Source organism: Propithecus coquereli, unplaced genomic scaffold (assembly GCF_000956105.1).
Source record: "Propithecus coquereli isolate 6110/MARCELLA unplaced genomic scaffold, Pcoq_1.0 Scaffold27, whole genome shotgun sequence".
Classification (NCBI taxonomy): domain Eukaryota; kingdom Metazoa; phylum Chordata; class Mammalia; order Primates; family Indriidae; genus Propithecus; species Propithecus coquereli.
This window is the reverse complement of record NW_012148285.1, coordinates 1,084,472-1,153,171: the sequence shown is the minus strand read 5'-3', so window position 1 is coordinate 1,153,171 and position 68,700 is coordinate 1,084,472. Positions and strand designations below refer to the sequence as shown.

At 53.8% G+C, this 68,700-nt stretch overlaps 4 protein-coding genes across 8 annotated transcripts in view; 3 read left to right on the top strand and 1 right to left on the bottom strand.

Annotated features, from left to right (window-relative positions):
- The window catches only part of LOC105812943 (ATP-binding cassette sub-family A member 3-like), a 58,136-nt gene extending 52,341 nt beyond the window's left edge, over positions 1–5,795 (bottom strand). The window contains exon 1 of the mRNA XM_012647507.1: positions 5,592–5,795. Within this exon, the coding sequence (XP_012502961.1) occupies positions 5,592–5,795 (204 nt within the window). The remainder of the gene's footprint in view (positions 1–5,591) is intronic.
- A 7,829-nt stretch (positions 5,796–13,624) lies between these two features.
- ABCA3 (ATP-binding cassette, sub-family A (ABC1), member 3) lies at positions 13,625–48,401 on the top strand. Its single transcript, XM_012647663.1, has 30 exons — positions 13,625–13,699; positions 13,823–14,087; positions 15,419–15,546; positions 16,272–16,437; positions 19,787–20,046; positions 21,852–21,968; positions 22,196–22,316; positions 24,718–24,891; positions 26,396–26,577; positions 28,414–28,557; positions 29,026–29,155; positions 29,804–29,958; positions 30,201–30,356; positions 30,511–30,721; positions 32,021–32,171; positions 34,141–34,239; positions 36,924–37,110; positions 37,875–38,178; positions 38,909–39,182; positions 40,421–40,625; positions 40,990–41,209; positions 41,582–41,740; positions 42,898–43,070; positions 44,094–44,222; positions 44,367–44,561; positions 46,248–46,435; positions 46,872–47,042; positions 47,436–47,626; positions 47,807–47,880; positions 48,263–48,401. Exons 1-30 carry the CDS (start codon positions 13,646–13,648, stop codon positions 48,389–48,391), a joined length of 5,112 nt encoding a protein of 1,703 aa, XP_012503117.1. The 5' UTR covers positions 13,625–13,645; the 3' UTR covers positions 48,392–48,401.
- Positions 48,402–55,971: 7,570 nt separating this feature from the next.
- Positions 55,972–65,491, top strand: RNPS1 (RNA binding protein S1, serine-rich domain). 5 transcript variants are annotated; one of them, XM_012647658.1, is made up of 8 exons: positions 55,974–56,052; positions 59,193–59,380; positions 59,622–59,777; positions 60,411–60,602; positions 60,873–60,975; positions 61,174–61,327; positions 63,822–63,963; positions 64,578–65,491. In XM_012647658.1, exons 2-8 carry the CDS (start codon positions 59,310–59,312, stop codon positions 64,675–64,677), a joined length of 918 nt encoding a protein of 305 aa, XP_012503112.1. In that variant the 5' UTR covers positions 55,974–56,052; positions 59,193–59,309; the 3' UTR covers positions 64,678–65,491. The 5 variants fall into 5 exon arrangements, with proteins under 5 accessions (XP_012503116.1, XP_012503112.1, XP_012503115.1 ...); XM_012647661.1 differs by lacking the exon at positions 55,974–56,052 and adding an exon at positions 56,228–56,690 and having other exon boundaries at positions 64,578–65,008; XM_012647659.1 differs by lacking the exon at positions 55,974–56,052 and adding an exon at positions 56,228–56,850 and having other exon boundaries at positions 64,578–65,008.
- A 1,258-nt stretch (positions 65,492–66,749) lies between these two features.
- ECI1 (enoyl-CoA delta isomerase 1) overlaps positions 66,750–68,700 on the top strand; it is a 9,609-nt gene continuing 7,658 nt past the window's right edge. Inside the window, exons 1-2 of the mRNA XM_012647656.1 lie at positions 66,750–66,806; positions 66,906–67,019. Of these exons, the coding sequence (XP_012503110.1) occupies positions 66,755–66,806; positions 66,906–67,019 (166 nt within the window). The 5' untranslated portion in view covers positions 66,750–66,754. The remainder of the gene's footprint in view (positions 66,807–66,905; positions 67,020–68,700) is intronic.

The following is a 68,700-nucleotide window of genomic DNA, read 5'->3' as shown; positions in this document are numbered from 1 at the left end:
AGGGTTAACAGAATACTATGGAAACATGACTCATTTGCAGGAAAAAGCCCCTTTACAAGAAAAGGTCTTAATTTTTCTTTAACTCATTATTATAAAGCAATTTAAATTAAATATTCACTTCCTCCCAAGGACTTACATTTCCCCCACAGATAATAATACCCACCTTTAAGATGAAATTCTTCCAGAGAAGAAGTTTTAACTTCTTGAATACTGCCATTTTTCTAGCTGAAGAGAAGGGCTCACCACTAGTGAGGAAACAAATGAAGGGAAATATTATGTGTGTTAAGAGTTTTACTCTTTCATTCTAGAAAACTTTCTTTTCGTTTTTTGAGACATAGTCTTGCTCTGTTGCCCGGGTTCCCAGGTTCAGTGGTGTCAGCCTAGCTCACAGCAACCTCAAACTCCTGGGCCTGAGCAATCCTCCTGCCTCAGCCTCCCTAGTAGCTGGGGCTACACGAGCACCACTAATCCCGGCTAATTTTTTTCTATCTTTTGTAGAGACGGGGTCTCGCTGGTGCTCAGGCTGGCCTTGAGCTCCTGACCTCAAACAATCCTGCCTCGGCCTCCCAGAGTGCTAGGATAACAGGCATGAGCCATCAGGCCCCACCTGGAAAACGTTCTTCTTTTGGGCTTTCAGATGACCGGGCTGGACTACTTTTCCTCCTACCTCTCTAGCAGTTCCTTCTCAGTCTGTCTTGCTGATTCTTCCTCCTCTCCAACCTCTGAATAGGAAAGTGCTCCAGGACTTAGTCTGTGATCTCTTGTCTTTTATAGCGATACTCACTTCTTAGGCAATCTCACTCAGCTCTTAGATTTGAATGCACATATCTGCTGATGGCTTCTAAATTTCTACCTCCAGCCTGCACCTTCCCTCTAACTCTAGACTCAGTTATCCAATTACCTGCTTGACATCTCCATGTGTTTCATCTCAAACCTGACATGGCCAAACTCGCCTATTCATAGTCCCCTTACATCAGATTGTCTTACAGTCTTCCTCACCTCAACTAACATCAGTTCCATTCTTTCAGTTAAACAGGATTATTCTTTTTACAAGACTGATGTAATTATTTAATAACACAGGAAAATAACATGTTATTAAACAAGCTGGTTACAAGTAGTAAGTAGAAGATACCTTCATTTTTGATTTTTAAAAAATTAAAAAGTATAGGGCTAGGTGCAGCAGCTCACACCTGTAATCTCAACACTTTAGGAGGCCAAAGCAAGAGGATTGCTTTAGGCCAGGAGTTCAAGACCAGTCTGGACAACATAGTAAAGACCCTGTCTCTACAAAAAAAAAAAAATTATCCAGGCGTGGTGGTGCATGCCTATAGTCCTAGCTACTTAGGAGACTGAGGCAGGAGGATCGCTTGAGCCCAGGAGTTCAAGGTTACAGTGAACTATGATCAATCCACCGCACTCCAGCCTGGGTGACAGAGTGTGACCCTATCTCTAACTATAATAACTAACTAACTAACTAACTAAATAAATAAATAGTATGAACATGTATACAAGAAACTGGAAGTTTATACACCAAAACATCAACAGTATTTACTTCTAACAGGATTATTCTTGACTTCTTTCTCTTTTACAGCTTAAATCCTGTTTGTCAGCACACCCTGTCAGCTCTACCTTCAAAGTATACCCAGAATCCAATCCCTTTAAAGCACCACCCCTACTCTTACCATCCCTAGCCTGGACTTCTGCAAAGCCACACAGCAAAGGGTATGGATGTAAAACTTTATGCAAGGAAACACTGAAGAGCTGGGAACAATATCCATCTACCAAAACACCCAACACTTAATTCTTTAAAAACCGGTGTTGTGAATTTGCCAACCTTAACTCTCACCATCTAGATGAGAAAATATTTTGGCTCAAGACTATCCCAACACAAGAAAATAAAGGCCGGAGACAATGAGAATATGTGGTTTTTTCCAACCACAGTTACCATTCAGTAGAACAGGACAGGAAAAAAATAAGAGCAGATGGATATTTTCCTACTAAGCATCTTTTTATATTTGTAATAATAGAGGTGGGCTGTTTCTTTAAAAGGAAGGTTTATTTAAAAGTTTGTAATGCACAACCATCTGTTAATGCAGCAATTCTGTACTAAAGGCACTGTGTCCAAGCAAAATGTTATCACGAAAAGATCGATCAGCCATGGGCCTCATTTAAACCACAGAGCAGACACCGAGAGAGATTTCTGCGCAGGACGTTCCTGGGGAACACTCTAGACCTAGTCCTTGTGGGGAGCAAAGGAGGCAGGCCTGGGCAGAGAGAAGTTGGGCTGCAACACAGTCCAAATAAAGGCCATTGCTGTTTCCGCAGGGTCACCACAAAACACACACTGTGAATCGTCACCTTCAAGCTTGAGTCTAAGGAAAGGATTCAAATGGGTCCCAGATAAGCAAGGAGGGGAATAAAAAGGAAAACATGTTCATGCTGCATTTGGAAAACAGATGATCCAGAAAGAAAAAGAAAAAATGGGCTGAAAATAAGCAACACAGCAACTATTCAGAACTTCTGCCAGAATAACATCAGGGAAGGCCTTTGGCCCAGCAACCCCACTTCTGGGAATCTATTCTATAGACACACCTGCACTAGTATGAAATAACACGTAGATTATTCATGGAGGCATGTTTATAATAACAAAATAATGTAAAGAGCCCAGTACCCACCAACAGGGATTAATTATATAAACAACTAAGTAATAATGCAACCTTAAATTAAAAAAGGAAGAGCTGATGTATATATAGCCTTTCTTCTGGGCTCTGCAGTAAATGGTAAATCTCTACCAGTTACCTAAGCCAAAAACCTAGGTTCCGACCTCGATCATTCTCTTTCCCTCACCTCTTGTATCAAATCCATCAGTGAGTCCTGATGACCCTGTCTCTGAAAGATTTCTCAACCCATCTACTTCTTTCTCTATCTCTGCTATCTGCCCACGTCAAGTCACAAAGTTAAACTGATATACCAAGTAGGAATTCTTTCAGTTACAAGTAACAGAAAATTCAACTCAACACACCTCAAGCACCCCCTCAAAAAAGAAGAAAAGGAAAAAAGATTCATTTTTTGCCCAACTGGAAACCCCAAGTGGAATACGCTACAGAATAACAGCTGAACCCAAGTATTCAAATAATGTGACCAGGGCTCTGGCTCTCTCCATTCCACCTTCCTCTGCGTGGCCTCTTATCAGGCAGTCTCTAAACACACAGTGGCCGCGACGGCCCCCTGGAGTTCTAGGCTCACATCAAAAATCCCAGAGAAAACAGTGTCTCCTTCCTCCATAAAAAAATCCCAAGGAGGACTCTGACTGGCTTAGCTTAGGTGCCAGCAAGGTGGCAGGTGGGAGGAGGACAACGAAAATGGGGGAGAAAGAGTCAGTACCTCCTGAGCCGTACGGAATGGTTACCCTCCCCAACACACACACACGCTCAGAACAGGTTTCTGTTACCAGCAGAAAGGGAGAGGGAAAGTGTATCTCTTTGCTGCTCCTAAAAAAGAAATCCTTCTTCCTATACATAAAGTTTCAAGAATTCTCCTGCCTAATACAATAAACCATCTACGTACGGTATAAAACATAATCACTTCCTCTACAAAAGAAGATCTACTAGGTTTTGTGCAGTTTCTGTATCCAGCAGCAGCAAAGCTAGGCTGCTGGGTAATGTGCATTCCTCTGGTCCTGTTCTAGATATGACTCCCCAGGGTCTGGCACTTTTAGCTAAAAAATGAGAATATGACCACTCAAGTCACCCAGTATAGAACAGTGGAGGGAAAAGTGGTTGTATTCACCACCATTCATGGTCCTTCATGTTTCCTTATGGAAACTGGAGACAATTTTCCTTTTTTTTTTTTTTTTTAAGAGACAGGGTCTGGCTCTGTTGCCCAGGGTGGAGTACAGTGGCCTGATCACAGATCACTGCAGCCTCAAACTCCTGGGCTCAAGCCATCCTCCTGCTCAGCCTCCCGAGTAGCTGGGACTACAGGGGCACAACACCATACCTAGCTAACTTTTTATTTTTCGTAGAGACGGGGTCTTGCCATGTTGCCCAGGCTGGTTTCAAACTGCTGGCCTCAAGTGATCCTCCCACCTCAGCCTCTTAAGTAGCTGGACTACGGGTTCGTGCCACCACTGCCGGCTGAGGATTGGTTTTCGAAAGAAAAAAGACTGAGTGAGAAGGTGGCAGGGTGAAGAGAAGGGCCAGATGACCAGTTCACACAGGTTTCTGGCAGGGAGTAGAAAATGGGGAGGCGTTTGGTTGAGGATGGACGTACAATCTGTGAGAAAAGACGGAGAGAAGGGTTTTTAAGATTTTTGCAGCACGTGCATAATCTTCTCCCCCAGCCATCCTGGAACTGCATTCGACTGCTTTTTTCCTGTATGCTCATTATAGAGACGGGCCTTGTAGTCTACGTAAATCTCCAGTCCTACTCACATTATAACACTATTTATTTCACATTTCTGTGCCAGGCATTGTGATAAGCACTTAAACATGCTCCTTCTCATCTGACCCTCAAAAAAAAAAAGAAAACAACAACAAAACAAAATTTCGAGTTTGCTATTATTATCATTTCAATTTGAAGGATAGGAAATTGAGGCTGGGAAAGGTAAAATGATATATCTATACTAGTTAACGGGTGGGCCAAGATTTGAAGTCAGGCCTTTGAGACTCCTTCATTGAACAAGTATTTAACAAGGGCCAACGAGGGCCTCCTCTGTGCCAGGCATTCTAGGACCCTGGCTCTACACAGCAGCAAAGTCCCTTCCCTCACGGAGCCCATCTCCTGGGCTAACAAGAACGCCGCCTCAGAGAATTTAAGATGTTATGAAGGCAATGGGGCAAGGAGCCGCTCCGTAAGGAGTCCCAGGGCCCGAGAGACGTCAGCCCTTGACCGGGCATTACGTTACCGTTCGGTCCGTCCCGACGCAGAGCGGGCGGCAGGCGGGGCGCCGGGGTGCACGGGCCGAGTCGCAGGTGGCTCCCCCAGTGCGGGCCGCGGGGCTCCGGGCCTGGCCGCCACTGCCTGGGACGCCAGCACCAGGGCGGGCGCCGGGACCACGGACACTTCTCACCGTGGTCCTGCCGCTGGCGGCTCCGGGGACCCACTGGACCCGGCCCGCGGCGACTGTTGGACCCGCCCCGCGCCCGCATCCCACGCTCCCGCCCGGGACACCCTCACCCTGCCGGGTCCCAGCCACACCACGGTGACCCCTGCCTGGCCCTGCGGACCCCCACAGGTGACTCCGACCCGGTGACCCAACCTAGCCCCAGGACCGTCCCCCCAGGTGACCTGACCTAGGACCGGACCCCTGCCTGAGGTGACCCCGACCCAGCCGCAGGACCCGGAGGTCTCCCGCGCTCCCGAATTGAGGCCGCAACTGGCCACACCCCGGGATACCGGGTCTTCTCTCATAAACTCGACGCCCACTCCGATGGCCAAATTCCAGAAGGTTCCTGGCCCTCATCCCGCCTTCCATTGGACAGGAGCGAGGAGCCACCCGCGAGAGGCCCAAGAAAGGAGAGGCTCCGGGGACAGCGCGGAAGGGGAAGTGGGAAAAGGGCAACGGAATGGGAATTTCCCGGTGTGATTACTTCGACTGCTGTGACATGCGTGTGCGCAGAGCCATTCTCCTCAGGGTCCGCCCCGGGCCCCGCGCGCTCGGCCTCGCGCCGGGAACCTCCGCCGCGCGCCCCCTGGCGGACGTGGGCGCTGCGAAAGCGCGGGCTGGCGGGCGGCCCGGCACAAGCGCGTTTAGCCGCAGCGTGGCGGGCTTGGCGCGCGGACGAGCGCGGCATGCGCGGGGCACTGCGCAGGCGCGGGGCCGGGCCGGCCGGGGCAGCAGAGGCGGCCGGGGGCGAGCCGGGCACCCGCAGGGGCAGTCGACTGCGCACGCGCAACCCGGCGCGCCCCCTGCAGGAGCCCGCGTGTCCACCAGTCGCGGGTCACAGGCGCTCCCTCCCCGCAGGGAGGCGTCGCAGCTGTCAGCGCCGGCGGCCGCCGCCCCTGCGAGGCTGGAGCGCAGCCGCGGGGCGAGGGAGGGGACCCCGCGAGAGGCTGCGCGCCGCCCCCGCCCCGGCGCTGAGGATCGGTGAGTGCCGCCGGGACCCGGGGCTCGCGGCTCCGGGGTCGCCTGCGCGCCCGGGCCCGCCTTTCCCACCCTTGCCGGCCGACTGGGACCCCGGGCCGCCCCGGCCCGCCCTGCTCCCCGCGCGCCCGCCCGGCTCCCGCAGGTGCGGCTCCCGCACAGGGGGCGCAGGGGCCTCTGCCTCACGCGCCCTGGGTGTGTCCGCGGCACTGCGGGCGGCTCCTGAAGCCGGCTTCGCGGAGAAACTTCACCTCACCGGAGCCGGCATCACTGCGGAATCCTTTGTGCGGAGCGGGGGCGGCCGGCCATTCGCACCGCGCAGCCCTGGTGCGGACAGACGCGCCGGCTCCTGCCGCGCAACCTCTGGGCGTGGCGACCCGGCGTCCCGGGCTGGCGACGGAGGCAGGGCCGCAGGGATGCTCGGCTCGGCTGCGGGCTCCCGGCGCAGGTGGGAATGCGTCTCCTGCTCCCACTCCCTCACTCCGGTCAGCCCCCGAGCTGGGGTCCAGCCGTCCACCGTCGGTGGTGGGAGCCTGCGACGCCCTCCCGTGTGGGTGTCCAGGGAGCGGGGACCGGTCCAGGCGGAGGGGCCCGCAGCAGCCCAAGGGCCGCCCTCGCCCTCCCCGGTGCCCACGGTCGCTGCGTGCGCGCCATGAGTTGGTGTTCCATAGGTTCTGGCTCCTTCCCAGGCCGGCTCCAAGCTCCATGAGGGCCGGGCCTGTCTTTTGAGCGAGGGCTTAGGGTAGGCAGGTGCTTGGTGTCGATTTGTTGCATGGACGGATGTCCCTCCACACTTCCTTGTACATGGCGGAATGAGAGCGTGTCATTTCTGTTTGCCTGTTGGCCTCCTGGACTGCAGCTCCTTGAAGGCTTGGATGGGATCGTGTTGGTGTTCGCGTTCCTGGCACATAACAGGTGCTCAGGAAATGCTGGCTGAACGGGTGGCTAAGACCCTCTGACCGCGGAGGCCCAGGCGAGGTGCAAGTGGAAGCGTTTGACAGTTTTCTTCTGAGCGACCATATCATTTTATTCAGAAAGTCTGGGTGCTGCCTTTTGTAAACTTGAAAACACTAAGACAGTTTTCTTTTAGCGAGTGGGTCTCGTGGGAAATGTAAAAGAAAGGGGAAAACAGGTAAAAATCGATGCCATGGGAATCTCCCTGTGCTTTATCTTAACTCCACAGGAAATGTTTTTAACTGAACCTTTGCTTACCATATCTGACAAACAGGATGACATCTTTCCCTCTCTACGGTGATCTGCCACCATTCTGACCAGACAGCCTCTTGGAACAAGAGGGTAGCTCAAGTCATTTCTAAAAAACATTAGCGTTCCACAGTGCATGTGCCAGGCAGTCTCATGGGAACCTATTTTGACTTAGTCTCGACTGGGAAGGCCCAGGTAAGATCCCTAGTTTACAGTTTTTTCTCCAGCCCTGCTTCTCGAAATGGCACAGAAGCCTCAGCTATTGAGCCTGTGCAGGGGAAGCCTTTAAAACTCTGGAGTCTGCCCTGGTGGGGAAGGCTCTGCACCTGATTGAAAGATTAACTGGACACGGTCCCTGCTCTTGGAGGCCTCAGGATGGAGCTAAAGAGGTGTTATATTCACAAATAGCTGTGACATAAGATGGAACAAGATGAGTACCACACGACATGTCCGGAAAAGGTGCTGCAGGTGCCCAGAGGTGGGGGAGGAGTGGCTGGGTCTCCACTGAGGCTGCACGTTACAATCACCTGGGGAAACATTCCCATTCCCAGAAGAGCCCAGAATCTCCAGGGGTGGGCCTCAGACATCAGCTTCTGTCTTAAAGTGCTCCAGAAAATTCCACTGTGCAGACAGCCAAGATGAAAAACCCCGAAACAGGCTCATCAGAGATTGCTTCACAGAGGGTGTGGTGCTAGAAGCGGGCTGGGAAGTGACAGGTAGGGTTCAGCAGGTAGAGGCAGGTATGTTGGGTGATATCCCAAGCAGACAAAATGCTGAAGGCCCCCAGTTTTTGGGGAAGAGTAAGGTACATCAGTCCCTGTGCTGGGAGAATCCTGCAGCACCCATTCCCTTGAATGGCTCAGAGGGGTTTGCGGTGTTCAGAGAGGTTTGGAGGCAACAGGCAGACAGGCGCCTTCGGAGGAGCCATGTAATGAGGTCCTTACTACCTGGCTTGTTACAGAAGATCCATTGTTACCTCTCCCCGGGGATTCTCGATTGCCTCATTACCTCATTTCCTACCCTAGAGAGGCAGAACAGCCAGCCAGACAGGGAAATGAGACTGAGGCCGCAGAAGGGTTAGGGAAGATTTTGTGGCACTCTCTCCCAATAGCATCCTTTAAACCACATCTTTGGCTTAAAAATATACCCTGCCAACCCCTACCAGGAGCTTCAGTGTAAACTCAGAGCCATGTGATCCTAGGGAGACAGCTGATTCCAACCCTGGACAGAGCCGGTGGTGCCGAGCGTGAGAACCAGTGTGCTGGGACTCCACCTGGGCTGCTGTGCAAATGGCCACAGCCTCACACCCAGCCTCGGGGGCTCTGGGACAGTGGCTGTGGCTTGTGTATTTGTTCCTACCTTATCCACACAAGGGCTGCTGTGTAAACAAGTAATCCTCATACTTTTTTCTGTGCACTGCTTTGTGTGCAAGAATTTGAGCATCAACACAATATATAATATTTATTTAGTTATAAATTAGAGCCATATACTATAGTCCTGAAATATTGTGGACATAGAAATATACACAAATACAGGTCTTTTAAAGAGGTGAGAGGTGAAATAAACGTGATTATGTTTTTCCAACATATAAATGGTAGCAAAACTATTGCATAAGCATGCTTTTTTAAAGTAAAAGCCATGTGATCAAGTCCACACCCCATGTATGCACACCTGGTGAAACTTACGTGCAGCGTTTGGAGGTCTGGTTCTAAGTTCTGTTTATTTCAGATGCTGCTCCCTGGGGTGTTCACAAGTAAACACGATACACCTGGTGCAGGAGGGTACTCATTTTTCTATCCCATTCACCAATCACATGAGGGCTCTGGATGAATTTGGGCCGGTGTATGATCAGGGGCTATCAAGGAAGGTGAGAATTCTGGTTTTGAAGGTTTTTTAGTGTGCAGGTATAAGTGTTTAAGTAGATGATATTCTTGTAGCATCATTGGCAATGCACTCACATCTTCAAACGTCCATTTTCAAAATGCTCTGTTCTTGGCACAGATTATTTTGAAAAGCTGTAACTCATGGCATTGTCACCTTTTCCTTGAAGGGACAAATTTAAATGTGTTTGTTTAGAAGAAAAAAGTAGCCAAGCATGGTGGCTCATGCCTGTAATCCCAGCACTTTGGGAAGCTGAGAGGGGAGGGTTGCTTGAGGCCAGGAGTTCCAGACCAGCCTGGACACCATAGTGAGACTCATATCTCTACACAAAAAATAAAAAATGTTAGCCGGGCATGGTGGCACGCACCAAAAGATCATGTACTGGGTAAAAGATTAAACCAAACCCTACACCTTCAAGCAGTGTCACTACACGTTTGGACGCACCCCAGCCCCCTTCTTGGTGCAGCACCCAAGGCCCTCGCGACATGGAGCCCGTGTCTCCTTCCCTTTCTGGCTCATTCCCGCTACTGCTCCTCCTGTCGCTGTCCCAGCACCCAGCACGACCTTCTGTTCCCCACACACGCTCTTTCACCTTTCCAGGATCCTGTAATGCCCTCCCCACTCCAGCCAATGAGCCCCTCCACACCGGTCTCCCTTGTCACCTCCTCCCTGTTGCCCACCTGGGCCATCCCTCTGTCCTACTCACCCTCACACACACACACACAATTAATTCCAGTCTTCTCCAGTGTCTCGTGATGTTTTATTCAGCATCAGTTACAGCAAGTACAATGCATACAAGCATGCATAGACTGCGATTAGGAACATTATCATTCTCATTCCCAAATCCTTAGTACCTCGTACAAGTGCCCATCACATAGTAAAAACTTGGCAAATGTTTGTTGAATGAATAAATGCTTCTTGTCTTGTGTATCCTAAGAGGCCATAGATTCTACCAGCAAACATTAAGTACCTGTCACACTTGCTTCACCACAGTTACTGGAAAGACCATTTTTAGAGGAATCCTGTGTGCTGTCAAGAGAGTTCTCAGAAATTAGCAGCCCACAGTATGTGCTCACTATGCCGCAATTCAGTTGCTCCCCTAAAAAACAAACATTGAAATACTCAATGATTGGTGTAATGTTGAATATCTTAACAGTAAGCACACAAACTTTTTAGTAGAGGGAAAAAGAGGTTTGCCTTCCCCTTCCGGGCTGTGTCCCTGGGACAAGTGAAGTGAGCCCTCCTCAGAGGAAAGTTCTCCACAAGCTCTTGTCGGGCGGAGGTGGCAGCGGCTTTGCAAGTGGCTGCAGTCCTGAGTGTTTGCCTTGGAGTAGCTGAAGGGGCCCGGCTCCTGTGCTGGTCTGGGCCATAGCCATCACTTCTGGGGACTCTCTGTGCAGCCGCAGGGTCAAGTGTTTTAAGGAACTTTAACTTCCTTCTCTCGGGTACATTTGCTTTCGTAACCAGAAAGCTTTCCAGATTTTATAATTCCGGGATCTCCTCCTTCAAATGCCTTTTACCCAGACAGAACAGATACGAGTATAGCATTCAGGGAGACTTTAGCTAACGCCTCGCACGCACAGAGCAACAGGCTGGGTGCTGTGGGGCGCGGAAACACATGAGGTACCTGTGAAGGTAGCGGGGCTTACGGGATACCTTTTCCTTTTGGTTTCTGAAGTTCTAGGAGCAATATATTAAAGTGTTATAAAGAAGTTCACTGGTTTTAGGATCCACAAGACATAGTAGTATAGTGGTAAGAACAGACTTGGACATTAAAACAGGCTGAGGTTCCAATCCTGGCTCTGCGGCTTTCTTGCTGTGTGACTTGGGGCCAGGTACTTCCTCTAGGCTTCTTCGCCTAGAGAAGGTAATGACACCAGGAGCCAGAGCGGGGTCAGGAGGCTACGGAAGTATAATCCTTCTAGGTATAAAAGTGCAGAATATAAAAAGTGTCTTATATTTTGATGTATCAGGAGAGAGCCCTGGGGTAACTGTTTTCTAAATCCATATTCCTTTGTGAGCAGATCTGCTATAAGTAACATACTTACCACCTATTTTGCTCTTGTATTTTCTAACTTGGTAAGAGGTGTTTCATGATTATTTTCCAAATTTTGCCCACACGCCCTCCATCTACCCAAAGGTGCCAGAGAATCATGCCGGCGAGCCCTGGGTCCCTCCTGATGTCCCAAAAGGCCTCAGCGCTCTCAAACCCCAGGGTCGCCCTGCTCCGTCCGAGAGGCGCCCCGGCCCCACCCCGGAGCCCTGTGTGCAGGGCCGCCTCCTCCCGGCCGGTTCTCCTGTAGCTGAAGGAAGACCCACTGCCTAGAGCCTCTCCCAGCGCTCAGGTCAGTCCTCTGCTGCTGCTTCTCCGGCCTGTGTAGGGAGGTGGACGGTCCGTCTTTGCGCTTTTCCTCCCAGGCCTGGGCCTGGAGAGGACGGGATTAAGCATGGGACGTTTTCTTTCTTGGCCAGACGTTTCCAGAAAGGGAAGTCATCTATTTCTCTGACCAGTAGGGTTCTTTGAACTGTGACCCTTTTATGTTCCTCTCTTGGTAGAGGGAGAAAGCTCATCTCAGCCAAACTGCTGTCCATCCAGATTGGCCTTCCCAGGACGACCAGCCCTGACTGGAGGTGCTAGCGTCTCTGTTTTGCCTAAACCGCTTCTAGAAACCTCTCATAAACCACAGCCCTTAGTGTGTATCATTAAGTCATTGCTCTTTTATTAATTGTCTGCAACTGATTTTAAGACAGGATTTCTACCTTATTAATTTGTAAAGAATTGGGATAATTTATTAAGGTGCCACTTAATAGCACTAAATAGTAATACTATTTTAAGCTTTAATTTCTTCACATTTTAACCGTGTAGTTAATTCAAAGGCATATTTTAAATTAATTCGTAACTAATTTTTTGCACTTGTGTTTTATACAAATATTTATTGACTATCCCTTTAAAGCATACATTCTGAGTATTATCAGATAGCTGTCAACAGCCACATCTTTTAAAAAAACAGCAAGAATTTTAATAAAAAAGAGTCTTAATGGAAATGATTTTCAACTGACCGAAGTCAAAAGTAAAATGGGTCATTTTAAAAAGCACACAGCCCCTCACTCCGAGCACTGGAATCTCTAGAGGGCCATTTTGGTGGTTGTGTTAGCTCGTGTTAACTAATAAATGATCCGCTAATTGTGTCTCCGTATTCTGTGCTGTCTTCGCCTGACTGATGGATGGTGTTTGATTAGTATTAGCTGCGTGGAGCTGATTACCTGAACTTGAAACTCTTCCACTGTGAGTCACGGAGGCTTTCCTGCACTTGAAGTTCACTGAGCTGGGAAGGGCTTCTTTCCGCTTTGTCTGCAGTTCTCAGCGCGTGGACGGGACTCGAGGCTCTCTGGGGCTCCCCCTGCTCCATTGCCTTCCCTGCCCTCTCGAGGTGGAGCAGCCGTGTCCGCACAGCTCGGCCCTGTGCCCTCAGCCTTCAGAGCACGTTCTTTCTGCGTCCTGGGTGCCGCAGGGTCTCCCTGGGCTACTGCAGTCCGCCTACTTCTCCGGCAGGTCAGCATCCAGTGAACTCGGGGTTCACTGTCTCCGTTTCTTACGTTTGAAGTTTAGTAAAATGGGTTTACGTAACTTGAAGGATAGCTTTATAGATCTGAGCTCTTGTTTCTGCTATCACTTGTGTTTTTCCCAATTATACGTGCCAGATTTAAATATTATATTTATGTGTAATGCAGGATAGGTATTTTTGGATGCATTTTCTTTGAACAAGTGGTAAAGATGAAAATGGCTAGTCTTATGCACTGGAGGCTCTGACACCAATACCTATAACAGCAACAAGAAAAACCGGTCCTTAGATTCAAGGCAGGAGAGCCCGACTGATCGTGCCACCTGTGCCCACCCCGTCCTGCTCCCGGGCCCACAAGGCCAGTGAGGGCCCTGATCCCAGGCCTCTCCTTCCCCTTGTCCCCACAGCCCTCTGCAAGTCCTAGGAATCCCCCCAGCCAGGGCACAGTGTTGAGTTTTCTTGTACTGGTTCTGTATTGACTGAGAATAAAGCCGGTCAGGAGGGGGACATTCCAAAAGCCTGAACATTTTGCTAATACATAGCAAATTCGTATCAACTGCAGAGAACATCTGAGTGGTGTTTCTCTAACGGTAAACACCACTGCACCAGTCACAGCACACACAAAATCATGTCAGTCTCACATTTGGTAAGAAACAAGGCAGTCTCCGGAAAGAGTGTATTCTTTGGACGTACAGAGTAGAGCATCTGAGATGTCAGGACGGCCCACAGCCTGGTGCCTTTCTCCGCCCCCCAGGGGTGTCTGGAGTTAAGATGGCACAAAAGAAAGTGAGAAAGATGGAGGAAGAGGGTTTGTGGCTCTTCCCTAAATACCCACAATTCGGGTTTTCATTGTACACCCAAACTTTCTGTCTTTGGTTGGTAGCTGGCGCTGGGCGTGCCTTCCAGCGAGAAGATGGCTGTGCTCAGGCAGCTGGCACTCCTCCTCTGGAAGAACTACACCCTGCAGGTGGGTCCAGATCCCCAGAGGGAGGCAGGGGCTCCTGGGACACCTTAGAGGTGGGGGCCGTGTGCGTGCTCCACGCTCCTGCTTCATGACTCCCTCCACGTGGGGTTGCTGTTATTCTTCTAGAAGCGGAAGGTTCTAGTGACAGTCCTGGAGCTCTTCCTGCCATTACTGTTTTCTGGAATCCTCATTTGGCTCCGCTTGAAGATTCAGTCAGAAAACGTGCCCAACGCCACCATATACCCCGACCAGTCCATCCAGGAGCTGCCCCTGTTCTTCACCTTCCCCCCACCCGGGGACACCTGGGAGCTCGCCTTCATCCCCTCCCACAGCGACGCCGCCAGGACCATCACCCAGACAGTGAGGAGGGAGCTAGTGATCAACATGAGAGGTGAGACCCAGCGGGGCTCTGGACCGCCGCCATCTCCATGATGGCGTCTCCGCAGGCCTTGTGCTGGGGAGGTTGAACCCACGTCGCGGCAGAGACACGGCCTGTGTCCAGACCCAGCCTCACCTTGCCTTGGCTGTGTCACCGGTGAATCCCTGGACTTCTCTGTGTCCACGTCTCTTATAAAATGGAAACTGGGCCTGGCCACCCATGCTCCAGAGCTGTGAGAACCCAACAAAGTAACTAACATGGGTGACCTTAGCAGTCCCGGGTTCTAGAACCATGTCTGATGATGACAGTGGGCGTAGGAATTCACAGGGAAAACTGGGTGGACCTGGGCCAAGGGAAGCTCTTTGGTTATAAGGGCAATGCACGGTTTGAGTGTGTGGCACAGAGAACCCTTTCTGGGATGTGGTTTGGGAAGGGCAGCTTAAAAAAGGCCATGAGAAAGCCTGCTAAGGGAAACTCCCGGTAAATGTGTACTGGTCATCTTTTCTAGTTGCTTTCAGGAATCCGTACCCCCATAACATGCTGAAATAAAAAAAAATAAAAAAAAAACTTAGACAAAATTGGAACTGGAGGTAGAGGTAGGCAAAAAAAAAGGGAGGAGAAAATATCAAAATAGAATATAAAGACAAAATATTAATAAAAACAATAACTGAATTGTCAATCATATTAGAGATTGTTAAATTAGAACTGACATGCATAAACTTAAGTTCATGATGAAGAAAGCTAGATGTCTCAGGTTGTAAGAGATAGGCAAAAGTTTGAAAAAATCAGAGATTTAGCAATAAAAGGAAATGAGCAACAAGACTAAAAAAAAAAAATACTGTCCCCTTTTTTTCCTCTTCATTTTGGTATATACCTCCTGTGTCTTGTTTAATTCAATGTAGCAAACATTTAGAGGATGTTCTTTCGTCCCTTACTGAGTGATCACAGTAAAAGTCTCTATGTAAAATGTGGTCTGGGTAATAGAGAAATCATTTGAGAAATTATAAGTTAGTGTCCACTCTGATTCTTAAAATACACCATTATGGTTACGAGAGAGAGAAGCTGCCCTGGCTACGGAACCCAGGCCAAGGTGGGTTGTGAGTTTGTGCAGCTCAGCCTAGGTGCCTGCCCGCCCTGAGCTTCCGGCTCTGGTCAGAAATTGTGGTGAGAGCACCCGCGGTTCTGCGCATCTTTGTGGCAGCCTGTCTCTCTGCCACAGACGAAAGCCACCTTGAGTCTCAGGGAAGGTTTACAGAGCCCTAGAGAACCTGGTGAGTCTGCCATCTGAGTTTTCAAGTAGAAGGGACAGTGGGTGACTCTCAGGCCCCGTGCTCTCTCCACAGTTCGTGGCTTTCCCTCCGAGAAGGACTTTGAGGACTACATTAGGTATGACAACCACTCTTCCAACGTGCTGGCCGCCGTGGTGTTCGAGCACACCTTCAACCACAGCAAGGACCCCCTGCCGCTGGCGGTGAGACTCGCGCTGGGCCCCGGTTGCTGTGCTGAGTGGTCATAGCCCATCAGCAGGCCTTGGCTCCCCTCATGACTAATTCAGCCCGTAAAAGCAACCACTTTTCCTTAAAGCTCTGCCTGCCTGGGAGTAAATATCAGGCTCTCCTTTGGGTCCGTTATCACCATCCTGATGCCCACTGAAGGAGGCCCGGTGATGTTTGGAAACACACCTGCCTGTGCACGGTGGCTCCAGGTGGCTCCAGGCCATTTTGCTTACCGCATTTTATACACGGCGTTGCTGGTTTCCAGGCCTCTGTGGATGTCCCATAGCATAGATAGGAAAGTAGCAGAGATGTGGAAATTAAATATTGTCCGACAGGAAAAAAAAAGGGAGAAAAGAAGGAGTGTTTTGATGGCCTGACGACATTAAGCCTGGGAAGCCGTCAAGCCCGTCCCGCACTGTGTTGGCAGATCCCGGATAGCCGGCGCCTCACATGTGGGCTCCTGCTGGCAGTTGGCAAGAGAGGAGTAGCCAGGAACCCCCCAAAGCTGCCTCCGGGGAGCTCCCGGCTCCCACTGGGGCAGGACCCTCACTCAGACATCGCAAGGACCCTTGGACACTTCGGGGGCGGGGGCGGTGAGTTCTCCATGGCGATGGGAGTCCGCTGAGCGCTCATTCGACTGCGCCACATGCCGCTCCGTCTGGATGCCTCGGGACGGCTGGTTTTCTCTGTGTTTCCGCAGGTGAAATATCACCTACGGTTCAGTTACACACGGAGAAACTATGTGTGGACCCAGACGGGCTCCTTTTTCCTGAAGGAGACAGAAGGCTGGCACACCACGTCCCTTTTTCCACTTTTCCCAAACCCGGGACCGAGGGAACCTACATCCCCTGACGGTGGAGAACCTGGTGAGAAGCACTTTGGGGGCCGTGTTGCCAGCCTGGGCTGCCAACTGGCGACACGGGGGCACCCACCTGGCCTTTATGCAGAAATAACTTTTTAGGAACATGTAATCTTCTTGTTTGTAGGAAATGGGAGAAAACAGTTGGTAAAACTAACTTCTGAGAGGCTATATTAATCCTTGAAAAATAGTAGTGGCCTCTCCCTGTGTCCCAGAAGACACGTGCTCTTGAATGAAGCACTCATATTTCAGTGTTTAAGAGGCTTCTGTTTGAATCTTCTGGGCTTGGTTCACATTTTTCTCCCATCTCTGACCTTCTCTGTGCACAGTTTTATAAGTTTTTAGGCTCTGTTGTGCTTATATAGTCCATCCGTGGTTTGAATGAACCAGTGTAACTTTTCTGGGGTCGGATCTTGGTTACTCTGCTGCCCCGGCAGTGGGTGGGACTTTGGCAGGCAGTTGGTGTGTGTGCGTCCTCTGAAGTGTGGGCACATCTGGGAACCAAGCTAGGGCTAGCCCAGAAGTGACTGGGACCCAGGACTAGACTTATTCCTCAGGCTGAGACCCAGCTGCAGGTTCTAGGCGGAAGTCCAGGGTGTCCTAGAGAGCACAGCGTTCCACAGGTCTGGCAGGAGACAGGGCTCATCAGAGGGTTCGATGGAAGTCACAGGATCATCCCTCCTGGAAGGACAGCTCTGAGACCATGAGGGCCAGGCAGGCAGGAGGGCACATGTGGGCAGCTGGCACTTAGAGATGTTTGTCTGTGACTGCCAGGCTGCTCTGGAAGAGGAACTAAGATGAGCAAGGCCCAGGGTGTGGTGTGAGAGGCCCAGGGTGAGGCCCTGGACGGGTCACCTGACCCGGGGCTCAGGAGAGGCTGAACCTGGCCGTGGCACGGGCTGCCTGTGGCCGGGGCAGACCCAGGGCTGGGCTAGAGCCCTCAGCTCCCTGCTGTGTGTTGGGGACAATTTCCTAAGCTTGGAAGCGATAGGAAAAAACCTCAAAGGAAAAGACCAACAGATTTCAGCAGGTACAAACTCATAATTTGCCAAGAAATGAAAATGGCTGACACCGATTTTTAAAGCAAATAGGAGACTGGGGAGAACCTCTGTGGCAGATGACAAAGGGCAAATGTCTTCTGTTGTAAAAGGACACATGCAAGTGGGCTAGAAAAACAGGAAAGAGAGGCGGAAAGGGTGTGGGGCTGGCACAGAGCCGGCTGCGGTACATTCTAGTCCCCTTTTTGTCCCCAGCCACCCCCAGCTGTCCATGCCTTAGACCCACTAATCCCCTGTTGAGAATTTAGCCCCAGAATAGCCTGGAAGAGGAGAAGATCCACATGTGTAAAGTGTCCACTGTAGCTTTATTTATGATCATAAAAACTTCAGCACCTGGGAAACGTTTGATTACATACAATTGGGGGTCTCGCACCTCGGAATATCATCGAACAGCCACACGGTTATGAGGATAAAGGAACTACACAGCAGCGTGGAAAGTCTCCCGAGAGACAGCATGTGAGCAGTAGCGGGAGGGTCTCTGGGGGAGGCAGGGGGATGTTGTGTAAAGATGCCGACCCTGAAGCCAAAGCACCCAGGGTCCCCAGCTCAGCCCCTCAGTTGTGTAGCTCAGCGCCCCAGCCCTCAGTGTCCCCACTGGGCCAATGACGGGGTGTCGCCACCTGCTCCGTAGGCTTGTTGTGAAGCTGTCCTTGACACACAACATATAGCACTAATTGAGCACCTACTTCTCTTGTGACCATAGGAAGGCCTAACCAGAGGGAGAGGTAGAGGTATATGCACGGGAACCCTGCATGAGGGCGTGGTCAGCATGTTATGTTTCTCTTTTCTAGGGGCTGGAACACAGGCAGGGGACGGTTGTGTGTTAGAGGACATTGGATGTTCTCATTGTCAGTGTACCTCGTAGGGGAGGCGCCCACACCGCCCACAGCTGCAGCGGTGCTCCCTCTCTGTCCCTGGGGCTCAGCCTCAGGCCTTGGGCTGCCTGTTTCTCCCCAGAGCTAAGCGCACTCCTTCCCTGGGCTCAGTCTCTCCTAGGCCTCATGCTCCTGGGAGCTGTGTCTCCAGCTGTCACTCCCCCCAGGCCCTTTTCCCTCTGAGAATTTTATTACAGAACACTTTGGGGAGTCAAGAAGAGCAAACAGAGAAATTACAAAGCACACAAAGCTCTTATCGTGACAGGCTTTGGGCCATGCTGCCGGCCTGCCTTTGAGATAGTGGCTGGAGGACAGAGCTGGCCAAGGTTGATGGGATGACAGTCCCCACCCAGAATTGTCCACATCCTAATCCTCAGGACCTGGGAGTATGTCAGGGGCCGTGGCAGCAGGGAACTAGGGTTGCTAATCAGCTGACCTTAAGATAGCAAAGTGCTTACCCATTATCCCTGGCGGCATGGTGTCGTCACGAGAGTCCTTAAAAGTGGACAAGTGAAGCAGCAGACAGGGGCAGAGAAAGCTGAGATGAGAGGGAGGGTCTGAGGGGTGCTGGTTGCTGGCTTTGAGGGTGGAAGAAGGAGCCACGAGCCACAGGATGCTGACGGCCTCTACAAACCGAAAATGCCAGGAGGGAGCGCGGCCCTGCCGACACCTTGATTTTATGTCCGGGAGACCTGTGCGGCCAGGACTGTAGGACAGTGATTTCCGTTGTCTGAAGCCACTGAGTCTGTGGAGATTTGTTAGAGCAGCAACAGGAATCACACATGCTCACCAAACCCTTCTCTTCTGACTCCATCTCTGGTGAAGCACATCAGCCTCTTTCTGGTCTCAGTGGCCTCCTTTCTGAAGTTGTGTGGGACACGTGGGCCATTTTCTTCTTCCCCTCTGTGTGCTCCGACTGTGGGGCGACTCTCAGGTTAGGGCCCGCACGAGATGTGGGGAAACATGCTCTTACTCTCAGCCGTTCGTTGCTGTCCCTGCTTCCCTAACCTAACCCATTTGGCGTACTCTTTTCTAGCGCACTTTTGGCCTAACTTTTGTTTATTTGCCTAGAGTCCCATCAAACCCACTTGGGGCGTACAGGGTCTTTCCAGCCAAGTTCGCTTTTACAAGTGATTTGTGTGTGTGTTGTGTTAGTTCCAAAGTGAAAGTGACAATAACGTCACTCTTCTCCCTTGCTATGGGCATGTGGTGTCTTTTCTCCCTTCTCCCAGGGGACAGACCACAGAACTAAGTGGGATGCTTCGGTGGGGGCAGGGACACTGGGTGCAGTCGCTCCATTGCCCCCTGTGCCCCTCGCTCTGCAGACCTCGGGGACACCTGGCACAATCCAGTGCACGCGGCTCTCTGCTTTCAGCAAGCAGCGCCATGATGTGGCCGGGCTGCCCTCTGCTTCCACACGCAGGGTACATCCGAGAAGGCTTCTTGGCCGTGCAGCATGCCGTGGACAGAGCCATCATGCAGTACCACGCAGACGCTGCCACGCACCAGCTGTTCCAGAACCTCACAGTGATTGCGAAGAGGTTCCCGTACCCGCCGTTCATCTCAGACCCCTTCCTGGCCGCCATCCAGTACCAGCTCCCGCTGCTTCTCATGCTCAGCTTCACCTACGCCTCGCTCACCATCACGCGGGCCGTCGTGCAGGAGAAAGAGAGGAAACTGAAGGTAACCTGGTTGGTGTTGGCCTTATGACATTTTGTCAGGTTGTGTCCAGGCACTCACTTAGAGGCTGCCCAGTCGTCACTAGGGCTGGGGCTGCAAGAGCAGGGCCCGTGGGGTGGACACCCTCTGTGGCTCTAGCCCATCTCGGGGCTTCCTTGAAATCAGGCCGGTATAGCCAGGGTTTTAAACCCTGGTACAGCACCATAGTTTGTACACTAGGACCGAAGGTGGCTCTAGAGCTGCACTGTCCAATGTAGGAGCCTCGAGCACCCACAGTGTGCCTGGGCCCACCCGAGACGCACCGAAAGTGTGAAGCACACCTGCATATTGAAGGCTCGGTACGAAGGAATGCAAACCATCTCGTTTGTAACTTTTATATTGATTATATGTTAGAAAGACAATATTTGGGATATATTGAGTTAAGTAGAATTTATCACTGAAATTAATTTTACTTGCCTCTTTTAATGTTTTCGATGTGGCTGTTATAAAGCTGAAAGTTACCTATGGGGCTCAGATTCTATTTCACTCGGACAGCACAGCTCTAGAGAGTAGATCAATGGTGAGATAAAATGTTTAAATTGGCTGGGCACAGTGACTCATGCCTGAAATCCCAGCACTCTGGGAGGCCGAGGCAGGAGGATCGCTTGAAGTTAGGAGTTCGAGACCAGCCTGAGTAAGAGGGAGACCCCGTCTCTACAAAAAATAGAACAAATTAGCTGGGTGTGGTAGTGGGCACCTGTAAACCCAGCTACTCAGGAGGCTGAGGCAGGAGGATCACTTGAGCCCAGGAGTTTGAGGTTGCAGTGAGCTTATGATGACACCACTGCACACACTAGCTGGAGTGACAGAGCGAGAACCTGTCTCAAAAAAAAAGTTTAAATATGGCTGAACAGGAGGATAATTACATTGCATATAGACCAAATACAGCTGTAGTCACAGACTGTTAGGCATAACGTAATGAGAAATTACGTATATGAAGTGTCACTGTGAAGTCATATAACTGACTTAATTAAGTACAGCTGAATGAGTAGAGTCACCTATAAACTCATACCAGTGACACTATCATCCCCCAAAACTTCTCTGAAGTTCCTCCTCTGGAAATGTCCACAGTGCCAGTGAAATGGCATTGAGGACATTCTCGGTGATTGCTGGAGCTTTTAAATCACTTCAGACGAGAGGCTTCGAAAACCAATGAGGAGTGTGGTGATCTGCATGGGGGCCTTAAATACCTTTGCTAACACAGTGCAACGTTGAGGTAGTTAGCGGTGAGCCGTGAAATTGTCCGCAGAAAGTGTGTGTGTACGCATGCTCGTCTACAGACACACAGGTAAAAGAAGTAGGGCAAAACGTGAACTGATAATTGGATCTCAGTGGTGGCAATGTGAGCGATCGTCGCACTCACCTTTCCCCATTCTGGGCGTTGGAAATGGCGTGGGAGGAAGGGAACGGTACAAGACGCCAGGATTCCCTCCACCACGAGGCTGAGTGGTGTCAAGCCAGGGCCTCTGCCGTCCAGCCTAGTGTGTGCTGTGCCGCCCCAGCCTCTAGTCTACAGCACAGTGTCCATCGCGCCCCTCGGTCCGTAGACGTACAACACACACGCACACACACACACACAGATGTGCAGACACACAAATATGCACACACATGCAGACATGCACACAGATGTGCACACACATACACATGCACAGAGACGCGCACACACACCGATGTGCAGACACGCAGACACACAGACACACGCACACAAAGGCCCTGAGGAGGGGAAGGGGGAGCACACCACCTCAGGCCTGACAGCGCCTCCCCGCCAGGAGTACATGCGCATGATGGGGCTCAGCAACTGGCTGCACTGGAGCGCTTGGTTCCTCCTCTTCTTCCTCTTCCTCCTCGTCGCTGTCTCCTTCATGACCCTGCTCCTCTGCATCAAGGTGAGCGTGGCCTGACGAGAGGGGTGGGAGAGTCAGGCAGCCCTGGCACCGCCACGGACACCCAAAGCTCATGCTTGGGTTGTGCTTTGGAAAGAATGTCAGGGTCACCAACTGCGTGTGTGTGGGGGGAGAGGCTTCCCCAGTGGGAGGAAGAGCCCCCTCCGTCCTCAGCAGTGCCCCTCCCTCCCAGCCCGCCCGCCCCCGACTCCCGACCGCGTGTTGTGCAGGTGAAGAAGGACGTGGCGGTGCTGGCGAGCAGCGAACCCTCGCTGGTGCTGGCCTTCCTGGTGTGCTTTGCCGTCGCCTCCATCTCCTTCAGCTTCATGGTCAGCACCTTCTTCAGCAAAGGTGAGTCGTTGGCTGCCCTGGAGCCGGAGGGCCGTGGGGTGAGCTGCTCTGGGAAGGCCGGGCAGGTTGCTGGGATGTGTGGAATTAAGACGTCGATGGCCTCCTCGCTGGTCTCCCTGCATCCGCCCTCAGCCTCCTTTTGTTCTCAACGTAGCCAAGTGTGATCCTCTTAAAATGTAAGTCAGAACTTATCACACTTCTGCTCAGAACCCTCCTATGACAGACTATCTCACATGGAGGAAAAGGTGAAGCCCCTGCCGTGGCTGGCAAGACCCTACCCAGGCAGGGCCCCCTGCTAACTGTGTCTGTGGCTGCTCTCCCCATTTGCACCATCCCTGTCACATTCCTTCCTGGGGCTTTTGTCTCTGACTAAGTTAGAGGTTCTCAAGGCATAGTCTGCAGACTCCTGATGACCCTCAAGGATTTAGGGGGTTCACAAAATGAAAACGGTTTTATAATGACGCCTAGATGATGTTTGCCTTTTCCACCTTGTTGACATTGGTAGTGATGGTGTGAAAGCAACAGTGGGCAAAACTGCCAGGCCCTGAGCACGGACCTTGGCACCAAACCATACTGGCCATCATTGTTCTTCACCACCACACACTCACAGCAAACAAACAGACAGAAAATGCCAGATTCTCTCAAGAATGTCCTTGATGGAGCAGTAAAAATTATTAATTTTATCGTATGTTGATCTCAAATATACTTTTTTGTAGTCTTCTGTGTGATGAAATAAGATACACACAGAGTACTTGTGCTTCAGTAGATTATCTTGAGGAAAGGCAGGTGCAAAATTGAGTTGCCAGCTAAACTAGACACTTTTTCATGGAACACCATTTTTGCTTGAAGGAACAACCATTAGACTATAGTTTTTTACACTTGCATATTTGGTAGACATTTTCTCAAATATGAGCCTTTCTAAGGAAAACAACCAGTAGTTTCTGATGTCAATAATAAAATTCAAGCATTCAAGTAAAAAATAGAATTTTACAAACTTAAATCTACCACCATGAGCTTGACAGCTTCCCAGCACTTAAGAGCTTTTTATGGGATGGTAATAATAATAACAATTGTGATTTTTACGATATCATATAATAAACTGTATCAATGATTGGAATATTTGCATCATGTTACAAAAGCACGCAAGAATAAAATCCATTCAAGGTGCAAAATAAACCAATGTACTTTAATGTAATAGAGTATGAGAATAGAGTTCATTGGTTAGTCTGATGGCACATGACAGCTAACCTTTCAGAAACTACCACTTGTTGAGTGGTAGTTGAATGGTATAGTATGAAAGAAGAATATCCCCAAATATCTGTACTGGCTATTACACTACCCAAGTGTGCATCTGTATGAAGCTGGATTTTCTTCATATACTTCAACCACAACAACATAATATGGCAGAGTAAGTTCAGGGGCAGATATGAGAATCCAGCTGCAACCTATCAAGACATCACAGAAGTTCGCAGAAATGTGAAACACTGCTCCTGAGTCAAGGATGGAGGGCAGGGTGGGGGGGGGACTAAAATTAAATGGGAAAAAAATGAAAAAAATAACACTGCCACTCTTCTCACTAAATTGTGGAAAATGTGATTTTTCGTAAAATATTTATGTTAACTTGTAGCAGGCTTATTGTTATTCTTAAATTTTTTAAATCTTTAAATTTTTTTCACTATTAATTTCTCAGAGTAAATAGGGACCTACATAACACACATAAGGAAAAGCCCTTAAGGGCAGAAAACGGTCTTAAGACCAAAGTGTTTCTGCACCACCGGCGAGGGCTGCAACCACGGTGTCCCCCCATACCTCCATGACTCGGCTACTCGCCTCTTTTGGGTCTTCCTGACGTGTCACCTTTTCCTCCAAGTGCCTCCAGCCACTAGGCGTCTTCCTGCCCAGTGCTTGTCCCTGTCGAGGGAGTGCGCTCCACACCCCTTGCTCTGTGCTGTCTCCCCACTAGCTTCTGGGCTCCGGGAGGGGAGGGGCTTTCTCTTCTGTGCCCGGCAGTCTCCCTAGGGCCTGGAACTGTACGTGGCACAGAGTAGATGTTCAGTGAGTATTGAATGAATGAATGAATGAACAAATGAGAGAGACTGGACAGACCAGATGAGTCTCAGGGCTTCAGTATCAGTCATGTCAGGGAGGCAGCTGGATGGGCTAGAGATGTTAGGGGTCCCAAGTTGGGGACAACACGTGTGGCCCCTGGCAGGGGACCATCCCCAGGGAACCAGCATGCCAGAAAGAGAAGAGGCTATGGGCCTGGGGTCCTCCCAGTGCCCGTGTAGACGGCAGGTGCAGGGGTGGGGTGACTCGGCCCCCGGAGAGGGTCCCTGGTGCGGTGGGCCCTTGACCCTGCTAGCACACCCGCAGTGACATCCCCGCTCTCCTCTCCCCTCAGCCAACATGGCGGCGGCCGTGGGGGGCTTCCTCTACTTCCTCACGTACATCCCCTACTTTTTCGTTGCTCCTCGATACAACTGGATGACTCTAAACCAGAAGCTCTGCTCCTGTCTCCTGTCCAACGTTGCCATGGCAATGGGAGCCCAGCTCATAGGAAAATTTGAAGCAAAAGGTGAGCGTTCTCCCTCTCACTAGCAGCCCTGAGTCTAACCCAGAATTCCCTCATAGTTAGACGCTGATAAAGGACAGGCCCCACGCCAGCTGAGCGAGCGGGTCATCGGCAGACAGGCGCTGGGTGTGCACTGGGTGCCGGGCACAGCCTGGGGGCCAAAAGACATGACTGGACCAACGGGGGACAGAGGGTCGAACATCCATCGGCAACGGCTGCTGTACTTGCATTGGTCCAATGATGAGTTTAACTCAGTGACTTCCGAGTGTCTTCCAGCTTTGTGGGACATCCAGAATTATTACCCCAGAGCTCTGCAAGTCCGTGGGCTCTAAGGACTTTTGATGAACCCCGAGTGCCTGGTAAAGGACAGATTAGTGTCTCCCCCTCCCGCTCCCCTCATCTCCCCCACAAGGGTCACCAAGGAAGTAGGGAGACCCAAGAGAGAAACACGTGATCAACCAAGGAGTTTTTTCCTTGATTTCTGTGACTTCTTCAGATTTCTAAAACATCATGGGGGTCAAATAAAACACTTCTTTGGGGTGACTTTGGCCTCGTAGACACTGAGCGGCTGACCTGAGCACTCGTGTGAGGCCCAGCTCCCACCCCTGTCGTGTCGGAATTAAGTCCCCAACACATGATCTGGGGGCACTTTCACGCCACAGCACCGCCAGGCTTCTGGTTGTAGTTTTTAGAGTTACGGGTCCTTGGGAGGGGGTCATTGAGCAGCCACAGGTGGGCTCGGGTAGCTTTACCATGACTTAGAACTTCTTCCTTTAGTTGACGGTGTCTTCTAACACTTTGGCTTTTACATACCTGGGTTTCAGTGTTTAGTAGCGTGTTGAAAAAGTGTAGACTTTGTAAATGAGCGTTCCCTTCCAGGCTTCAAAGGCTTTTTAAAAAGCCACAAGCAAGGAGGAATCTGACTGTATGGCACCTCCTCCATTTTTTTCCCCCAAAGTTCTCTAGTCAATTTGCTTAAAAGAGACAAATCTCTAGTCATTGGAAGTGAAGATTCACCAAGACTGGAGAGTGGTTATTTCCATCAGGGGCCCGTGGGCCAACAGAGACCCCCAGGCACGGCAGGGACTATGCCGTTGGCAAACCAGAGAGAAGACATAAAGCCTTGAGCTTCAGTAGAGCTTTCTGGGTGTCTGAAATGTTTCCCTTTTAAGAAAAGGCTTACATTAAGTGCACACTGACCCTCATCAGTCTCACCCAAATCACATGTGTGTATGTGTATATACGTGTAAGTATGTTGAAAATTCAATGCAAGCCCAGCCAATCAGCGAGCTTTGCTGGTTCTATAATTTACTGAGTTTGGAACTTGCTGTTGTCTTAAAGACTTGAAGAAAGTGATCAGATTTATTACAAATCCAGGAGGGCAGAGTCACGCTCACCTAGCAGTGACCACGGGGAGTCCAGCCTGCATAGTGGGCCCTTGGGCTTTGGGCTCCTCCAGCCCTCCCAGCCTGGCCGGTCTCGGGCCACTTTGCTGGTGTGTCCCCAGGCACGGGCATCCAGTGGCGAGACCTCCTGAGTCCTGTCAGCGTGGATGATGACTTCTGCTTCGGGCAAGTGCTGGGGATGCTGCTGCTGGACTCCGTGCTCTACGGCGTGGCCACCTGGTACGTGGAGGCTGTCTTCCCAGGGCAGTTCGGCGTGCCCCAGCCCTGGTACTTCTGTGTCCTGGTGAGTTGTGACGCCCCTGCTCCTCAGGTCGGCCACCTCTGGACTGCCCAGTTTCCCCCCAGCACTCACTTCCTTTCTCATAAAAAAATCTTACTGGGTTTTCTGCCTACAAAATAAACATGGCTTCCTATAACAATGATTACAGCACTGGCACATGTGGCACAGTCCCACCACCACAGACGAACACCGTCGACACTCTGGCGTGTCCTTTGGGTTTTTCTATGCATTTACTATCATACAGCACACATAGGTGTGCATATAACATTTCTACATTTGTTTTATAAAAATGAGATTGTGTTGTAAAATACGCCTGAAATTTACATTTTTTGGAGGGTTTTTTGGTTTTTTGTTTGTTTTTTTGGAGACAAGTCTCACTCTGTCACCGGGCTAGAGTGCAGTGGCATTGTCATAGCTCACTGTAACCTCAAATTCCTGGGCTCAAGTGATCCTCCTGCCTCAGCCTCCTGAGTAGCTGAGACTACAAGTGCACACCACCCTGCCCGGCCAATTTTTCTATTTTCATAGAGACGGGGTCTCGCTCTTGCTCAGGCTGGTCTCAAACTCCTGAGCTCAAGCGATCCTCCCGCCTCGGCCTCCCAGAGTGCTAGGGTGATGGGCATGAGCCACCACACCCAGCCTGAAACTTGTATTTTTTAAAAACCTAACAGTACATCTTAGATATCTTAAGTACATATACGTGTATGTCTATTTGTAAGTGTATAGATTTTTATCTAAACCTATTGACAAATTTTGTTTTATTTATTTATAAATGTTTGTATCTAAATATTATCTTTTTAAGAATCAGCTTCACTTACAATGACTACACAGTATTCTGTCACATGGAGGCACCACTGTGTACTTGACTAATTTCCTATTGATGGTTAGTTAGGGACACTCCTTTGTTCTTTGATTCAACAAATATTTATCAAGTGTCCCCTACCGTATTTCACTAAATCCAAGATGACATTGATTATTAGAGGCAATAGTTACTTTGTCTATCACTAAGAAAGAAAATGCCACAGCTACACTGTGGCGTCTCATAATGTAAGATGCATTCTGATTCTAAACCCACTTTAGATGTAAGAAAAATGTCCTTGACACCAGTGAAATATGCTACGTGCCGGACGCTATTCCAGGCTCTGGAATACCCTGGGATAGAGCTGTGGGCAGAACAAGTGCCCACACGGGGCTTCCCCTGGCGCCGATTCTTCCAGGGCTGCTGTTCTCACCTTCCTGTCGCTCTGCCCACGCCACTGTTCCCTGCATGGTCTCGGTGCGCACCGGGCTGCACTGTGTTCTTACCACACACACCCCACAGAGAGGGCGGGAAGAGACTTCCTCATGGAGGGAGGAGGCCCCATCTTCTCTTGCCCCGTCATGAGCTCACATGTGGCTTGAGCAGGGAAACGGGTGACATAGAGACCAGCCTCCTTTCCATCTTGGCCCCAGTGGCACTCTGGCCCGCAGCGTTCAGTGACTTCTCTGGAAGGCAGCTATGCTCACCACAACACCACCGGCGCGGTAACCTCTCTCTGTTAAATTTACTAATTGACAAACTCCTTTTCCTCGGTGTCGTAGCTGAGTTGATGTTGACAACAAGCCTGAGAGTTACCATTATGCCCCTTCACCAAATTAGGAAAAAGAGGCTTAAACCTTCCCCAGGGGTAAAACAAGCTAGGAGCTGCGCCAGGGTTCACGCTGAGTGGCGTCTTCTCGGCAGCAGCATGCCTTGGAGCGTTAAGGTGAAGGGCACGTCACTGCGGGCATCTAGTGCCACGATTATTGCTTTGCTTATCACAAACAGAATGACTGACACCTGTCTGCCTTCCACCCCAGCCCTCGTATTGGTTTGGGACCCCAAGGACAGTCATAGGGAAAGAGGAAGAAGACAATGACCCTGAGAAAGCGCTGGGGACAGAGTACTTCGAAGCTGAGCCAGAGGACCTGGTGGCTGGGATCAAGATCAAGCATCTGTCCAAGGTGCCACCTCCCTGTGGGGACAGGGTGGGGCCGGGGCTGGCCTTGCCACCAGCAGGTGCTCCCTGGAGCCTCCTGAGCATCTGGTGAAGGAGGGAAGGGCACCCTTGGCCACCTTGTGGCCAGGGCCCTGTGTCTGTGTCCCCAGTGCCCGGAACGGAGCCAGGCTCGGGTGGAGATCAGCAGACGTGCCGTCCTGGCTTCGCCTCCCACAGCTTCTTGGGAAGTGTACGTGGCTGTAATAAGGCCATGCCTCCCTCACGGGCCTTGTGATGCTGCAGAGACACCAAGGGTGTCATGGGACGTGTCAGGGTGGGGGAGACTGGAGGGGAGCAGCAGGGAGCTGCCTCTGCCCAAACGTCACTCCTCTCTGTGTGCCCATTGGCGGCGCTGGGCTGGGTCTCCTGCGATGGCCAGGCAGGCGATCAGGAAGCCCGAGGACATCCAGGGCAGCCTCTGCCTTTCCTACAGGTGTTCAGAGTGGGAAACAAGGACAAGGTGGCTGTCCGGGACCTGAACCTGAACCTGTATGAGGGGCAGATCACCGTCCTACTGGGCCACAACGGCGCTGGAAAGACCACTACCCTGTCCATGCTCACAGGTGAGGGCAGGGCAGCTCCACGCCCACCTGCGGCTAGCAGCTCCCCAGCACCAGTTCAAGGACTGAGATGCCCTTCCCCCTGGCAGGGCCTTGGCCCCAGCGCCCCACATGGGCAGCCCTCGAGCAACCCCCGCTCTCCTCACTGCCTCTGTCCGTGAGTGCCCAAGCTTGGCAGGATCAGTAGAAACAAATGAGGCCGACTCTCTGACCACACGGGGTGGGTCCGGCGGTATCGAGTCTGTTGTCCCAATCCTGCACTCCTGGTGCATCACCCCGACTCTGGTGTTGTACTTTGTCTCCCCTAAGCACAGGGACATCTGGCAGTAGCACAGGCTGGGACCTGGGGCGGGGCTTTGGGAGTGAGAGTGACCCACATGTGTAAGCGTGTGCGTGCGGTTTCTTGTCCCTGAGGAGCTCGTGCCTCCTGACAGCAGGGCCATCCTGTCCTTCTCCTGTTTCCCACTGGCCCAGCTGCAGGCCAAGCACAGCCCACTGCAGTGGGGAGCAGCGATCCTGGCACTGTCTCCCTCGTGGGCAGGCTCCTTGGGTGAAATAGGAACGGTGGCACTGAGGGGAGGGGGTGGTTACACTTCGTGCTGATGAGCAAAATTTTCATCCTGAATTTGGGGGTCTCCTGCTCGGCCCCAGGTCTCTTCCCCCCCACCAGCGGACAGGCATACATCAGTGGGTATGAAATTTCCCAAGACATGGTCCAGATCCGGAAGAGCTTGGGTCTGTGCCCTCAGCACGACGTCCTGTTTGACAACCTCACAGTGGCAGAACATCTTTACTTCTACGCTCAGGTGCGTCGGGGTGATGGGGACATGCCAGTGGTGGCTATTCCGTCACTGACATGCTCGGGTTTCCAAGGCTGTCCAAGTCCCTGAATCCGTTCTGAGGAGCTGTTCCTGGGCGGGGGGCAGAAGCCAAGGCTCCGAGTCCGGCAGCACCAAGGGAAGCTTCTCTGGGGCCAGAGCTCGCCGCTTGGGGTCAGTCTCCCATCAGGAGCCCTGCCCCATCTCCCCCCCGTCCCCTGTTGTTCCAGCTGAAAGGCTTATCGCGCCACAAGTGCCCTGAGGAAGTGAAGCAGATGCTGCACATCCTCAGTCTGGAGGACAAGTGGGACTCGCGGAGCCGGTTCCTGAGCGGGGGCATGAAGCGCAAGCTCTCCATCGGCATCGCGCTCATAGCAGGCTCCAAGGTACCGGGCTCTGGCTCCCACTCGGCCTGGGCTGGCTGCTGGCCCTGTGACCGCGGTCCGGGCACCTCAGCCCTGGACGCTGTGGACAGCCAGTCTGACGTGGGCCTGGGATGTGTCTCTGCCATCGTCACGAGGCTGTGCCTCTGCCCTCCAGGTGTTGATGCTGGATGAGCCCACCTCAGGCATGGATGCCATCTCCAGGAGGGCCGTCTGGGACCTTCTTCAGCAGCAGAAAAGTGACCGCACCATCCTGCTGACCACCCATTTCATGGACGAGGCCGACCTGCTGGGGGACCGCATCGCCATCATGGCCAAGGGGGAGCTGCAGTGCTGTGGGTCGTCTCTGTTCCTCAAGCAGAAGTATGGTGAGTGGCAGGAAGTGGGCGGCAGTCCGGCCTCCATCCGGTGACGGGATCTGCGTCCCTGGCCCGCTGTGCTGAAGGGAACTGCCCACCGTCACCTTTACAAAGGGCCTGAGGTCAGGCAGGGAGAGAGCTCCTCTGGACTCCTGCTCTGTTGCCTCTGGGTGGAGACCCAGGCCCCAAGCAGAGGGGCCTTGTGAGGGTGGCGAGGACAGTGTGGAGCAGAAAGTCCCGGTTTGGTTAGGATTTGGTTCACCCATGACCAAAAGAGCAGAGGCCAAGCCCAGGGCTGCTAGGAACAGTGGCGCCTTTGCAGAGGCCAAGCGTGCTCGCTGACGCTGTGGCTCCCCAGTGAGAGCAGCTCTGCTCTGTGAGTGTGTCCCTTCTCAAGGCAGCCTGCTGGCCCCACCTGGTGCTGACATACCTGCCGACCCCCACATTCTGAGGGGGTGGAGCAAAGACACAGGAGTGCTGCTCCCCTTAGAATGCCCTGGAGTGCAAGCCCCACTCTCCTGGTTTCCTGGGGCCAGCATACACAGCTCCTGGGACTGGGTGGTGACCTGACATGGTCAGCAGCAGGCTGGGGAGGCCTGGAGGGGCAGCCTTCACCCTGAGTGGCCATGTGCCCAGAAAAGACACGGGCTTATTACCAGGAAAAGGGGGAGAACAGGTCTTGGGGTGACACGGCGTGGTCCCTGCCACAGCCTCTGAGCGTCTCACCTGCTGATTCCTGCCTGGCTGCCCAGGTGGCCAAGCCATGGCTCTTCCTGGGCCCAGCATCCTTGTCTTACAAGGGGACATGGAAATACCATTTCCCACAAAGCGACACTGGGAAGGAGGCGAGGCGTCATGCCCGAAAATGCTTTGCAGTGAAAGTGCTGTGCAGTGTGGCTGTGCCACTCGTACTCCAGCCCCACAGATGGTCTCCTTCCCTGTGATCATCACCTGATAACCGTCAGCATCGTCCCACAGTACAGAGACCCTTGAACACCAGGGTTATTATTGCGCTGACCTCCTTCCCCAGCAGCTGCACAGCGAGGGGAAGGCTCTGTCTACAAGCAGGTGCTGCCACCTGTGCTCAGCACCCCAAGGCCCCAGCATCTCTCCCTAGCTCAGGAGTGGGAGGCGAGACCTTCGGGACGGCACTAAGGAGCTCCGAGATTCATCCATTCTGCTTCCACCACCTGGCCTTCCAGCCCCTTTCCCATGAGCTGCCTGGCCTGAGCCCCAGAGACCCCAGCATGGGCAGGAGGGAAAGTTGGGGAACAGCCCAAGGGCCTCACGCTCAGCCCTGTGTTCCAGGTGCAGGCTACCACATGACGCTGGTGAAGGAGCCACACTGCAACCCCGAAGGCGTCTCCCAGCTGGTCTACCACCACGTGCCCAACGCCACACTGGAAAGCAGTGCCGGAGCCGAGCTGTCCTTTATTCTTCCCAAGGAGAGCACGCACAGGTATGCCTCCCACAGAGAGCACGCACAGGTATACTTCCTGGAGAGCACGCACAGGTACGCCTCCCACAGAGAGCACGCACAGGTATACCTCCTGGAGAGCACGCACAGGTACACCTCCCACAGGGAGCACGCACAGGTATACCTCCTGGAGAGCACGCACAGGTACACCTCCCACAGAGAGCACGCACAGGTATACCTCCTGGAGAGGACGCACAGGTACGTCTCCCACAGGGAGCACACACAGGTATACCTCCTGGAGAGCATGCACAGGTACAAATCCAAGAAGGTATCCCCAGCCAGGCGCGGTGGCTCACACCTGTAATCCTAGCACTCTGGGAGGCCGAGGTGGGTGGATTGTTTGAGCTCAGGAGTTCGAGACCAGCCTGAGCAAGAGTGAGACCCCATCTCTACCAAAAATAGAAAGAAATTAATTGGACAACTAAAAATATATAGAAAAAATTAGCCGGGCATGGTGGCACATGCCTGTAGTCCCAGCTACTCGGGAGGCTGAGGCAGGAGGATCACTTGAGCCCAGGAGTTTGAGGTTGCTGTGAGCTAGGCTGACGCCATGGCACTCTAGCCCGGGCAACAGTGAGACTCTGTCTCAAAAAAAAAAAAAAAAGTATATTTAATCTTGCTACCAGTCTGATTAAGTAATGTGGCTTTATAGCTGCACACTATTCCGTGATTCGGATCTGTGATACCATATTTTAACATTTCTCTATTATCGTGTATTCATGTTACCCCCCTTCAAATAAATATGCTAATAAACATCCTTCTAGGAAACTCTTTGTCCAGATCTCCAATGACCCCCTCAGGATAGATCCCCAAATATCCTTCCAAAAAGGAGGCGTGGCTTTGCTTCCCCATCAGCCAGATAGGGGAGTATCCACTCCCATGGTTGCAGCTTCGAGTAGAATTTTTTCATATTTGCTTGGGTGAAAGTGGCACATGGCCACCTGGTTGGATTTTGCACCTCTTCAATTCCTACACGTGGGCGGGGGAATGTTTTTAGTGCCTGTTTGGTGTTAAATGTTGCTGCTTTTGGCTTTTGAATATTTGTCTTTTGCTCGTTTATGGTTCAGTTTTATATGTTAATATCAATCATTTTTGTTGTGACTTTCTCTAGTTTGATTCTGTGGGATTGTTTTTCTATGCAGATGTTATATTTAATGCATCATATCCTCTCTCTTGTGATTTCTTCCATTACTTTTATTCTAAGAAAGTGTTTTCCTATCCTGCAATCAAATAAATACTTGCCAGTTTCTTCCTTTTTTTTTTTTTTTTTTTTTTTTATTTTAGAGACAGGGTCTTCCTTTGTCACCCAGACTGGAGTGCAGTGGCATCATCATAGCTCACTGCGGCCTCAAACTCCTGGGCTCAAGTGATCCTCCTGCCTCAGCCTCCCGAGTAGCTGGGACTATAGGCGCCACCATGCCTGGCTTATTTTTTTAAATTTTTTGTAGAGATGGGGTCTCGCTATCTTCTCCAGGCTGCTCTCGAACTGCTGGGCTCAAGTGATCCTTTCGCCTTGGCCTCCCAAAATGCTGGGATTACAGGCGTGAACCACTGTGCCCGGCCGACTTGCCAGTTTCTTTTTTTTTTTTGTAATTTCATGTAGGTGTTTGCTCTCAAAGAACATCTAACAGGCCAGAGTGCTCATAAGATGTTCTGTGAGAAAGAAACAGGGTAGGGCAGGGGGTACGTGGGAAATCTCAGTCCCTTCCTCTCAATTTTGCCATGAACCTAAAAACTTTTCTACAAAACCAAAGTCTTTAAAAAAGAAAAGAAAAGGAAAAAACAGGAAATGAAACCATGTAAACCTAGCTTTTATTATTTTTTTAAGTGGCATTTCGAAGAATTAACCTCCTGTGGCCCCTGCCCCATTCTACAGGGAGGTGATTATTTAGAAACAAATTATCTAGAAAGTCACTGAGAAACATCTTGTCACTCTGGGTCTTTTTTTCAGGTTTGAAAGTCTTTTTACGAAGCTGGAAAAGAAGCAGAAGGAGCTGGGCATCGCCAGCTTCGGGGCCTCCGTCACCACCATGGAGGAGGTCTTCCTTCGGTCAGTAGCCGTGCGTCTAAGTTGGCCTAGGCTTCGGGCTGCGGAAGACTTTTTTAAAGTGCAGTGATAAAGCAGTCACCTTGGTTCTGAGCTGACATGCCCGTGTGAGAGTGGAGGAGCAGCCTGGGGCAGGCAGGGCAGTGGAACTGGCAGAGCCCCCGTCAGATGTGACAGTTGCTAACGCTGGTGCACACAGGAAACCGCAGCCTGCACATGGGCGTGGAACCGCCACCCAGCACGAGGTGGCAGGGCAGCACGGAGGCTTGCCCAGCTTTTCTTAGGTTTACGTCATCCTCGGGGGGTATCTGTGTCTGTAACGAACATGAAATTTAGCATTCAGACCCTCAGAATTATGGGGGGAGCTTGAGGCAACCAGCGCACCTACCAGACACTTCCTGAATGCTTATTTGGCAGATACGGCACTAATAACTAGAAATAAAAATAAACGTAGGTAGATTTTTCTCCTTGAGGAGCTCATGGCCCAGAGGAGACAAAAGAATACGTGGCCATAAGTGCACGGCCGTGTGGTGCATGCTCTGGGGACCTGGCCCAGGGTGTCACGGAGACATTGGCAGGGAGGGGACTCAGACCCAGCACCCGGGAACAGACTCCCCGAAACGGGGTGGGCGAGGAGGTGTGGGAGGGAAGGATCTGGCACAGAGCAGCTGTCAGCGAGTCTTGGTTGAATAAAGGAAGTGGAACATGTAAAAACCACGGCCGGAGGGTGTCGGCTGGCCCTGGGCGTCAGATCAGCTCATTCCCACAGCTGCAGGGCCTCTTGTCTCTGCGTTTCTGGGGTCTCGGGCCTCTTTGGCCCCCTCAGAGTCGGCCCACGGCCCACCCGTAACTCAGCCCCAGAGCCCTCTCCTGACAGTGATCTCTCCACGCTCTCGGTCCCAAGAAGTAATCGGAGCCTCAGTCCAGGACCCTAGTGGGGTCAGCGAGGCACTGGTACCATAGCAGCTGGATGGGGCAGGATAGCTTGGATTCAAGGGAATATTGGCAAGATGGCAATGCCTGTCTCTCTGGCCCAAATCTGTGATGCGAGCTGTGAAAGATAAGTGGGTCTGGGGGAATCCAGGGAAGGACGAGGGGCTCTGGGTGAGGGGCCAGCTGAGCAGGGACCTGGGCCTCGGACCACAGCACGTGCGGGACTAGGGAGCAGGGGCAGCTCCTTCGCTTGGGCTTCTCCCCAGGGCAGTGGGGATGAACTTGCTCCCACACCTGCTCAGCAACCTCGGCTGTAATTCCTAATCAGCCGGGGAGCTGTGGGAGGGTTTTGTGTGCGTGTTCAAATGAAAGTTGTATTGAGATATAATCTGTATATTGTTAAAAAATCACCTTCTTCGTGTATATGATATTCACACAGTTTTGCAACCATCAACACAATCAATTTGAGAACATTTATCACCCCCAAAATAAACCCACACCCGATAGCAGCCATATCCCAGCCCCTGGCCACCACTACTCTACTTTCCGTCTCTGTTCTGTTCTGAATATTTCACGTCACGGGAATCAGACAGCATGTGGTCTTCTGTGGCCGACCCTTTCACTGAGCATACTGTTCTCAAGTTCACCCGTGTCGTGGCAGGTGCCAGAGCCTCCCCCACTTCTGCAGCTAATATTCCAGCACGTGACTAGATCACTTTTAGCTCATTCACTTACCAGCCAAGGAACGCGAGGGCTGTTTTCCACTTTCTGGCTGTCGTGAACACTGTTGCTGTGCACACTTTGTGTGCAGGTTCCGGACGCGTGTTTTTACTTCTCTTGAACTTGTATTTAGGAGTGGGCGTGCGGTAGCTGTGTGTAATCTTTAGTCACTCCATTTGTGACAAGCGTCCTTTCTTCTTCAGAGGCTGCTGTCAGAAACACTGGCATAGAAGGACTCTGGTGTATTAGCTCATTTGCTCTTTCATTCATCCCTTCGTTCATTCACCTGTCCCCTCAGTGACTATGGCAGGGACTTCATCTGTACCCAGCCACGCAAGGTCCAGGGGAGACAATCAGACAGGACCTCTGCCACTAAGAACCTTCCAGTCTCACGGGAGACTGACCAGAGAGTCGGCGTTCACAGTCAGAGCATGACAGGGACATGCCCCTGAAAGCGCCAACCCTGAGGGTCTCTGAAGCAGATCCGGTGGCTCATGGACTCCAGCTCAACCAGCACAGCCCAATACCAGGCACCTGCTGCGGGTCCTGCCAGCCCACCCCTGCCGTCCCTCCACGCCTATCCCTGGCCTGCCCATTCCAGGGTTGTCCCCCCCGGAGCACGGTCATCTGCCTCCCAGCCTCACACTGGTTACAAGCACCCCAACCTGCACCTTCCTGCCATTGGGCTGGCTGTGCCCTCCCCAGGGCCACCACTGTGCCCTGCCTGCCTTCTGTCCCTCCCAAAAGCCCTGGTCATGAATGCTGACTGTCTGGGCAGTCTCCCTGGGCAGGGGCTCCATCATCTTGTCCCTCTCCCCTGGGCCTTGCTTGGCTGGGACAGTTGCTGCTCCGGAGATAACTACGGCTGAGTGAGTGAATGAGTGAACGAATGAACAAGCAAAAGAACTGCTGGGGTTGCTTTGCTTCCGTGCCTCTGATAACAGCCCTCTCTCTGCCCCTCCGCACTGCTCGGGAGATAGCTTTGCCCCCCACCCCGGGAGCAAAGTGTGTAAGTGGTGCCTGTGTCCGCACAGGGTTGGGAAGCTGGTGGACACCAGCATGGACATGCAGGCCATCCAGCTCCCTGCTCTGCAGTACCAGCACGAGAGGCGGGCGAGCGACTGGGCAGTGGACAGCAACCTGTGCGGGGCCATGGACCCAACCGACGGCATCGGTGCCCTCATCGAGGAGGAGCACGCCGCCGTCAAGCTCAACACTGGGGTGAGTGCTCCGGTGCGGAGCGGGAAAGTCGGTGGCCCCTGAGCCCCTCATGTTAGCTGATGCAGAAGAGAGCCCGTGAGGGCAGACACGGGCCTCGGGAGGGTCAGCGCACTGCGCATCGGGCAGGTTACAGCTCGTGGGTTGGCAGGGAGAAGGGAAACGGAGCGTTTTAATGGAGCAATAGAAATTTCTGAATGTTCTAACTCGGGCACAGTACTTTATCGAGAGCTTGCCTTTTACCCAGCTCAGTGCTAACAAGGCTTAATATACTAGTCCCATTTTATAGACAGGAAGCTGAGGCCTGGGCCAGAGTGGAATGGCTAGCATGTGACAGAGTGAGGGTCTGGTCCCTGGTCTGCCTGACCCCGAAACCTGGGTGCTCCCTACACTTAGCAGGCCATGAGGGACGATGCTGGGAAATTGGGCAGTCAGTCTGGGGAGCAGTGGGGAGGTTTGTCCGTCTGCTCACATGTGAGCTGGGCCAGGGCCCTCCTGCAATGTGCGTCTCCATAGGGCAGGGGCAGGCAGGGGAATCTCGACTGGTCCCGAATGTCCTGTGACAGTCAGTGTCTGCCCCGCCTCCATGGCTGTGGTGAGCCCCCGTGGTTGGTGTGCAGACCCGTGTTGGGACCTGCAGGGATGTGGACAGCCATGCCCTCCGTGTCGTTTACTGAGCTCCTCCCATGGCCCCTGCAAGAAGCCTCAGGGGGCTCTTAGCGTGGTCCCGAGTGGTGCCAGCGTCACCTGAGTCCCCTCTGCCGCAGCTTGCCCTGCACTGCCAGCAGTTCTGGGCCATGTTCCTGAAGAAGGCTGCATACAGCTGGCGGGAGTGGAAGATGGTGGCGGCCCAGGTCCTGGTCCCACTGACCTGTGTCACCCTGGCCCTCCTGGCCATCAACTACTCCTCTGAGATCTTCGACGACCCCATCCTGAAGCTGACCTTGGGCGCATATGGCAGAACCGTCGTGCCCTTCTCAGTTTCCGGGACCTCCCGGCTGGATCAGCAGCTGTCGGAGCACTTGAAGGACATGCTGCAGGCAGAGGGGCAGGAGCCACGCGAGGTGCTGGGTAAGGGCGTCCTGGGTCGGGGCCTAATGGGCAGTCAGAGCTGCTTCGTGCCCGCGGCACCGTTGGCTTCTGGGGTGGGTGGTTCCTGGCTGGGCTCACCAGCGCCGCTGGCGATGCCCATCCTGACAATCACACGTGCCTCCTGACGGTGCCAGATGCCCCCTGCATGGCAGATCATGACACTGAGTCAGAGGACGTGCCCCAGGGAGGCTGCAGACTCAGGCACATCACTAGGGCTACACTGTGTCCTGAAGCTGATCTTTCAGGACCATTCGTAAGCGAAATGCAAGAGTTCAGTGGCCTTTTCTTTGTTTACTAGGCCAGTCACACTGTGCCTCCGTGTGACATGGTATTTTCCTCCAGCATCTTAAGATACGACTACCTGGAGTCTCTGGCAGTCATAGCTGGATATTGCCCCAGGTTTAGAACAGGGATTGTGCTCTGGATAGATGGAACATGCTGGAAGGTTTTTGCACCTTCCTGCTCCCTCCCACTTCCTGACCAGCAGGTTTGAGGCTCGACATTCTGGACAAACTCTCAACAGAAACTGGGTTCTTCTTGGGAAGGTGTCGGCCGCACGGGCAGCTCGGGGCATGTGGCACAGTGCTGGGTGCCGCTGGACGGGCAGGCTTCCTGCGCAGCCCAGAGTCCCTGCTGGGCTGTGCTGAGATAGCGGCGGCACCTCCGTCTGTCATCTCCTGTGTCCCTTGACTCTGCCATTGCTCCCCAGGTGACCTGGAGGAGTTCCTGATTTTCAGGGCCTCGGTAGAAGGGGGAGGCTTTAACGAGCGGTGCCTTGTGGCGGTATCCTTCAGAGATGTGGGAGAACGGACGACCGTCACCGCCCTGTTCAACAACCAGGCGTACCACTCCCCAGCCACCACCCTGGCTGTCGTGGACAACCTTCTCTTCAAACTGCTATGCGGCCCTCAGGCCTCCATCGTGGTCTCCAACTACCCCCAGCCCCGGAGCGCCCTGCAGGCTGCCAAGGACCAGTTCAAGGAGTATGTCGTGTACTGCCCGCCCTGCCCGCCGGGGCCCCTCCCCAGGACCGGCCGCCGTGGGCATTGCCAAGGGCCACGGATAGACAGAGCATCATTCCTGCCTGCTTCTCAGCCATCCCTACTTGCCCTTCCCTGTGACAGCTATGGAGGCCTGTCTCACGCCGCATGGTCCTCACAGGGATGTCTGAGGGCTCGGAGGGCAGCTTTGCCTTCTCCTCCCAAAGCCACACCCACCCCTGCTGGTCACCGTGCTCACCTAGTCTGCCCTCTCCGGTGGGGCAGCCGGTGTGGCCGTGCCCCCCACAGCACTCGCTGTGTACGTGAGCCGGAGGAGGGAGGAGGAGGACAGCAGGACTCAGCAAGAATCAGTGTCCCTGTTCCTCAGTGGCCACACAGTGGGAGCCTTGTCATGCCATCATGTGGGCAGGGCTGTCCCTCACCCCCTTTATAGTCCACAGTGGAACACCTGCTGGTGTATTCACAGTTGTGGAATTATCGCCACAACGTAATTGTACAGAACGCTTTCGTCACCCCCAAAAGACACCCACGCCTGATCACAGCCACTCCCCATTCTCCCAACTCCTCACCCCCAGCAGCTGCTGATCTGCTTTGTCTCTAAGGATCTGCCCGTCCGGGACATTTTACGTCAGTGACACGTGCCCTTTGCGTCAGGTCTCTCTTCAAGGTCCACCCATGTTGTAGCGTTTTTGCTTCCTTCTTTTTTTTTAATGCCAGATAATATTCCATTGTCCCAGCACCATTTGTTGAAACCGTCAGGAGGTTTTAAAGCAAAAAAATAATGCCACCAGAGCCTATTTGTGGAAGGTGTTGCTGGCAACCAAATGTAGAGTTGATTGCACTTGGAGGGAGAGTTTAGCTACTATAGTGATCCAAGCATCCGACAGCGGGGCCCAATCTGGGGCGATGTGAAGAGAACAAGGCAGAGTGTTCCCCACGGGAAATGGGAAAGGCACAGGTACTGTCCCTGAGTACGTGTGGGGACAGTGGCTCGGGGCAGAGCGACACTGCCACCAGTTCGGAGAGGAAGTCCCAAGGAGAAGCCATTTGGGGGGGCGTCTTCCTGGTGCTGAGGCCCCCCCCTGGCTCTAGCCTTGCCCCACAACCCCCTTTAGAGGTGTGGCTGCCGCGCCCCACGCTCCAGACAGCAGTCACGGAGGACCCGCTCTTTACCCCTGCCGGGCGGCTGTGCTCTGCCCTGACCTGCCCTGTCCCCGCAGGGGCCGGAAGGGCTTTGACATCGCTCTCAATTTGCTCTTCGCCATGGCCTTCTTGGCCAGCACCTTTTCCATCCTGGCGGTCAGCGAGAGGACCGTGCAGGCTAAGCACGTCCAGTTTGTGAGCGGAGTCCGCATGGCTACTTTTTGGCTCTCCGCTCTGCTGTGGGACCTCATCTCCTTCCTCATCCCCAGTCTGCTGCTGCTGGTGAGTGCTGGATGGTGCTGGGTCCTCCCTGCAGACCACAGTGGGATTGCCTCAGGGGCTCTGCAGGGTCAGAGCCAGCCTGGGTGCCAAGAGGGTAGTTGGAGATGCCACCAGCCTCTGCCCCTCTTCAGTGTGCGGGGCCGAGCCGGTGCCTGGGGCAGCTACAGCAGCACAGGGAGAAGGCGAGCTGCTGGTCAGAGGGATCCCAGGGCTGAAAGCCACCTCGGGGGCCAGACACGGCCTGTGGGGCCATCGGCCTGGGCTGGCTCATCTGTCAGAAGTGCTCCTGTCTGTCCCTGCCCCACCCCGGGAGGTACCCGCCGCTCTGCCTACTTGCTGAGCCGCCTTGTCCGTGCTGCCACAGGTGGTGTTCAAAGCCTTTGACGTGCGCGCCTTCACGCGGGACGGCCACATGGCCGACACACTGCTGCTGCTCCTGCTGTACGGCTGGGCCATCATCCCCCTCATGTACCTGATGAATTTCTTCTTCTCGGGGGCAGCCACTGCCTACACAAGGCTGACCATATTCAACATCCTGTCGGGCATTGCTACCTTCCTCGTGGTCACCATCATGCGCATCCCAGGTCGGGGCACAGAGACCCCCACCCCAGTGGCCACCGTGGGGTCGCACTGGCCACACAGAAGTGTCACTGACCCCGGGCTGAGGTGGGGCTCAGGCACCAGGTACTAGGTCCCACTGCCCAAGGCAGCCCTGCTCAGCCAGCCATGGCGGGCAGGAGTCTGTGGTGTCCCTTCCTGGGCAGCTTCGGCCGAGCTGGCAGGGATGGCCCCTGGGAGGTGCCACCTCACTTGGCACAGGAGGGACAAGGCCTTGTCCATGGAGGTGCCTGATCTTTGGGGACATCTGGGGACCTACCCTTCCTGGACTAGATCTGCCCTGGGGGCAGGTGTGATGTGCCCTCCAGAGCTAACTGGTCTGTACCTCCTTACCACAGCGGTAAAATTAGAAGAACTTTCCAGAACCCTGGACCATGTGTTCCTGGTGCTGCCCAACCACTGTCTGGGGATGGCGGTCAGCAGCTTCTATGAGAACTATGAGACACGGAGGTACTGCACCTCCTCCGAGGTCGCTGCCCACTACTGCAAGAAGTACAGTGAGTGTCCTGCTTCCACGGACGGTCAGTTGGTTGTCACTGCAGCGGGGCTCCCGAGCTCAGGGGCCTCCCCATGTTCTGAGTGGCCTGGCGCTCACCCCTCATCCGCACCCACCTCACCACCCCCTGCCAGCCGCCTGGCTCCTGCACTAGTGTCCTGGGCCCCATCTCTGTGCTTCTGCTCGGTCCACCTGCATTGGTGTCCTGTGGCATCCAGGATGAAGGACCACAGGCTGGGGGCTTAAACGCAGAAGTGGATCCTCTCGTTATTCCGGAAGGCAGACATCCAAGACCAAGGTGTCCACAGGGCCTCACTCCCTCCGCAGGCTCTAGGGAGGGTCCTCCCTGCCTCCGTGGCTTCTGGTGGCTCTGGGTGTTCCTCTGCTCTGTCTTTGCATGGCCTTTTCCCGTGTCCCAAATCTCCATCTCCCATCCAAGTACTGACCAGCTCCGACCCTGCTTAGGTTCTGAGATCAGATGAGATCAGGTGTGTTCCGGATGGTAGGGCCGTAGACTCAATCTCCTGCTGCCTTTCTCTTACAAGGACACTGTTATTGGCTTTAGAGCCTGCCCTAAATCCCGTATCTCATGAGACCCTTACCTAATTATATCTCCAAAGACCTTAATTCTAAGCAAGGTCACACCCTCAGGTTCAGGGGGATAGGACTTGGACCTATCCTTTGGGGCCACCCTCAGCCCACCATGCACCCCTTCTGTGCCTGGAACAGTCTCCATCCCGCATCTGCAGGCAGCTTGGGGCCCCCTCGGCAGAGCCCTGTGTGCAGGTCTCGGACAGGCCCAGTCTCCCTGCCCGGCTCCTGCTGCGTCGTCACTTGTACGACAGGACTTGTGACTGCTTGTCATGTGCTCGTCCCTTCCTAAACTCCCCTAAGCCAGTTTTTATATCTCAGCACAGTCCCCAACGTGGGGAAGTGGGTGTGTGAGTGCAGGAGGGCACCACCTTGCCGGGCAAATCCCCAAGAGGCATGGGAAGTACTTGAGGCTCCCACATGGGGTGACAGACACAGGGCACACTTGGCGCAGGAGGAACATGGCGCCTCATGGAGGAGCTGGGCACAGGCACCTCGTGCTGCTGGGGACCAGGTGGGGAGGGTGTCCTAGGCCGTGGGCTCAGCGTGTCTCCTTGGCCTGCACAGACATCGAGTACCGGGAGAACTTCTACGCTTGGAAGGCCCCGGGCGTAGGCAGGTTCGTGGCCTCCATGGCTGCCTCAGGGTGTGCCTACCTCGCCTTGCTCTTCCTCATCGAGACCAACCTGCTGTGGAGACTCAGGACCTTCCTCTGTGCCTTCCGGAGGAGGCAGGTGCTGGTGAGTGGCTCCTGGGCAGCTCGGGGACGCTGGCCGGATGCTCCCCATGCCTCCACTTGGGCCCAGCACGAGGGACTGCAGTCACCTCCCTCTCTCCGGCCCCCACGGCGGTCAGGCTTCCTCATGGCCAGCACTGGTAGCCTCAGCGCGGCATGGCCAGGCCCAAATGCACTGTCCACCCGGGCAGGGGGCACGGCCCTCACCCCTTGCAAGGGCTCTTGAGTCCTGACCCCCGATGCCTCAGGGTCAGCCTGGGGCCTGGGGCCGTCCTCCTCGCTTTTTCAGATACACTTCCAGTCTCCATGCCCCCCGCAAACAAGTGAAACAAAACCTGTTGAGATTGCATGGGATAGACAGCTCAACCTGGTGAATTAGCTTCTTTAAGATATTCAGACTTCTCAGCCTGGTGCGGTGGCTTACCCCTGTAATCCCAGCACTCTGGGAGGCCGAGGCGGGAAAATTGCTTGAGATCAGGAGTTTGAGACCTGCCTGAGCAAAAGCAAAAAATAGGAACATTTCCTACAAAAAATAGGAAAATTAGCCAGGCGTGGTGGTGCGTGCCTGTAGTTCCAGCTACTTGGGAGGCTGAGGCAGGAGGATCGCTTGAGCCCAGGAGTTTGAGGTTGCTGTGAGCTAGGCTGACCCCAGGGCACTCTAGCCCGGGCAACAGAGTGAGACTCTGTCCCAAAGAAAAAAAAAATAATTATGACTTCTCCAAAAAAAGTTTCTCTCCACATGTGAAAATCTTCTCCTACGTACCCTGAGGGAGTTTTGCTTTTCTCCATGAGTCGGTGCAATTCTTGTTCCTTGGGTAGCGTATGTTTCCTGGTTACTAATATCAGTCTGTAAGGTCCCCCGGCCTTCTTGCGAAAGGTCTGAGTCCCGCAGGTGGGGCCTGATGGGGTGAAAAGTGGGAGACCTTAGTCCCACCAACCTACCTCACAACCTCTGCCCCCATCTCCCCCCTCGGAGGGACCCCTGGGGCTGGACTTCACTCGTGTGGTCTTTGACTTGAACAATCAGGCAGAACTGTGCACCCGGACATCGGTGCTTCCTGAGGACCAAGATGTGGCAGACGAGAGGAGCCGGGTCCTGGCCCCCAGCCTGGACTCCCTGCTCGACACGCCTCTGGTCATCAAGGAGCTCTCCAAGGTAAGGCTGGGACTTGGGGCCCTTCCCGCGGCCGTCCCTAGGGTCTGGCCCCGTCCCCGGAAGCTTGCAAGGGCTGAGGCCCAGGGTCACTCTGGTGGGTCTTCAAGCCTCCTCATTCTGGCATTTTCCGTCGGGCACCTGCAGGTGTATGAGCAGCAGGTGCCCCTCCTGGCCGTGGACAAGGTCTCCCTTGCGGTCCAGAAAGGGGAGTGCTTTGGCTTGCTGGGCTTCAATGGAGCTGGGAAAACCACGACTTTCAAAATGCTGACTGGGGAGGACAGCATCACTTCTGGGGACGCCTTCGTCGGGGGCCATAGCATCAGCTCTGACATCGGGAAGGTGGGCACGGCCAGGTGGCCCCATGGGGGGCGGGGACAGCATGGCAGGGGGAACCCTGGAGGAAGGGCTGGAGCCGCCCTCTGGCTCCCAGTGGGCACGGCACGTGCTTGTGGATGGCAGGACGAGGCAGGGACCGGGCCAGGCCAGGCAGGCGATGGGGAGGAGAGAGACGTGTGCCAAACCTGTGAGCCCTGAGAGGCATGTCTGTGTGCCAAACCTGTGAGCCCTGAGAGGCATGTCCTGCACTGACGGAGGCCGTTTGTGTCCAGGCAACTGAGGCGTGGGCTTGGAGGCCTTGCTGAATAAGGGGACAGCAGTGAAGGCCCAGGACCTGCCACAGTCTCCCCACATTGGGCTGAACCCCACAGGCTACCCCCCAGGGTAGGGGTAGACCAGAGGCAGCCATCCTGCCCCTGCCCCTGGAGCCTGTGCAGAAGGTCCCTGTGTGCCAAGCAGAGCAGGGAACACGGAAAGGCAAAGAGCCCGAGATGTGGCCTCGGGTCCTGTCCGGAGCTGGCAGCAGGGGTCTGGACTATGGCCCCGGGGCCAGAGCACACTAGGTCCTCTCCGGAGAATGGCTCATCGTGGGACTCGAAGAGTCCACCAAATAGTGTCTCAAGGTCTGCAAGCCCTGCACGAAAAACAGACAAAGGCGACGGGCACCGTGGCTGGAATCCAGACTCCAGGCCCCACAGGAAGGACAAACCCATAGGCCTCAGATCTGCAGGTGTCAGGCCCAGGTTATAAAATAACTGTTCACTGTGTTTAAGGAAATAAATTATGTGACTGGACATACATGCAGGAGAGAGGGCACTACATGTGACCTAGACATGGAGGGGATGCGGGACGTCCCGAATGCATATGGTCTGAGTCCCAGGAGGAAAGGAGAAGGAACAGGGAAGGTAGTAGCCAAAGATGTACTGGCTACGAGTTCTCCCCAAACCCACTAAAAACAGACTCTGGAAGCCTGAGCACCCCAAGGAGGGTGAAGAAACTCCGTCTCTGGAATCCACAGAACCCAGGCACACCTGTCCCCCACCAGCTGCGGAGGGTAGCTGAGCAGGTGGTGGCCGGCAGCCCTGAGAGGCCACATGGTGGCGGTGGCGTCCTGGTTCTGCTGGACGTGGCCACCTGCTCAGAGAGCAGCTGCTGTGCCGACTGACGAAGTGACATCCCACCACGAAGGAGCTGCCAGCAACATCTCTCGTTAGAGGGGAAGAAAGGCAGGCCTGGCACACGTTAGATGCTTGCTAAATATCTGGGACAAAGGAGCAGGTGACCAGCTAGGAGCTGTGAAGTCTTCTGTGTGAGCAGCAGAATCCTGTCGCTGTCACATCCCCAGCGAAGCCATTCTCACACCAGGCTGACCCCGTGACTGCCTGCAGTGGACCAGGCTCCAGGCTAGACCCTGCTGGCCTGTGACTTCAGGGTGGGAGCCAAGTGACGGCAGATCTTCGAGCAGGTCTGGGAGCCTGGGCCTGGCCAGCCAAGCCCTTCCTGTGTCCCTGCTAAGCACTGCTCCGTGAGGTCAGCTGGTGTGGGCAGCTGCCATAGCCTGGGCACAGCTCCATGGACCACTCTGGACAGACCCTGGAGGCCAGAGACAGACTGAGGTGGGCACCAGGGCAGGAGCCCCTGCGGGGCTTCCCTGTGACCTGCTTTCTCCCCGGCCGTTTCTAACCCCAGGTGCGGCAGCGTATTGGCTACTGCCCGCAGTTCGACGCTCTGCTGGACCACATGACCGGCCGCGAGATGCTGGTCATGTACGCCCGGCTCCGGGGCATCCCTGAGCGCCACATCGGGGCCTGTGTAGAGAACACTCTTCGGGGCCTGCTCCTGGAGCCACACGCCAACAAGCTGGTCAGGACATACAGGTGCGACCTGCACCCAGCCCGGGCCCTTCCCAGGGAGAGGTCGGGGTCTCCTGAGCATAGAGTGGAAGTGACTGCACAGGCCAGTGTCCAAAGCTCCTGCCCACGGGCCCAGGACTAAGCCGGGATTTGGGAGCATAACCCAGGCAGTGCCGGGTGAGAGGGGCTGCCCTGGCGGTTCCTACTGCCTAGACGCCAGGCCATTTGGTGAGTGATGCCAGGGACCTCTCAGGCCCCTCAGGTGCAGACAGATGGCGCTCCTGCTCTACGTGGGAGCGTGGCCCGAGCCCTGGACTCAGCTTTCTCTAGAGCCTCCAACTGTGCAGTGTGCTTTCCAGGCACGCGCCCCTCCTATTCACCAGGCATGCCCTGCTGTCACTGCGCACAGGGCTCTGCTGGGACCCCAAGCCTATGCTAACCTGACACCCCTCTGCCACAGTGGCGGTAACAAGCGGAAGCTGAGCACTGGCATCGCCCTGATCGGAGAGCCTGCGGTCATTTTCCTGGATGAGCCGTCCACTGGCATGGACCCCGTGGCCCGGCGCCTGCTCTGGGACACCGTGGCCCGGGCCCGCGAGTCCGGCAAGGCCATCGTCATCACTTCCCACAGGTAGAGCCTGGGTCTCTGTGGGTCAGCAGCAGAATCAGAATCAGGTCCGTGGGAGGGCTGGGCTGGCAGGGGCCGAGTCACAGAGGACCTGTCAGCAGCTGGCACAGAGTCTGTGAGGAGATCCCCGAGCCCTACACGTGGGCCACACTCCCAGCAGGGGCGCCAGAACAGGTCGATCTGGGTGTGGACACCTTCCTGTCTGCACAAGCCTGTGACACCCAGGGCAGGCGTCAGCGTCCCCCAGCCCTGTCTCAGGCCTCTGCCCCCTCTCCCCAGCATGGAAGAGTGTGAAGCCTTGTGCACCCCACCTTCCTGTCTGCACAAGCCTGTGACACCCAGGGCAGGCGTCAGCGTCCCCCAGCCCTGTCTCAGGCCTCTGCCCCCTCTCCCCAGCATGGAGGAGTGTGAAGCCTTGTGCACCCGGCTGGCCATCATGGTGCAGGGCCAGTTCAAGTGCCTGGGCAGCCCCCAGCACCTCAAGAGCAAGTTCGGCAGTGGCTACTCCCTGCGGGCCAAGGTGCGGAGCGAAGGGCAGCAGGAGGCGCTGCAGGAGTTCAAGGCGTTCGTGGATCTGACCTTCTCAGGTGTGTGGCAGCCCTGGCAGCCCCCGCCGGGTGGGCCCTGGGCCCCTGCCTAGCTCTCTCCCAGCCACTGTGCAGAGGGTGTCTGTGCCTCACCCCTGCCAAGTCCCATCTCCCTGACCCCTGGGACAAGGGCCCCCTCCAGCCCAGCCCTCACAGGAACACGGTCTCTGTGTCATGCAGGCAGTGTCCTGGAAGATGAACATCAGGGGATGGTCCATTACCACCTGCCGGGACGTGACCTCAGCTGGGCAAAGGTGAGCGCAGGCCCTGCGGCCCCACTGCTGGGGCTAGGCAAGGTCCCTCCAGGGGCTGCCAGGCTCTCTCCCTGCCCGTTTCTCCTCCAATACCCACCCTAACATCTGCCAAGTTTGGGGTTTTATAGCCAAAATATTGAAGTTGGTAGGAATTCAGCGTAAAACAAGAAACCGGCCCAGAGGGGCATAGCTGGCTCCAGGTCATCCTCTCCCTGGAGTGCAGTGGACCTCACATGCCGACTTCTCGCTGGGGCTCTTGGGCAGGGCTGGGCACAGTGGGACCTGGGGGCCCTGCCAGCCGCTCGTTGCCCGAGGACTCCCAGGTCCAGCCGAGGAGCCTGTCCCTGGCCTGTCTTACCAGTGGCTTTTCTGCTTCCCAAAGGTGTTTGGCATTCTGGAGAAAGCCAAGGAGAAGTACGGAGTGGACGACTACTCCGTGAGCCAGATCTCGCTTGAGCAGGTCTTCCTGGGCTTTGCCCACCTGCAGCCGCCCGCCACAGAGAGCCGATGAGGGGCCCGCTGCCACCTCGCGGGCGCCGTGCAGGGACAGGATGAGCCACTGCATAGTGTGCCTCCTCTCCCTCTGGGTTTATCTTATTGTTTATTTTTAATCACTGTTTTCTACGATGGATATGAAAAAATCAAGGCAGTGTGCACAGAAGGGACCAAATATGTCGGGGCCCTCCCGCCAGGATCAGCATGCCGACACCCACTTCTGCAGGCAGACTCTGGATTCAAGTCCCCAGACTACGAGCTAGTCTGCCGGTCTGCGTGGGCAAGCCCTGGGGTCTTTGGGTGGACAGCTGTCCCAGGAAGGGACCGCAGCTAACCTGGGGGTGCGCATACAGAGAGGACACAGTGACATGTCCGTGTTTACACATGACACTAAACGCCCCTGGGGAGGAAATGAGAAGTCAGCCGGGATGAACTGTAGCACAGCCCCCGGCTGCCGAGGACAGAAAAGTTGCAAGTCACCATCCGTGAAGGGAAGATGTGGCTATGATTACGTGCTGGGGCCTTCGTGTCCTCTGTGCACCGTCCTTAGGGTGTGGGGGCCAGGCACCATCCCAGGAGCATATTCCGGAAGCCTCCGGTGCAGGAAGGGAAGGGGCCAGACAGGAAGCACAGTCCTCTGTTCCCAACACTGCGCCTTTGAGAAGTCACCAGCCCCAGGACAGTCAGGGACCACTATAGGGGCTGAGCAGCTATCTCTCGAGGCCACACTGAACACGTGGAGTCTATCCAGAAAATAAAGGCTGAGGGGACACAATCAGTCTGTGTCACACCTGAGTTGGGGTCGGGGGCTCTGTCATTCACTGGGGTCCAGGCATGAGGCTCTGGTACGGAGATTCCATCAAACAAAAGCAGGAATCGCTTTTGTCAGTAGGGAGACACCTCAGTGACCTGAGGCAAAGGAACAGGCTCAAAACACAAACGGAAAAGCAGGTCAGATAAAAACGCCCACCAGCCAGATCCCCAGTCTACAGCCAAGGGGAGCGCGTGGGCGGGAGGCTGTGGCTCTGGGATCACCGCGGCCTTGTGCCCCTCCATTCACGCAGTTACTTCTCGTGGTTTTCTGCAACCTCAAAATCGAATCCCTGTGCACTTTACATTCCCTTAGATTTCATAATTCCGGAAAAGACTTTTCATCACTTTGACTCATTTGGGACAATTTCGAGTTCTTACCAGTCCCTGAAAGTTGATGAAAGCTACAAAATTTCCAGGAGCTTTTAATTCCCTTTAAAATTCTTCAAACTATCATCATTTAGTTCCACGTTGGAAAAAGTAAACGCAGGAAGGGGCGGTGGTGGCCTAAACGCTGTCCAGGAGAAAAGAGCCAAGAGGGTGGCCTGTCCCAGTCCCTTGCCAGCTGGCTCCGCAGCCACGGCCTGTAGAGTTGGGAGGCCAGCGGCCAGGGCACGTGGACAACCGACAGCCCTACTGCAGGGTGTCCTTGGACTTGTTTCTAAGTCCACGTGTTAGAGATTTGGGAATCTGCCATTTTCCTCCTTTGATACCATAGAAAAGGGTGTGAGGAAGGCGTCCAGGACTGAAGGCACAGCCCACGGGAGGTACCCCCATGTGCACCCAGCCTGCGTGGCCAGGACATGCCGAGGAGCCTGGCCACCCCTCCTGGGCGCAGGACACTGCCAACAGGTCTTTACGTGAGAAGTTTAAATTTCACAACCAGAAATCCTTCTCAGGCAGATGACCCACAGCTATGGGGGGGATGACATGGGCACAGCTGAGGCCACTGCATGGGGGCCAGGCGCACGCAGAGCTGGGGCAGAGTGGGGTGTCTGTGGAGAAGCTCAAGGCACCCAGGGGCAGTCCTATAAGCGGGGACCCAGGAGCAGCAGGAGGGGTCCACCCGGTGCCCCCAAGGCCACTGCTCAGTGCTAGAGCCAGGTCCTCAAGGACAGAAGCCTGATGGTTTGGGCTGTGGCAGTTCCCAGGCCAGGGGAGGGGGAGAAGGGGCCATGGACTCCAGCAGCAGCAGTCCGGCCTGCTGCTTGCCACCCCATCCACACTGCACCTCCTCTAGAAAGCGTGGCCTCAGCTCCTGCCCTGCTCCCACCCCGCAGCTCAGTGAGACGTGGGAGGGAAAGTTTTGCCTTTGCTGCTCTGCATGGCCTGGCCTGGCGCTCCCCCGGGGCAGACGCCTGACGGGGCGGAGAGCCAGACCCACGGAAGAGCTTGTGTTTTTTGTCCCCCAAGTCCTGCCCAGTCCATTGGCACAGGTCAGCTGAAACGCTCGGACAGTGGTCACTGCACCAAGAACAAGGGTCGGGGGAGAACGTGCCATGGGGCAGGGCCAATGCTGAGCCCCTCCACTGCCCTCACAGGGGGCAGGCCGGCCACCAGGCAGCGCCAGCCACAGGTTGGGGAACCCACCCCCAGAAAACCCTGATCACAGAGGTTTAAAAAAGTTTATTTCTCAGCTGTGTTCTAAGTCTGGAGAAGGCAGTCCAGGGCTTTGCCACCGCCAGGGTCTTGGGGAGCCAGGCTCCACCTGCCTGCTCCCCACCCTGGTGAGGGCCTCTCTCCTCCAGGTCACCTTGTGGTCTAGAATCAGCAGGAAGCAGGGGGTGGGGAGACAGGGCACCCTTGGCTAACCCAGAACCTTCAGACAACTCCCAAACGTCACTGGCTTCCAAGTGCCTAGTTCTGCCCAGAACGTAGGCAGCTACGCCAGGCACAGAGAACCCAGGCAGGACATGACCACAGACCCACCACAGACACAGAGGGCAGGATCTGTGTCCCTCTGGAGGTGGCCCCCAACCACAGCAATGTCCACCTGAGCTGGTGATACCCCACTGTACCCAGGACACCCCTCTGGCAGAAGTTGCCATACCCCAGGGCCTCCCCCAGAGCGTCCTGGCCCTTTGGTTGCAGGGACTCCGAAAAGCAAAGCCAACAGGACCGTTTCCTGCTAGGCAAATTCCAGTCACAGATGTTTAGTCCAGGATTCCAGGGGTAGCCAAGGTCGCCTGAGTCCTAGGGATTCCCAGTCTGGTCTCCGAGAGCAGCCGAGAAGACTGAGGCAGGAGCCCAGCGAGGAGGAGTGAGCCAAGGCCAGAGACAGGTCCAACCGCAGCAACGAGCTGTCCGGGGATGACCACACACACCGGGCAGACACAGGAGCTGGCCTGGCCCCCTCAGTCCACCCGAGAACCCCAGTGCAGCCTGAGCTGTCATTTCCCTGAACACACGGAGGGGGCAAGATACCAAGGCTGCAGGGCAGTCAGACCTGGCAACTGCAGGGCCAGAGCCTATGGTGACAGAGAGGGGGTTCCGCTAGGCCAGCCCAGGGCTAGAACCCCAGCCAGGGCAGTGTTGCCTCTCCTCTATCCGAATAACATACCGCTCACCGCTGGGGGCCAGCACGATGCTCACGGCGTCAGCCACCTGGGCCCTCTGGGACCCCCCTCTCCCAGAGGGTCTATGTGAAGGCCAGTGCTGCGTGTGCTGAAGGCCACAGCCTGCCCTGCACACAGGTGTGAGGGGCTGTGCTGGGTAGGGCAGCCTGGGCCCTGCGTGAGCCCAGAGGGGCTAAATGCCCCCACTCCAGCATGGAAGAGATGGCCCAGCACTGAAGTCAGAGTCAGGCTGTGCACCCCTCTCCGCAGCAGGCACGCCCCTCCCTCCAACACGAGGCCCCATGCCTGACCCCTGGCAAGCCCTTGCAGCCCCGCTGCCTTCCCCAAAGGAGCCCCACACGAGGCCTCACCACCGTGCCCCCAGGATCCAGCAGCCATCCTGCACCCCCAGGAGGCAGGCAGGAGTCAGGCTGGTGCTGGGCTGGGCTCCCTTCTCACCTGATGGGCCCTCCTGGCTGGGCTTTGGGAAGGCAGGAGTGGGGTGAAGCAGTGGGGCCGGGCCCGGGGAGCGGGGGCCCTGCCTTCCTTCCTCAACACACGGGGCTGCCCAGGCCCCGCTCCTGGGGCCCAGCCCACGCCCCATAGACGCCAACATCGGATGCCTCCAGGTCTGAGAAGCTCCACATCGACTGGCTGCAGATGGCACCGGGACAGCCAGGCCTGGTCAGTACCGCATCCTAGCCAGAGGCCCAGCCAGCTCCTTGGCTGGTCTGCCCCAGCCTGCCCGAGACCCCTCGGTGGGCAGCTCAGGTGTCTTGACCGTTGGCTTCCTCATGGCAGAGATGCACACATGGCTTTCCGCGTGAGAATGAGCACAGGCTCCCAAGTCTACTGCTCAGGAGGGGACCTATGGGAGGAGCCTCAGGCCCTGATGGTCCCCTACCCCCGAGGATGCACACCTGGAGCAGGGAGGCCTCTCACAACTGCAGACTCTCCCAGCTGGCCAAATTCACCCCAAACCCACTGCCTGGCTGGCCCTTTTGGACCCCACCTGGCCACCCAGAAGGACCCAGCTCCACCCCTCCTCAGACAGGTGCCAGGCCTTGGTGACCGCCCTCTTGGCAGCTCCTCCTCCACTGCCTCCCCCAAGGTCACCAGTCATAACCTTCTCTTCCACCTGGGTAGGCCACACCTGCCCACAGCCTAGAGCCCAGTTTTAGCAGAGGGTAGAAGTGTTTCCTTGACACGGTTTACGAGGGGACGCATTGCCTGTCCAAAGCTCCTGGAGGCCCACTGTGACCTCCACCACAGCCCAGTCTGTCACCGACCCTCGCAGTGTCCTGGGCCACCAGCTCCGAGGATGGGCACTACAGAAGCCATTAGGCGCATAGAGGATGAAGGCAGGGAGAACATTCTGCCTTAAGACACTCTCAAAGTCAGACCAGACTCAAATCGCCCACAGGTGACCCTCAGCCCTGGGAAGGCAAGGGAAGCCAGCTCAGGACACTGGCCAGAGCCCACAGGTTGCCTGTGGCACAGCACTCCAGGGCTCTAGCCAGCTGCCAAATGCTCCAACCAGAGCGCTGAAAACCCCCTGAGGTCCCAAAGGCCCCAGCTCCACAGCTCTCAGCCTCCCAGGCCCTAGCAGGTTTAGGGCGGTGGGTGGGGAAGCGCCAGAACTCCTGGAAGGATGGTGGTGGAGCTAGTAGACTCCAGAATTTTATTTTAATTCTTTTTAGAGACAGGGTCTCACTCTGTCCACCCAGGCTGCGGTGCAGTGGCATCATCATAGTTCACTGCAGTCTCGAACTCCAGGGCTCAAGTGATCCTCCTGCCTCAGCCTCCCAAAGTGTTGGGGTAACAGGTGTGAGCCACTGTGCCCGGCCAACTCCAGAATCTTATACTCTTAAACTCTCGTGTTTCTCCCAAACATGTTTCTGTTGATTCTCAAAATGGCAAAAGTCAGGATGCTCAATTTTAAAGCTTGACAGCTGATAGCACTTTTCACAACAAAAATCAGTAACATTTAGAAACAAATTTGATTAAATTCATAAGTGTCTGAATAAATCATGCTTTTGGATTTAATGTAAAATGTGTTAAAGCTTATATGCAGCCCACATTAAATTACTTCAGAGCATTAAAAAAAAGCAGGAAGTGGGGCTGTCAGCCCAGCTGATTCTGTCCCTGACCCTCCTCTCCTCATGGTGGGGTCACCAAGCCGCACCCCTAGGGTGTCGGTGCCGCCCTGGGCACAGGCTCTGGGTTTGGGGCCCTTCAAGAGCCTTTCTTTTTTCTTTTTTGAGACAGAGTCTCACTGTGTTGCCCAGGCTAGAGTGCCATGGCGTCAGCCTAGCTCACAGCAACCTCAAACTCCTGGGCTCAAGTGATCCTCCTGCCTCAGCCTCCCGAGTAGCTGAGACTACAGGCATGCGCCACCATGCCCGGCTAATTTTTTCTATATATTTTTAGTTGTCCGATTAATTTCTTTCTATTTTTAGTAGAGACGGGGTCTTGCTCTTGCTCAGGCTGGTTTCTAACTCCTGAGCTCAAACAATCCGCCCGCCTTGGCCTCCCAGAGTGCTAGGATTACAGGCGTGAGCCACCGCGCCTGGCCTCAAGAGCCTTTCTGAGCACCGGGCTCCATTGCCTCCAACTCCATCTGCTGCCTGCCCTGGCCACCAAGGCCCCCCATGCCTCAATGCCAACCCTCCCAGGGCCCTTCCCTGCAGCAGGGAGGGACTGTCCCACTTACCCCTTCATGCTTGGCAGTAATGCAGAGAATTTAATTTATTTTAAATGCTCTGTACATCAAATCTAAGCCCAACGGGGATGCCTGGGCCAGACTGACTGGGCCTGCCAACCTCCACCCACAGGAATGAGCGGGGGTGGCTCAGCAGAGTGGACTCTGGAGGTGGGTCCTCCACTCAGCTGTCCTTTGTCCTCAACTCCGTGGACATCCCTCAGCCCAGGACGAAGAGTTAGCATCACACTTGACACCCCTTGACAGGACCAGACGGAGTGAGCTTGGGAAGGGAGTCGCCGTACACTGGCTGGAAAAAGCATGTAGGGAACAGAGCAGTGACTGCAGATCTGGTCCCCTCCGTCCATCCCGGGTCAGCAAGCTGCACCCTGGACTCTTTCCTGTTTTCCTCATTGACATCTAACATCCCCGAGTCACGTTGGTTCCCTCCCCCAAAAGGTGGGCTTGGATCTGTCCCCTTCTCTCTTCCTTGCTGCCACCAAGCTGTCCAGACAACGCCTGGGGCTGAGTGCGCCTTCCTTCCTTGCACAAATGATCACAGAGCAACGACTGCTTGCCAGGCACAGAGCGGGACGCAGGAGACACAGCAGTGAACAAAGCCCGCCAGGTGCTCACCCTTTCAGCGCCGTTGCTCCGACCGCCTCCTCCCGGGCCAGCCTCCATACCCTCGGCTTCTCCACTGTCCTTCCCGCAAGGCCTGACACTGTCCCCGCCCGGGCCCTCCACCGGCCGCTGGGATGAAGCCTCGGCGCCGTACCCCGCACCTCCTCCACGTCCCCCCACCGCTGAACTAGCCCCGGCCCTCGAGCCAGCGCACTGGCCTCCCTCCGCTTCCCCAGACGACCCTCGACGACGCCTCTGCACCTGCTGTTCCCACCACCAGGCGCGCGCTTCCCCTCGGTCTCAGCTGCAACATCGCCTCCTCGGAGACGCCTCTCCCTTTTCATCTCACCGTCGGCTCTGCCCAAGCTCCTAGTTCCCTCCGGCCGCACTGCCCGCCGACCGCGCCCACCCACCGAGTTCCGCCAGCGCCGAAGCCGCGTCTACGCGGTCACCCCCACACACCACCCGCGTTTTGACCGTACGAATTCACGCCCTGCACCGGCTCGTCTCTGAGCTGCCTCCGCCCTGAAGGCCCCCACGGCTGGCCGCGGAGACGCCGGGCCTGCAGCCCGGCACCTGGGGCGGGCGTGGGAGCCGGAGTCCGGCCGCGCGCGGGCCCACTGCGCACGCGCACGGAGAGGGACGGGGCCGCGGCCGCGTTAACCCGCTCCGCACCGCAGATGAGCCGCCCACGCGGCGCGGTCCTGCAGCTCCTAGAGCCGCCAGTTTGTCCATTCTGGTAGGCGCGCAACCAGCCCGGGACAGCCCCGGATACTTGTCCAAGAGGGAGACACACTAAGCGCCCCAACGCGATTCCCCCACAAACTGCCTTGGCCCTTTAATACTCCCCCGCTCGCGCCCATTGGTTGAGACGTTCTGCGTCATCGCTGCGCGCCGGACGGCGGTGCCTTCCCGCTCCTTTACTCTGACGCCAGAGCTGCGCCGGCCTCAGCGATTGAGGAACGCGGGAGGTGGCGGCGGGAAGATGTAAGTTGGGGCCAGAATCCGACCGCATCCGAGCTTCAGGGTCCCCCCGCCAGACTCGGCAGGGCCCATCGTGAATCCGGCCCGCTCCTCAGCACCGCGGTGCGGCGGCGGCCTGGCGGCGCGGCGCAGGATGCAGAAAGAAAGAGCGTGGCTCGGGGCGGGCGGAGTGGGAGGCGTCGGGGCCGCGGCCCGGAAGTGGTCGGGGCCGCAGCGGACGGAAGGGCGTCCGTGTTTCGTCCGCTCCGCGGCGGCGGCCCAGCCAGGCCCCCGGGACTCAGGGCACCAGGGAGCGCGGTTTCCCCCCTTGGGGCTTTCCCGCCGGGCCAGAGACCCAGGCCCGCAACGCCAGGCCCTGCCCCGGAAGGGGACGGGGAGCGGCGAGGTCGCCGTGTTGGGCCGGCGCCGGCGGGCGCAGTTTCTTTGTGGGATGCCGCGGAAGGCCGGCTGATTCTCCCTTCGGAGTCATTATTCAAACATTGACTCCGCGAACGTTCACTGAGCCCCTGTTGCCGTTCTTGGCGCTAGGCCTTGGGGATACACCCCAAAGTGGACCGAGCACAGTGGCCGAGCTCATTTCGACTCAGTACCCGAGAAGGGTGGATACGGGAAGGTTGAAGTCGATGGAGGAGAAACGCGGAGTAGGCTTTTCTGTTTTTATTTTGCATGAATTATGCCTGAAATGTACTTTTAAATGGGACGGTCCTCTGAAGATTTGTGCTGAAACGCCATCTGCTCGAGATTTAACTAATTGTTCTCTCTCTCTCTGTTGGACGCGCACCTTTCCGGAGGATGGGGGAGGTAACCAAGGTCCTGAGCTGTTACCTGAACTTGTGTGAACACAGAACCTCACCTTTGGCTTTCTAGCACTCGACCACACCCAGCAAGGCGTTCACTTTGTGGTTTTTAATTTTTAGAGTGCTTAAGAATAACTGGTGCTTGATACATAGAGTACATTCGGGCAGATCTTTAGGACGGGGGCGGGAGAAGGGGGTGTGTGGCTGGAATCTGCGTGTGCGACCGTCACTCTAGGTCTGCACTGTCCAGTAAAGTAGCCTTTGGCCATGTGTAGCTATTGAGCATTTGAAATATAGCTAACCCAGACTGAGATGATAAAATGATACATGCCAGATTTAAAAGACTTTCTTTACTATGAAAAAAAGTAAACCTTTATTGGTAAATTTTAACAGTGATAACATGTTGGAAAGATGTTTCGGATATAGTGTGTCAAATCTTAAAAACTAATTTCACCTGCTTTTGTGATGTGGCTGTTAGGAAATTTCAGGTTATGCTTGTGGCTGATGCTCTGTTTCTATTGGACGGCGCTGCTGTAGGCGGCCGTAAGCCGGGGAGGGGGCCTTGGTCCAAGAATCCCTGTTGAGCATTCAGAAATTGTGTGGCTTTGGAAACAGTATGTATATGGGGAAGGAGCCTCCAAATAGGGAGAAACAGCCCTTTCTTCTAACATTGGCTAACATTTGTTGAGGCTTAACTGGGTGCCATGTCTCTTTTGTGAATTAACTTAATTAATGCCCCTGGTAACTATAAGGTGGGAACTGTAATTGTCACCATATTGCCAGTGAAAAACCTCAAATCAAACCCAGGCATGCTGACTCCAGACTCTTAACCTCTGAATTGTATTCACTGATTGATTACCCCAGGACACTAACCTTGTCAGGTGCTGCCTGCTGGGTGTATCTAGTACGTTACTGTTTTAAGGCAAAACATTTTGAAAGGTTTTACATTCCTGGAGAAGAGCAGCAAAGGTGATATTCTACCTCTTCTACTCCCATTTGGCCAAAGCTGAGTGCTCTTCTTTCTTGGGTCAGAATGTGTATTTGGCAGCATTTTGAAGCATTCCTGGCAGGTGTGCCCTGCACACGTGAAACCAGGACTCGATCGGTGTGCTGTGTCCTCCTTATTTGCAGGCTGTTGGAGAAGGTGAGACAGAAGTAGTTAAGACCAGCATCCTGAGATCTTTGCTTACAACTCACGAAGATTGTACAAAGCCTCCCTGGAAATACTGAAGGCAGCAGTCCCTGGAAAATAGGGCATATAATGAATTAGTTGTTTGTGGGTTTTTTGTTTGTTTGTATTTTTTTGGTTTTTTTCTTTGGAGACAGGGTCCAGGCTGGAGTGCAGTGGCACAATCATAACTCACCATAACCTCAAGCAATCCTCCTGCCTCTGCCTCCCAAAGTGTGGGATTATAGGTGTGAGTCACCACACCTGGGCAGTAGTTTGTTTTTGAGTAGTAATTTGTTGCCATTATTTGGGCACATGCTACAATCCAGGCATTTTGCTAAACCCTTACGTGACATGCAGTATCTCACCCAATTTCAATGTCTGCTTTTTTCCCTAACATCTTATTTCTAAGCACTGAAAGAATTGTGCATTTAATACCCACATAACCACACCTAGATTCTGCAAGTCACGTTTCTGCCATATTTGCTTTATCATGTATCATGTATAGCCACCCATCAATCTTTACTTTTTCTTGCATTTCAAGGTAAATTGCAGATTTGTGTGTACTTTCCTATACACATTTCATATGCATATCATTAACCAAAGTTCAGTATTTGCTATAATTCTTCTAATGCTTTTTAAATGTTCACATGGGACATTTCATGTATTTGCATTTGACTGTTAAATGTTTTATGCTAGTACCAGTTGCTTTTGAAATGGAAAGCAAACTCCCAGTCATATTATCCAGTGTATCCTAAAAGGAAATTACCACAATGAAACAAGATCTAATCCTGTCTGCAGAGCCATACTCAAGTTAGCTTTTTCTCTGTTCTGCATGTGAATGGTGCTATGGTGTTTTGACAGAACCGCAGAGGGCTTGTCCTCAAACTTAGGAGTGAAAAGTGGTATTGTACAACCTCTACAATAACAACAGTGGGTACCACTGCCACCTCCTTTTTTTTTTTTTTTTTAAGATGCTGAGGTGTCAGTTGTACCTGTGGGGATAGAGAACCCTCCATGAGGAGATGGTGACTGTCCCCATGGGTTCCTGGCTGTGTGGACACTAGTTGCTTACTGTGTTCCTTTGCTGCCTTCTCATATACTCAACTTTTACTGCAAAGTAGATTTGTTGCCTTGCCAATTCGTTCACTCTTTAAATCCTTTTATCTTGTTATTAGGCTGCTCTTTGGCGTAAATTGCAATCGATTAGGGATCGTTTCTCAGAATCAAGTTAGAAGTGAGAGTTCAGATAAGTGAGGCCGCCATTGCTGCTTTGAACACCTCAGAAGGGGACAATGGATTTATCAGGAGTGAAAAAGAAGAGCTTGCTAGGAGTCAAAGAAAATAATAAAAAGTCCAGCACTAGGTAATCCTCTGTAAGATTTTTCTAGTGCTACTGTGGGGGTGCTCACTGCTAGGGACCCTCAGAAAGGGGAAGATTGAAAATGTTTTGTATTGTACAGTGAGTGTCCTAAGCCACAGATCATTTTGCTCTGTGCTCACCTGGGATCTTTGTAGCCCTGCTGGATCCCCTCTTGTGGGTTGTGCTGTTGTCCTTGGGTTTGGTCACAGGAGCATGCAGTCTCACACTCTTCCTCACCATCCAGGGCTCCTTCTCCTACCAAACGCAAAGACCGCTCTGATGAGAAGTCGAAGGATCGCTCCAAAGATAAAGGGGCTGCCAAGGAGTCGAGTGAGAAGGATCGCGGCAGGGATAAAACTCGAAAAAGGCGCAGCGCTTCCAGTGGTAGCAGCAGCACCAGGTGGGGCTGGCTGGCCTGGAGCCTGGAGAGGACCCCGCTGCAGCAGCCACCTCCCTCCTTTCCACAGAGGGCTCAGTTTCCTCAATTATTTCCAAAGAAAACACACCCTCAGATTGTTAATAGAGACCCTATTTTACGGCAGAACGGTTTGGGGTTTGCCCTAGTTATATATAAAAGATATGTTTGGATTTTTTCCTTTTCTTTAGATATAAGGAGACATGACATTTTGGGGTATATTTTTCTCAAGTGTGTTTTATTCAGAATTGTGATTGGATTGCCCTGTTCTAGAGTTTATTTTTCAGTAGTTGAAACCAGCCTGAGTCAGCCAGCAGCCACCTTCCCAGCTTAAGTTGGTAGTTCTGGCTTTTGTCAGACTCCTTTTACCTCCCAGTAGGAAAGGCATCTGTGTAGGTAGAGAGCAGCCCATCCCCCTTTCCTGTCACCTGCACAGTGTGAAGCCTAGGACCAAAGGGGGTAGTGGCAAGGTGTTTTCCCCACTGGGAAAGGCAACAGGGCTGGAAGGGACAGCAGTTTCCTCCCCTGAAGAGCACAAAACAGGCTTGAAGGAGACAGGCGTCTGCTGTACCACCCTTCCTGTTGTTATGACACCACCACCCCCAATCTTGCCCTCAGGTCTCGCTCCAGCTCAACCTCCAGCTCAGGCTCCAGCACCAGCACTGGCTCAAGTAGTGGCTCTAGCTCCTCTTCAGCATCGAGCCGCTCGGGAAGTTCCAGCACGTCCCGCAGCTCCAGCTCGAGCAGTTCCTCTGGCTCTCCAAGTCCTTCTCGGCGCAGACATGACAATAGGCGGCGCTCCCGCTCCAAGTAAGTTCCCCAAACTTGTGAACTATCTAGGAACTTAACTTTACAAACTGGGGGCTATAAATTTGCTGGAGCTACTATAAATGTAGACCAAAAAGGAGTCTTCCAGTGTTAATAGGATTTCTGAGACAGGAATAACATACAGGAACTGGTGGGAAAGTCTTCCCTATAAAAACTATCATACAAGCAGATAATATCCCACTAAAAAGAAATCAGATACATTTTAACTTGACAAAAGTTGATTTTTTTCTGGTGTTTTTATTTCTCAATCAGATCCAAACCACCTAAAAGGGATGAAAAGGAGAGGAAAAGGCGGAGCCCTTCCCCTAAACCCACCAAAGTGCACATTGGGAGGCTCACCAGGAATGTGACCAAGGTGAGGATCACAGATCCATCTCGTGGGCAGTGGATATGGACTAGCAGGCCTTTGCCAGCAGGTGAATTTAGAATGTAGCTTTTCGATTTGAGTAGAGCACTGATTCATTCCTTTTGATGGACTATTATGTGCCTAGGAGACCCTGGTTCTCATCAGAACTGGTAGGTGACATTAGAGTGACCATTCTTTCCCTTTTAGGATCACATCATGGAGATATTTTCCACCTATGGGAAAATTAAAATGATTGACATGCCCGTGGAAAGGATGCATCCCCATCTATCCAAAGGCTACGCATATGTGGAGTTTGAGAATCCAGATGAAGCTGAGAAGGCACTGAAGCACATGGACGGAGGTGAGTGACCTGCCGGCACCTTTGTCCCCTCAGAGACCCCTGCTCATCGGGACCTTTCCATCCCGGCTGCGCCTCAGAGTCTCTTTCGAGCTCTCTCAGGATTCCAGTTCTTACTCAGTGGGTGTGTATTTACCAAAAACATGTCTTAGGAACACTATTCTTAGGGTGGAAAAATCAGCAAATATGAATATATTAGCATTTTTTTAAATTTTCAATCTGTTAAAAGCATAAGGATCAAATAGAGGTTTCTTATAAAGAACATATTTGACTTTTTAGATGGGAATACTTCCTTTAATCCTTTCTGAGAGTCATTTTCTGTTTTCCCAACATTTCAGTATTTTGCTAAATGACAGATTTGCGGAATTTACAAAATTTACTTACTTCCTAAACACTTATCTCTCTTAACTGTCTATAACATTTTAGCTGTTGTATTGGGCAGAACGGTTTTAAAAACAAGTGAACAGTTGTAAATAGTTAGATGACCAATTTTCATTTTGTCCTCAAGTCAGCGTTTTAAGGAATGTGGAATTTGTCCCTGTCTAGCTCCCTACTGCAATGATCTAGGCAGCCAGGGCTGAGAGCTCGCAGTCTGCAGTCCCCTCTGGGCTGGGAGCCAGGCCCAGGTGGGCAGGAGTGTGCGAATGCCCCAGAACCTTGGAGTCCTCTGAGGCCCTGTTACAAACCTTATAAATAGCTTGACAGGTTTTTTGATAATTACCTTTAAGCTCTGGTAGAGTTTGGGTATTAGAGAATTTTCCTTGGTGTTTAATAACTAACTTCTCTTTTAGCTAAATACCTCTGAAATGTGTTAGGAGCTGCACTGTGTCACTCACATCCACTCTTGGCCTTGTGAATCACACCTTTGCTTTAGTCTGCCAATCATCTGGTATTCGACAAAGTCTGAGCAGTTGCTGATAAGCTTAAAAACTCAAGAAACTTGCATGTCCAGTGAGGGCATGATTATAAAAATTTCAATTTTTCCTAAGATTCTAATAGGATGTGTTCCATGTGTCCCCCATACTGTGCTGTGTATCATTGATTGGAGCCAGTCCACACTGTCTCCAGGAGAAGATTGTAAGAGGTTGGCCTTCTAGCTAGCGGCAGCTAGCCAGATAATGGATTTGTCTTCATTATTGTATAGTCAGTGCCATAAAATTCCTCATTTGAGCTGGTTTTGGCAGTGGGCCAGGGGCCATCTTGGGTTGGGTTGAGTTACTTAAGCCTCTTAAGTATCTTCTGAACACATGTCCGTGTGCTTGAGTTAGCTCTAGGTACCTTTGAAGTTGCCTCGAAGGTAGAAGTTAAGAAGACAAAGAGCTCTTGTACCTTTGGGGGGCACAAAAGGGACTGAGGCTGGACTCTGGGCACCCTCAGCTATGGAGACGATCTCTTGAGGTCAGGGGTACATGCTCCCCTGAGGTTCCTGAGTCTGCACTTGAGTTTCCTTTGCTCTTTCTCTCCCTGGGACCTCCATCCTGCAATGCCTCCCCTCACTCTTGCTGTGGTGTTGGCACGCACGCAGATGTTTAAATACTGTACATGCAGAGTCACCTCTCTTAGGCCTCTTGTTCAGACTCCTAATACAAAGTACTCAACATCTATTGAAACTTCTTTCATGCTGTTACCCTCAGAGCCCCACCTCTCGGTAGGTGGAAGCTCATCCAGATAATCACTTGCCACCCCCTCGTGTCCATTATTTAATTTTATTTTTAGAGACAGGGTCTTGTCACCCAGCCTGGAGTGCAGTGGCTCCGTAATAGCTCACTGCAGCCTTGAGCCCTAGGCTCAAGCGATCCTCCTGCCTCAGTGTCCTGAGTAATTGGACAGGTACGGCCACCATTCCTGGATAATTTTTTAAATTTTTTTTATAGACAGGGTCTTACTAAGTTGCTCAGGCTGGTCTCAAATTCCTGGGCTCAAGCTATCTTCCCACCTCACCCTCCCAAGTGGCTGGGACTACAGGCACCACTGTGCCCGGCTTCTCTGCATTTCATTTGATGTCACAGAAGCTTCCTAACAGGTCTCCCCTCCTCTTGGTCCCAGTTTCCCATCCTCCTTGAGAAGGAAACTCCAATGCTGATACCGCCTTCATGGCCCTGCCCAGAGGGACTGCCTGCCCCTCAGGCCCCATGTTGACCTGCCACTCCCCTAGTTGCTTCCTTCCCTCACTAGTGCTTTGGGTCCTTCCCAGCTCAGGGCCAGTCACAACCCTTCCCTTCCCCTCCCTTCCCTTCCACCTAGTGGATTCCAGCACCTTCTTTAGGTCTTGACTTGGTTGTCACTTCCTCAGGGTGGCTGTCCCAGCACACCACTGTTTGAAACCCCTGTTAGTTTCCATGCTCCCTTACGGTTTTCCTGATGAGACTTCAGTCCCGATGTCCTGATCATTTAGGTTTGTCATTGTATTCCCCAGGCCTGCCTTATTCACCGGGGCATACTTTGCCTAGGGTGGGTACTTGGTAGATATTTTATGTCTTGGTCCTTTTTTCAACAGGACAAATCGATGGCCAGGAGATCACTGCCACTGCTGTGCTGGCCCCCTGGCCTAGGCCACCCCCCAGGCGATTCAGCCCTCCCAGGAGAATGCTGCCGCCACCTCCCATGTGGCGCCGGTCTCCCCCACGGATGAGGAGAAGGTAAATCAATTTGGAGCCTCACAGTGGACTGACGGGGCCACAAACCTCCGTGACAAGAATGACTTTGGGACCCTTTATTCATCCCTGCCTGCCCTCGGCTGCTGTGTGGGTGGGAGGTGGCCCTTCAGAGTTGGTGGGGAAAGCTGGTAGGAGGGCCACCACTGCGGTGAGTGATGGTCAGAAGAGGCCCAGAGTTGTGCCAGCGCTCCTTTCTGAGTCTGAGCAGTGACGTGGCATGGCCTTCCCAGGAGACTTCTGGATCCTGAGACCAGGTGCAGGCCTGCTCCCCTTCCTACCTAAGAAAAGAGGAAGGGTCAGCGGAGTGGTGGGGGCGGGGGATAATCCCTTTGGCAGAGGCTTCACTTTGGCCTTCCCTGGCCGGGGGTGTTGAGCTATACTTTCTCCAGCCCTGAGAAAGAGGAGAGTCTGGGGCTGTGCCTTAGGTCTCAAGAACACCCTTTTCCCTTCCCAGAGCTCCAGGTCATTCCCATTCGATGGGAGCTGTCCCAGCTTCTAGTGTTGAAAAGTAAAACTGTGGAGAACTGTTCCAGAAAGAAGCTAGCTTGCCCCTAAGGCCCATGCCGAGTCTGACATGGTTTCTCCTCTTCTCACAGGTCCCGCTCCCCGAGGCGCAGGTCCCCTGTGCGCCGGCGATCCCGTTCCCCTGGCCGCCGCCGCCACCGGAGCCGCTCCAGCTCCAACTCCTCCCGATAAGCAGGGCCACCGAAGCTCATGCCCCCTGTAACTTATACCCCATCCCATCCCATCCGGATCAGTTTTGTCACTTTTCTAGCCAAAGGAGGATCGGTAGGAAAGGAAATTCCTCACTCGGGCAGGCTTGGAAGCCAGCTATTGACAGCTCTGCAGGCCGGTTTCCAGCTGCTGAAGTACTGTTGGTTTGGAGTTGTGCCTGTAAAGATGCCCTCAGTTTTCTGGCTAGAAAGCTCACCTGGTTCCAGTACCTGAGAGTCAGTTCAGTGGCAAAGCCACCAGGGACAAGCAAGGCTCCAGGTGGCAACGTGGGCCAGCCTGGGAACACGCTTTTGCTTTCCACATGTGGCCTGGTCACACCCTCACTGGTACTGCACAGCGTCCTTGGGGAAAGGGAGCTGCGCTTTTGCCAGAGCTGTGTGGCCTGGCCTTTTGCTTTCCTGCCTGAGTAGTCTTCTGACCTCGTGGGTCTAACACCCCAGAAGAGCCTCTCGCCCCAAGGCAGTTGTGGTAAATGGTTGTCTGTTCGCGTTCTGGTGCACATGCCACGCCTCGAATCCCCGTCCTCTGAAATTGGTGAGCAAGTTGAGAGCCGGCGCTGCAGGGCTGGCACAGAGCCCCCACTGGGCCTGCCTTTCCTGGTGGTTTTGCAGGTTACCTTGGCAACGTGTACATTGCTTCTTTTTGCTTGTATTGTACAGTCAGTACTATAAAATTTGTTTTGAGTTTTGTAACTTTGTAGCATTTTAGATAACATTGTGTTCGTACTTCTGTAGAGTGAAGGAATTGTGTTAAATAAACCTAGGATTCCAGTGCAGAGTGCTGGTTTCACTGCCTCCTTCCTGTCCCTTAGTCCCCAGCACACTTTGTGATTTCTAGTGCCCCACTAAGAACTGAATTTTGGTTTCATTTCCAAAGTGACCCCTCCAGAAGCTTTCAGGCAGGAGAGCGTAAGGCCAGTGTCCTGCAAGCTCGAAGTGGTGGACAGACAGAGAGGGCTGGTGTCTAAAAACCTTCATCTTTTTAGAAGCTTCAAATTCTGCCAGCCCAGAAATATGAATCTTATTTGCTGCTACTATATTAAGTAGCTATAGAAAAAATTTTTTTCCACCTCAAAATTTGGTTCAGGCCACAGGGAAAAATTGGAAATGCTCAGGTGATAACAAAGTTGACATCACTGAACACTGCTGAGCCCTTACTGTGCCCAGTGCTCTGAATAGTCAGGGAAGACCCCCTCTTCCCCCCACCTCAGTGCCCTGCCCAGACAGGTGGCCAGTTGTATTCATGTCCTTTCCATGTTGGTGCAAATAAAAAGTTTAAGAGGTGCCACTGCTATCCCACAGCAGGGAGGGTGCAGGGTGCCTGCTGGCCCAGCCTTGCCTTCAAGGAGGCTGTCTGGCATCCTTATCTGTACACAGGGGTTCTTATGCGCAAGATGGGTGGTCCGTTCTTAACCACCTGCGGTGCTGCCTCTGCCCCCCAGTTCTGCCAGCTCTGATTCCTGTTCCCCAAAGGGGCAGGAGGGCTCACCCTAGGCAGCCCCAGGCCTGCCCCCGAGGGCCCTTGTGTGGTTTTAGCACCCTGATCTGATGGCCTTACCTGCTCAGATGCTGTGACAGCTGCCTCTGGCAAGGAGCTTGCCTGGTCCCTTATTGCCACTTGAGCTCACAACTGGCACCCACGGCCTCCTGCCTTAGTGATTTTGGTCTTTGGTCAGTGGACCGCACCGGAAGCAGGAAGAGGGGACATGTCTTCTCGGCCTGGCGCTGGGGCTCAGTGGTGGGTGGGGCAGCGCCTGGCCGTCCTGCCGCCAACTGCAGGAAGGGCCTGCCCCGGCCACCGCGTTGGTCACGATTGCGTTTGCAGAGGGGCTGGGGTGAGCCAGAGCATTGCCTGGGCGGCCGACTCGCCTCCCCCCTCTGCGGCCCCTTTGACCGCGGCCCCAGCGAGCCAAGCGGGCGGGGCGGGGGCGGGCCGGGCCGCGGGAGAGGGCGCCCGCCGGTCCCGCCCCCCGTCTCGCCCCGCCCCGGCGGGAGGCGCGGCCACAGCGGGCGACCCCGGCCCGCCCCGCGCGGTCAAGATGGCGTTGGCGGCGGGAATGCGCGTCCGTGCGCGCGCGCTGCTCCGTGCAGGTGCGGGCCCCGGCGCGGGGGTCGGGGCCGGGGGCGGGGGCGCGGGGGTCGGGCCCGGGCCCGGGAAGAGCTAACCGGCCTCCCGCGCTGCGTCCGCAGGGGCCCAGCTCCGGGGCGCGGCCCTCGGGCGGCCGGAGCCGGCGGGCGGCGGCGGGGACGGCGCGCGGCGCTTCGCGAACCTCCGGGTGCTGGTGGAGACGGACCCGGCCGCAGGTAAGCGGGCGCCGGCCGGGGCGGCCTCCGGGTGGGCGGGGGCTGGCCGAGGAGCCCAGAAGTCGGTCGGGGTCCAGACTGAAGTGTTAGAAGGCAGTCGAATTTCTAAAGGCAAGGAGGTGAAGCCGGATTTTTAAAATTCGGTTTCTCTTTAGAACTTAAGGGTTATCACACCAGGTGGCTTAAATGGGCTTTGTTCATTATGAAGATGGAGATGATTCTGTTTTTAAAGTTTGGGGGATATGATCTGTTGTCTAAGCTATTAATTGGACCTTGAAAATAATTGGAAGTATTTTGGAATGAAATGTTTTAATTGACCTTAACACTCCCATGTGACACAGAACCCAGTGTCACTCTTACCTGCCTCTACCCGAAACCCTGCAGAGGGGATTAGAAGCACTTTTTGAGGGGCTTCTTGTTAACACCAACTATGAGTCCAACAAAAACTTGAGTTTTTGCAGGATCATTTCTGTGGCAGATTTGAATAAATTTCAAAACATGTAAAAACACACATCTTAAAGTATTGGAATGGGTAGTAGGACTGCACAACACTGAATGTATTTAGCGCCAGAGGACCTCACACCGCAAGATGGCCAGAATGCTAAATGTTACATACGTTTTAGCACCATTTAAATGTCTGTGTGTGTGTGTGTGTGTGTGTGTGTGTGTATCTCCAGTAAAAAACAGTATTGGTGAAATAATTTTCTTACCCAAGTGCTTTACACTCTACCACGTAAGAACCTGCTAACTTATGTGGCTCCGTGTGATGGAAAGTGGAGTCTGGGGTCAGAAAGCCAGGCCTGACTCTGTCCCCATTACCAGGGAAAAGGCAAATATTGTGAAATGGAAACACCAAGATCTGTTGATCCTTCAGGGCAGCCTGAGGCTTGGATGAAGTAACAGCTCAAACGCGCCTTTTTAACGTCTGCGCCCTGCGTCGGTGCTGCGGTGGTGGAGCTGACCCGAGGTTCTGTTAACAGTTGGGATCAGGAGGCATTTATCCAGCACCGCCCTGGGCCAGGAATGCCGCCACTTGCCACGTGACATCCAAGCTCTTCCAGATTCTCCCCAGTGAGCTCATGCTCACCTTTGGCCCCTTTACCTCCCCAGCCCCTCTCCCACCCTGTGTCCTCCTTTCTGCCCAGCTTCAGAGTCAACTTTAGAAAATTCCCTCTGAGCCAGGTTTGGGGAACTTGTTCTGGAAGTTCTAACAGCTCATTTTTTATGTGTATGCCTTACACCAGCAGCCGGGTAAGAACTGCCTCTTCCTTGTAAACCAACGGGCCCAAAGAGCCCAGTTGCCGTCAAGGCTTGCGTCTCATTCCCAGAGAATGGCTTGTGTTGACAATGCAGACGCTTCTGAGGTCCTCACCAGGGAAATGCTCCTTACACAAATGGTGGCGTTTCTGAAGCCCTTGGGATCTGCCCTTGGGGCAGGAGGCGAGAACAGGTGACCTGAGCCAGCCTGGCCAGCAGCTCCGGCGTCCACGATGGCAGGCCCTGTCCCTGCTGTTTTCTCTGCTGCTGGCAGAGTGAATGGGCAGACCACAGAAAGTTTGAAAACATCTGACCCCCAATATTTTCAGCCTTTATCCTCAAACACACGTGAGCCAGAGGCTCCCCACTGGGGTTTCTCTGTGTATATCTGGTGCTTAGGTTTTTCTCACTCCTCAAGAAACTG

Coding starts and splice junctions, on each gene's coding strand:
- ABCA3 (XM_012647663.1), top strand. CDS start 13,646: ATGGCTGTGCTCAGGCAGCTGGCACTCCTCCTCTGGAAGAACTACACC. Junction 21,969..22,195: donor CCCTGCTCCTCTGCATCAAG/GTGAGCGTGGCC, acceptor CGTGTTGTGCAG/GTGAAGAAGGACGTGGCGGT. Junction 34,240..36,923: donor ATGGAGGAGGTCTTCCTTCG/GTCAGTAGCCGT, acceptor GTGTCCGCACAG/GGTTGGGAAGCTGGTGGACA.
- RNPS1 (XM_012647658.1), top strand. CDS start 59,310: ATGGATTTATCAGGAGTGAAAAAGAAGAGCTTGCTAGGAGTCAAAGAA. Junction 59,778..60,410: donor AGTGGTAGCAGCAGCACCAG/GTGGGGCTGGCT, acceptor TCTTGCCCTCAG/GTCTCGCTCCAGCTCAACCT. Junction 60,976..61,173: donor TCACCAGGAATGTGACCAAG/GTGAGGATCACA, acceptor TTTCCCTTTTAG/GATCACATCATGGAGATATT.